The 71,916-nt window shown below is 46.5% G+C and overlaps 1 protein-coding gene and 1 long non-coding RNA gene across 8 annotated transcripts; one reads left to right on the forward strand and one right to left on the reverse strand.

Annotated features, from left to right (window-relative positions):
- Positions 1–19,626: 19,626 nt before the first annotated feature.
- Positions 19,627–29,935, forward strand: Amer2 (APC membrane recruitment protein 2). Its single transcript, NM_001399520.1, has one exon. The coding sequence runs from the start codon at positions 19,974–19,976 to the stop codon at positions 21,987–21,989; it is 2,016 nt and encodes a 671-aa protein (NP_001386449.1). The 5' UTR covers positions 19,627–19,973; the 3' UTR covers positions 21,990–29,935.
- A 2,157-nt stretch (positions 29,936–32,092) lies between these two features.
- On the reverse strand, positions 32,093–50,926 carry LOC102553536 (uncharacterized). 7 transcript variants are annotated; one of them, XR_005493994.2, is made up of 6 exons: positions 39,933–44,945; positions 38,943–39,093; positions 37,596–37,674; positions 36,000–36,071; positions 35,678–35,890; positions 32,093–32,607 (listed from the first exon to the last, which is right to left on the reverse strand). It is a non-coding gene; the product is annotated as an uncharacterized LOC102553536 (long non-coding RNA). The 7 variants fall into 7 exon arrangements; XR_005493995.2 differs by having other exon boundaries at positions 35,678–36,071; positions 39,926–44,947; XR_005493992.2 differs by having other exon boundaries at positions 35,678–36,071; positions 39,933–44,944.
- Between the last annotated feature and the right edge of the window lie 20,990 nt (positions 50,927–71,916).

Below are 71,916 nucleotides of genomic sequence, written 5' to 3' on the forward strand. Positions count from 1 at the left end.
AGAAAATGCTCTCCCTTCAGCCTGTCTGTCCTGGTAACCCTTGAGCACTCACTGGAGTTATGGGACAGAACGATGTATACAGAGAGATAGTTTGAGACTTTCCGGATGTTGCTACTATGTTGCTACTATGTCACCAACAAGAGGATTAGGAGTGACTGAGATGGGGGAGCAAAGCCCAGCTGAGCTGTGGTCCATGGCATTTGTTGAATCAGGAGTCATTGGGAAGAAGCAGAGAAAAGTTTGGGAGAAAGGGAAGGGGGAAGTGAGCTCCCAGAAGCCTCTCCCAGCACATAGCTCAGGAATAGGGTCTCCTTCCCCAACCACAGAACATTTCAGAGTCTTCCTGGAAGACAAGCTTGCCTGACCTGGTCTCTATGTGTTTCCTTACAGCCAGCACTTTGATGTCATTAGGGATGCCTAAACCTCAGATTTTAGTCTTGAACACACTATTTAAATAGGTGACACATCCTGCCTTCATGTTTATTAGTGTGCGTACACACACACACACATACATACACATACACACATACACGCATACACATGCACACACACATACACACACACACACACACTCAGCAAAGGATTCTGTACAGAGAAGTATCTCTTCTTGCTATGAGGTTACACCCTGGTAAGCCTAGTATTAGGCTGAAAATCTTTCATGCGATAAACCTGCCTTTAGTCAACTTGACCTCCAAACATTCTAGCTCAGGACTTCAGTGCATTGCAAATACTGTAGCTCCCCTTGTTGTCAGAGATGGGCAGAAATATGGTCACTACTGCTGCCTGATATCCCAAGAGTGGGCTTGATCATAAGGTGCTGGCCCCTGATAGGATCCAGGTCCAAATTCCTTGGGGCTGTTGGTATAGTTCAGAGGTAGATACCTTGTCTAGCATGCTAGAGAACCTGGGTTCTATTCCCCCAATACTGCTAAATGGGAACTAAACCCCAAGTTACGTTTTCTACCCTGTATATTGTTTTATACGTTCCTAATTCAAAGACCTTAGGTAAGCATGCCTAAGTCAAACACTGTCTACGTTGCTTTTCCCCAAGCACGCAAGAGTGCCATTTACTTTTCGTTTAGTTGAGTAACCAGCCCACCTTGGTTTGCCAGGGATTCTCCCTGATCTTTAAACACCAAGTCCTGTGCCTTGAGAAACCCCTTATTCTTAGCAAACAAGATCAATGTGCTACTTTACCCATCACAAAAATTGCATAAAATATCCACGTTTTTATTGGGCTCTCTGTGCTGCTGATTGGTGAATCCCTGGATGGAGCAGCCATCCTCATGCACACAGTAATCAGGTGGAATCGGAGAGCTTCCCCCTCCGGTTGGAGATGGACTCCTTGGTGGAACTCTGGGACAGAAACACCACTGCTAGGACGTGGCTGAGCTGAGGGTGGCCCAAGGCTGTGGACCTCTTTCGGTTCCCAGTGCCACTGAGCTCCGCCAACAGTTACAAAGATCGCGTGCCCAAGCTCAGGGCCTCCCCTCCATTTCCCAGCATTTCTGGTAAGAGCAGAGCCAGTGTGCTTCAACTTCCTTACATGGAACAATGGAACTCCCTCCCTCTTACCTGGGAGTTCTGAGAGGATTAAATTATGAAAGATGCTGTGCTCCCGCATGACGCCTGATATACATAGTAAGCAATCTATCAACATTATCTACTATATGTATCAAAATGTCACACTCTTCCCCATTACTAGGTATAACTACTATTAATTAAATTTTTAAATAAAAAAAATAGCCACTGTTGTTACTGTTATTCCCAACTGGGATATTGGGAAATGCTTCTCGGATTCTATAACATTGTTAGACATTGAATTATTAGAAGGTAGACTCAGATCCGTGTGAAGAGGACGGCAGATCATACTAAAAGAAGAAGCCGGGCTGGGGATTTAGCTCAGTGGTAGAGCGCTTACCTAGGAAGCACAAGGCCCCGGGTTCGGTCCCCAGATCCAAAAAAAAGAACCAAAAAAAAAAAAAAAAAAAAAAAGAAGAAGAAGAAGCCTAACATTTGGATTGACATTCTTAAGGTCCGGTAACAGAAGAAATAAATTCTGAAGGCGGAAGTGATTTGGGTTTAGTTGTTTGAAAAGAAAGTGGAAATATTTCCTGAAGAGCAGTAGGCACAGAGGGAAGGGCAGAGTCATCCCTGTGGTGTCTAGATTTGACAGGCATTTGACACATGAAGATGGATGGCTCTCCAGGCAATGATTTGCTGTAGCTTGAAGGTTAACCAGCAAGTTTCCTGCATCCCAGAGTGCGAGGCTAGAGGAGGAGGCTGACTCGTGTGAACCCCGCTGATTGGAGCCTGTTTCAGGGGACGTCTCTGCGTGGCAGTGTTTCTAATGCACAAGTGCCCATTAAAACAAGGACCCAACGGGACCTCACAGAATAAAGAATGATTCAGCGTGCATTGCTTTTGGTAGCTAGCCTGAGACTGTAAAAGGGGGAGTTTGGGGGGTTCCGTTTTAAGGTGGTACAGTTTTTGTATTTAGCTCAAACTCCGAGTTAAGGAAAGACACTCATTTTCCTTTTGGTCACCCAAACTTGTAGCCTGACTTGAACACCCTAATGAAAAGCGTTATGTGAGCCACGAAGTTACAATTACCTATTCATTCTCGGATTAGACAGAGCTGGAGCAAGAGCAGATTAGAGCAAGCAGACTCCATTAGCTTCATTAGCGTGCTCCAAATTAGATTTTTCTCAGCTAAATTTTTCAGCTGAGCAGGGCCAGCAGCTGTTGCCCAGACACAGGCCTCAAAGGAGATGCTCCCTGAGCCACTGTGGCTGAGTCCTTGCCCCTCCCAGGTTGACCTCCAGGAGGACTTTAGAAAGCCCCTGGGGCTGTGTCCTGTGGTCCCAGCTTCTATGAACCCATGCAGCCACTTCAAACATTATTTCCATGTGAGACTCCCCACTGGCCTTCTCTGTTATTACTTGGACACGCGCTAAGCTCTGTGTGGGACCCGCTGTATAATTTGCTAGGCCTATTGCAAAACACAAACGCAAGGCCCCTTGTTCAAAAGGTATTAAGCATTTCAAACCAGAGCAGCGGGACATCAGTCCAGCTCTGACCCTGGGCAGCCTGACGTCCACGGTGAAGCCAGCCCGACTTTCAGTCAGAACCATAATTACCATTTACACTGTGGTCATTGTGGCAATGTCCACCTGTGCATAGATGACAGGTGAGGACCTTTCTACTTACCTGGCTGTGCATAGACTGTATGACTTAGCTCACAAACGTCACTGAGAGAGGTGTCCCATTGCCAACCAGACTTCCAAAAGGCGCACAGATCTAGGATGGCAACATCACTGAATGTCTTTGGGATATGCAGTCATGAAAACATAAATATTAAGCATAGAGTCCTGGAAGCCTCAAAGTAGAGAAGTGTGCTACACTGGCAGATGGAGATGCACGTGAACCCTGGGCAGTAACAGAAATACGGGCGGGAGATGTTCTCAGCGACAGCAGATCCTGTTACTGGGCATCACCGTATCCAATGAAATAACAGAATACCTAGACAGGCAGGATATGAACCATCAACAACGCCCTTAAAGCAGCTGTGCTGTCAGGTCCCCAGCACATCTGAGGTCTACAGAACTGTGACATCATCTGGATATCATTGCTTCTCCTCCTTCCTCCAGCCCACTGCTATATAAGCTTTCTCCAAGCTGGGCACCCTCTCCTTCTGGCCCTGTTGACTGGTTCTCTGGCAGTCTCTTGGGGAGTCCAGGCTTCTCAGTTGCTTTGATGGCTATCTCTAAGGAGAAGATTCAGGAAGACGTCCCTCATCAACATCCTGAGTTAGGAGTGTGTGTGTCTCCAGGGCACATCTGCTCTTGTGGATGACATGCAGATGAAAGTCAACCAGAAGCAAACAGACTCCTAACTGTCCTAGTCACTGACTATCAGCGTCCTTTATCCCCTTTTCCTTTGTCCCTAGAGAGTGATGTCATCTATAGCTCCCTTCACATCTTGGTGTATGCGCAAGCTTCCCATATAGATTCTGCTTCTTTTTGCGAACCTTCAGTCATGCCCCAAAGCCTCACTCATAACTTCAGAACGCATGTCCCACCTTCATCCTCCTGTCCTATCCCACATGCCAGTGCTGGGTCTTGAAAGACCTAGCTCAGCAAGTCCCTGCCATCCTCCATGGGTCAACATCGTGAAGCTACTCTTGGGAAGCACCTGATGGTCCTCCCACCTACAGGGCCTCAAGTCCCTTCACTTGTACCTCTGAATTGGTGCTCGCCATATCTGGTCACAGAAAAGCTTTCCGTTCTTGGTTTTGTAAGCTTTATGTCAGGCGGCTGAGGATACATGATCACCTTCTCTCCCTCTCCCGGGTGTCCAGAGTTAGAGTACACCCCGTGGCTCCTGACTTAGGGCATTGTACTTTATTTGTGCTAGTAGGCTCAGTAAACAAACTCTTAGTGAAGTCGTGTCAAAGACGCAGCCACCAGAGGTCACTAATGATGAGGCTGAGAACATGGTCTATAGGCATGGCACCTGTACAAACTGTCCCCAGGTCACTGAAACAGACCTAATGGCTCCCTCTATATCTACCTACTTTGTGGCCTCAGTCCAACCTCCACATAACTGTCAAGTATTATTCTTACAAGCTAAGTCAGTTGCCATTGCCTCTGTTTTAGAACCTTCTAGAGGTTCTGTAGAGGAAGGGCTCTAAGTCATAATGTGGTTGGAAAGAGAGACAAATGTTTTGACATTATCTTCATCTTCATTACAATGAATAAGAAGTTGGGATTGCTGCTGAAGAAGCCACAACCCTCTGGTGTCTCGTTCCCACTTGTAATCTGTTTACCTATGAACCCTAGTTAGCGCTGGAGTCTTCCCAAACTGGAACTTCCTTCTAGATCCTTTCCTCTTTCTTTGTACAACCCCCATCCTTTTTTGTCCTATGAGATGCATGTCTAGGGGGGAGTCTCTGGTCTCCCTCTGTCTTAGTTAGGATCGCCATGCTCTAATGAAACACCATGACCAAAGAAACTTGGGAGGAAAGAGCTCATTCGGTTTACGCTTCCATAGCACTGTTCGCCATTGAAGGCAGGCAGGACAGGACCTCAAACAAGGCAGGAACCTGGAGGCACGAACTGATGCAGAGACCATGGAGAAGTGCTGCTTACTGGCTTGTTCCCCATGGCTTGCTCAGTCTGTTTTCTTATAGAATCCAAGACCACTGGCACAGGGATTGCGCCACCCACAATGGCTGGGTCCTTCCCCATCCATCGCTAATTAAGAAAATGCCCTACAGCTGGTTCTTATGGAGATCTTCTCAGTTGAAGTTCCCTTCTCCCAGATGACTCTAGCTTGTATGAAGTTGACATTAAACTAGCCAGGACACTCTCAGTCATGGGGACATTCATCCAAATGTCCTATAATGATGGGGAATTCTTGTTGGCATTCTTAGTGTTGGATGAGGAAGAGTGAGCAGGATCCGATGGGTTATCCCCATGTAAATGCAACTCCTCACTTACAAACAAGAGCATTTCCACTCATGCAGAATGACAAAACTATCATTTTCACAAACACAGAAGGAAAATCGCCCAGCATGTTGGGATAATGGGTCTCTCATAATGGCTCAAAGAAGTTATGAGACAATGTCTGCACACACCATTTATGAGAAGGTTTTGGCACATGGTTATCAGGAAAGACGGGGAAATCACTTCAGACAGAAAAAAAAAAAAACCGAGCCACTCCTGTGTTCTTTTGAATTATTATCTGTTAGCCACACCATGGTGTGTTGTTTGCATCCAATGCAGTGGGCTTAGATTATTCAGAAGCTAAATGTTTAGCAGAGGTAAGAAACAGTTTTCCTGGCTGACTACCCAGGTTCCCCTAAGCTGGGGAAAGAAGAGGATTCATCTATATTTAAATTTTCTTATTGCTCTAGAAGTAACATGCTAGAGGTGACATTGCTCAGTCTCCTCCAATTGCAACAGGGCCCTCACCTCCTCCCTGCAGGCTAGTGACTCACCCTTCTTCCCATCAAGACATCTTGATGGTGGGTCACAGAGGCCACATAGGAGGGGGATGAGGAGAAATCAGAAAGCTAGACAGATCTACCTTTCACAACCACTTGAACCAGCTTCCACAGTGATGTGAGTAGTTATCAGTGCAAAGCGGGAAGGAAGACTATGGGTTGGAACAGTGCTGTCTGCTCCTGGAGATGAAGGAAATCACACCCACCTCTCCCACACTGTCTGTATCCCACTTCTTGATTTTTAACATTTTTTTTCCTAAATGGCAACGTAATTCTCCCAGGTACCTTGGCTTGAATCTCTACAGGACTACTGAAAGCCTGGGAAGTAGCAGTGTGTACCGACTACAACCAAACCCACCCAGCTACATTTGATCTGAACTCCCTCTGAAGCACATTATTTTCCACAGTTAAGACTATGTGTGGTATAGCTTTTAATATGGCTTCCCTTGTTTCCTGCTTCGCTCATGTTATCATAAGCATTTTCCCATGTCACAGAAACATTCTTCATATGATAATGTGAGGGGGGATGTATATTATTAGCAGCTGAGATAAGAATTCCTTTTAGGGCAAAACAGCTTTTTTTTTTTCCAAAAAAGAAAAGAAGAAGAAGAAGAGGAGGAGGGGGATGAGGGGGAGGAGGAGGAAAAGGAGGAGGAGGAGGAGGAGGAGAAGGAGGAGGAGGAGGAGGAGGAGGAGAAGGAGAAGGAGAAGGAGGAGGAGGAGGAGGAGAAGAAGAGAAGAGGAGGAGGAAGAGGAGAAAAAAGAAAGAAAGAAAAAAGAAAGAAAAGCAAAGCTCTGGGGAGCAGCATGGGGAATAATTTGTCAGTTGCTACAGGGAATTGTGAGCCAGAGGAGGGTACGAGATAGAGCCGAGAAACATGGTCCCTTTGTGGACCCTCATTATCGCCGAACATTATCACATCATGAGAAACAGGAAGACAACGGAGAACCGGGGTGGTTCTAGGCAGGGCAGGGCAGGGCAGGGCAGGGCAGGGCAGGGCAGGGCAGGGCAGGGCAGGGCAGGGCAGGGCAGCACCAGAAAGAGCCTGTGGAGGAAGCCCTCAGTGATCTACAAAGTTAATGGAGAGAGCATGCATTTTTCATAAACTGTAGTTTGGAGAAATAGGGCGTGTTAATCAGAGCATAGGGAAGGCCTCTCGGGTGCCTCAGCTGGTGCCAGGCTGACAGTTCCAGGATTCTGATCGTTGCTCTGGGCTCCACTGAACTTGTTTAATCATTTAAACAACACTTGGAACAACTTCACATTTGGATTATTGGACTTTAGAACCCTGAAGTCAGACAGCACGAGCTTTTGCCTGAACTGCACCAGGTGAGCTCCTGAGTATCCTCAGGAACACGTGGGCCTACAATCTTGCAGATAGCTGTCCTGCCGGGGAGGGTCCTTTCATCTTTAGGGCATTACAAAGCCCTGTGTGACCCGTACAAAGGAAATGGTGCATTTTCTCCCATCTGTAATGTTTCGCCTTCACCAGCAAGTGGCCCCTAGAGACAGAGATTCAAATTCTGACAGGTAGCTTGGACTCCTCCTCCGCTGGAACTCCAGGCTTGCCATGCCATGTTAGACAAGGGAGCAGAAAAGTGGGGGCAGCTCCTGTCAGCATGATGTCATGTCTGACCCAGATTCATAAGAGGATAAAGTTCAAAGAGGCTGACTGATTCGGAGCTGTCCCCACTGAGCCAGTCTCTGGAGAATCGGGAAGGGCCGTGATCAATGGACAGTGATATGGTGAGACTCTAGCCTAGAGTGGGAAAGCCATGGTTTGCCATCCCCAGAAATCCAGAGCTCTGGGGGTCATTCAGACAGACCCTATTCTTACTGTTACTGCCAGGATCATGGGAAATGATGGCAGCATTATTTGGCAACTGAGGCTGAGACCGGCTGTGTTTATCACAGTGCTCCCGAGGCAGGTTTCTTTGTGAGGGTTATTGCTGTGACGAAACACCATGACACCACGACCAGAAGTAAGTTGGGGAGGAGAGGGTTTGTTTGGCTTACACTTGTACATCACAGTCTACCTCTGAGGGAAACCAGGGCATGAACTCGAGGCAGGAAACTGGAGGCAGGAGTTGACACAGAGATTATGGAGGGGTGCTGCTTAATGGCTTGCTCCTCATGGCTTGCTCAGCCTGCTTTCTTATGCATCCCAGAACCACCCACTCAGAGATGGCACTGCCCATTGTGGACTGTGCCCTTCACATCAATCACCAATCAAGAAAATGCCCCACAGACTTGCCTGCAGGCAATCTGAGGGAAGCATCATTTTCTCAACTGAGGTTTCTAATCCCTGATGACTCCAGCTTGTGTCAGATTGACACATAGGGTAAGGTATAAAGAGTTATGTGCGGCTAGGCTGGTGAGTCCAGATCTGCATGCACATCCTTATTAGTTTTTGAAACTTGCAGATCCATGGATGAATTTCAACGTGAAGAGAGGTTTTGGGTAATGTAGTATATTGTGGAGCTGTTGTTGGATGTGGTCCTTCCAGAGAAACAGCTGCCGTGGGTAGCAGATCAGCTGTGCCTGCTTGTAAGTGGCTATCAGAAGCAGGACTGTTGACTGTTGATGTTCCCTCATAGGAGAGCATGGTGAAGATCTAAACTCTCATTTGAGATTTTAGCCACTCCTCCCAGCCATATGTATGTGATTCTGTTCTTGTTGCATGGGGCCTCTGAGGCCTCCAGAGGTGCTAGAGTATGTAAGCCAGGAAAGGTTAGCTGAAGGAGCTATGTAAATATGGGGAAGCCATCATCCATGCTGGGTGAAGACTTTGTAGTATGGTTGCTTTGGGGCCACCCAGGCTTCTGTTAGTAACTTCATTTATGTTCTGTGAGTAACCCCCAAGATGATCTCTGGTGGAATCATAGTTTGGGTTGAAGTTGAGACCTTATGAGGAGGAGGTAAACATTGCTTATGTCTCTTCCAGGGAGGATTCTCACAACATGAGTCTCTGGGAAATTAATTAGATCTGTGGCACACACACCCCAACCCCCAGCATGGCATCAGTGATCTCATAAGAGGAAAGAGAGACCTAGACTCCTTTGTCATGGGCTGTCTCTACCGTGTTGTGATGTAGGACTAAGGACCTCTTTAATGCCGGGAGGATGCCAGTGCCATGTTACTGAATTTCAGACTGGACTGTGCATAAATCGGTGATAGTCAGACCAGTGAGTTTCAGAAGTCCATGGCCAGTGATTCTGAGGGGAGGCTGTGGAGACCCGCTCATCTGCTGCTTACCAGCCATTCATTTTAGGACAAATTGTATAGTTTCTGACTTCTGGTCTTGTCATCTGTAAAATGAGAGACCCCAGTATCCTGCGACTGCTGTGAAATTGAACGAATACATGAGAATTATCCAGAATAGTCCTGGCCTACAGATGCCACTCAATCTACTTAGAACCAGGACTGCCACAATCACCAGTCTATTGCTGTGAAGAGATACCGTGACCAACGCAACTATTATGAAAGAAAGCATTTAATTGGGGACTTTCTTCCAGTTTCAAAAGTTTAGTCTATTATCATCGTGGCAGGGAGCATGGTGGTAGATAGGTGTGGTGCTGGAGAAGTAGTTGAGAACTTCATCCTGATCCACAAGCAGAAAGAGAGAGAGAGAGAGAGAGAGAGAGAGAGAGAGAGAGAGAGAGAGAGAGAAGTACTGAACTTAGCATGAGATTTTGAAACCTCAAATCCCACACTCAGTGACACACCTCCTCCAGCAAGGCTACACTTCCCCCAACAAGATCACACCTCCCAATCCTTCTAATCTTTTCAAATAATTCTAGTCCCTGGTGACTAAGTGTTCTAACACATGAGCCTGTTATTCTTTCTTATTCAAACCACCACAAGGACTACAGGAGGAAACTGACGATTTTCCAAAACTTATCTCTACTACCAAACATTTAGGCGGGATCAGTGAGTATGGAGTAAGCCATCTCTGGATGTGGTAAAGTCAGCTTTCCTGGACACACTTGATCATGAATGGGTGGTGAAAGCAGAGCTTGGATGTACTTGAGGGACTTGTGGATCCTCCATCACGGGCCCTGTTTTGATGGTGCTGAGGCCCCTGGAACAGTTCTGATGGAGCAGAACTGCTCAATGTGCTCAATACATTTTTTATTGGCTGAGTTAGATACGAAAGAAAGAAGCACTGGTCTGGCTATACCATTCCTAACGGAGGCTGCCCACTGTGTTTGCCTTGGTATGTTTCCTCATCAGCCACTAATGCTTCTGGATGTACCCTTATGAAGTCAGCGCCCTTACTCTAGACGATAGAGACTTGGCACTGGAGGAGAAACCTGTGTGTTTTCAGCTACTGAACACACCATTCTGTACCATTCTGCCCATAAAGTCAAGGTGGATGCAGGCCCAGGCTGTTGAACCTCCCTACCCAACTCCCAGTGTGTAGGAGTGAAAAGGCACAAGATCTCAGGCAGCAGTTTCCCCTTCCCTGCTTCTGAAATCACGACTCCATAGCTCTGATGGAGCCTGCACTACTGACACTCAAAGAGGGACACCAACTGTTTAATAGTTAATGAAAGAGAAGCATGTCTGGGGTTGAAAACACCCTGTCTGCTACAGTCTCATAACATGCCCAGATCCGTTCCCCAGGGCCCTGGGAGATAGCCTCAAAGTCCCTTGTAAATCAGCAGACATTCTACCACATCAATCTAGGGCATGGTGAGCTACTGGGAGAGAGGCCAGGAGGGCAGAGCTGCTAGGCCAGACAGGGCTGGTCCTGCTCTATTCAGTTTCTCCAGACACCAGCACCAAAGCCAGTGATCATAGGGCTCTAAATGAGGACAGACTGACCTAGGAAATAGGGACAGGTGGTTCCTACTCTGGCCCCTGAAGCCCCACATGGGATATTTTAATAGTGCTCTCCATCTGTCCAGCCTCCGGGGGTTAATCCTTCCTAATCTAGGCCATGATAATTGGGTAATCAGACAGGATACCCCAAGAAGTCCGGGCATAGCTTTGCTGTTCTTTTTGGCTGGACTTGCTTTTTATTAATGTGAAGTATGGCTGACCCACACATTGCCTACAGGAGCTTTGGTCATCTGCTAAATAAAAGCAGACAGTCGTAAGAAGGAAGCATGCTTTGGAAGCATAGCCCTTCTGCTCAGGAACAATTTGAGTCACATAGGAGCGAGAGCTCCTGGGCAGCTGATAGAGGCAGATTGCATGATTCGGGTCTTTACCGCCAACTAAAAAGAAAGACAGTGGGGGAAAATTAGTTAGCTTGGCTAATAAGCTCGCTGCTGCGAGCCCAGGACAAAACCCAGAGAGACTACATCTGCTGAGATTTCTGTCTTTTGAAAATAAAGTAAGCTTGCTGTGGCGGATGCGAAAGAAGCACAAATGGCAGGCCAGTGAAGCCAGATCAGGGTCTTCGCAGAATACCCAGTAGGTGGTGAGGATGTAACACCGAAGGAAGCCTGGCTATTTGGGGATTAACCCATCATGGAGGAAAACAGATTTCCACCCCCACACCCAAAGAGACAAAGTAACACCCAAGCTGTGAGCCTGGCTATCCTGGTCTAGCATCTAAGGAAGGAACAAAGGTGCCACCAGCCTAATGAGCTGAAGGGTTGCACTGGGCTTTACCTAGGCCAGGATACTGGGGCTGCCCGCAGCAGGCTCAGAGCTGCTTAGAGCAGCAGCCGGCAAGCAGTCCCGAGTGAATGGACTAGACAGAGGCCCTCCTCAGTATACCCTGGGCATGGGGGCGGGGGTAACAACTACAGCCAGTTTAGTTTACTCTGTTTCATGTAGGTACTAAGTGTGTTTACTTCAACCCAAAATATTTATTCTCCTTTAAGGAAAAGGCAAACTGACCTGAAAGCCAAGCTGGGAGTAGAATTCCTGAGCCAGGCCTGTGACAGGCTAACCTTGGAGACAATGACTTTGGCAAAAGAGAACAGCTTCCTTCATTGTAGAGCCAAGAGTGTGGCTCTGTGAGAGCAAGTACAAGGTCTCCTCAGGATATGGTTGGGGGGACGTTTTAAGCTGAGTATTGATCACACTTTATCAATAGGCCGTCAACACAACTCACAGGTCAGAAGTGCTGTCTGTAATCAGGCTTGGTTGGTAGATTATTTGCCTAGCATGCATGAGACCTATAATCTCAGCCCTTGGAAGAGGCAGGCGTATCAGATATGTACACACACACACACACACACACACACACACACACACAGAGAGAGAGAGAGAGAGAGAGAGAGAGAGAGAGAGATTGAGGCTAGCCTGAGCTACATAAGACTCTCTTGTTTAAAAGTGGCTAAAGTCAGAGTTAGAGAATTTGCCTAGTGTATGAAAGGGTCTGGGGTTGGGGGCTGGAGAGATGGCTCAGTGGTTAAGAGCACTGACTGTTCTTCCAGAGGTCCTGAGTTCAATTCCCAGCAAGCACATGGTGGCTCACAACCATCTGTAATGGAATCTGATGCCCTCTTCTGGTGTGTCTGAAGACAGTGACAGTGTACGCATATACATTAAAACAAACAAACAAACAAACAAGTGAAAGGGTCTGGGGTTGATCCCCAATTCTGATAGATGATAGACAGACAGGCAGACAGACAGATGATAGATAGATAAAGCATGTACTGTGTATGCTAGCTGTAGTTACTTAAAAGCCAGTGACTACGGGGAGGGGGCGAAGCAAAAGGTTTTCTTAGAAGCGGAAAGCAGGTGGTTTGTTTGGGTTTCCCTTATTTTCTGCAGGTGGTAGAGACACATGTTTTGAGGAATATGGGGAATAAAGGAGAATAAACCTACAGAGGAGATGATCTCTCAGGGTCTCCTCTCATTCGCTTGCTCCTTCCCTGGACTCTGGTATATGGCTGGGTCAGAACATAGCTCCCTCCCTCTTGTAGTCCTGTCTAGAACAGATGGTGGTCTGAACTCCCCAAACTCACGTGCCTAAAGCCTAACCTCCAAAGTTATTGGGATGATTAGGTCATGAGGGTGGAGCCTTCGTGGCTAAGATTAGTGCCTTTATAACAGAGGGTAGAGGGAAGGGGGCCATGGGAAGATACAAGTAGATAATGCCATATAGGAACCACAAGGACAAACCCTCATCATACAGAACATCCGCTAGTGCCTTGACCTTGCACTTCTCTGTCTCCAGGAGAATACAGCACATCAGTGTCCTGGGGCCAGCGAGAGGGCTCAGCTGATAAAAGCACTTGCTGCTCAAGCTTGAGAGCTGACTGAGGTTCCTACAACCCACAGTGGGAAGAAAGAACTGACTTGAAAGCTGTTTTCCGACTTCTACATGTACCCTACATGTGCACAGTTTCTCATGAACGCCCACTGATGATGATAGGATATAGAAGCAAATTAATAAGATAGTAATCATTATAGTTGTAAATAACTCAGTCTGTGGTATTTTGCTATGATGACAGAAGTGAACCAAGAAAAGTAAGAAATGGTCCTCTGCTGGTTTGACTCCTGCGATTTGGGACTATATCAGATACATAAGCTAACGAAACCCTACATCACATATCAAACTAGTATGGGAAGTAATACACCTCCCACGTGACAAGGCGGGTGGAGCTCACTTCCCCAGAAGACTACCCATGAGCCCCTGCTTGAATGGATAGAGGAGCCTGACAGAGGTCCCATCAGCTGCCAGCTGAGTCCAGCCACAATCAGTTTGTAGGAAGTGACCAAGTTAAATGGCGCTATGTAGAAAATGGTCTCAACGTCTGTGACATATCACTGAAATCTGCAGGGCATCTGAGGAACACAGGCATCTGTGGTACCAACCACTGTATGGGGTTCATAGAAAAGCATCAGCTCAAGAGCTGAGCGACTGTGTCCCAGGACTCAGACGCAGTGCACCTAGAGGCAAATCAGAAACATTTCAAGGAATGTGTTATAGTAGTTTGGGCACATGTTATTGTTGTATGTTGGGGTTTAGTGATGGGCCAGGGCGGGGAAATTTGCTGGAATGAGTAGACAGAGGTACAGAAAAATATACACGCCTCCGTACCTGGAGGCGTGCGTGCGTGCGTGTGTGTGTGTGTGTGTGTGTGTGTGTCTCTCTCTTATCTAGGTGTGAGGTGTTGTGTGTGTGTGTCTCTCTTATCTAGGTGTGAGGTGTTGTGTGTGTGTGTCTCTCTTATCTAGGTGTGAGGTGTTGTGTGTGTGTGTCTCTCTTATCTAGGTGTGAGGTGTTGTGTGTGTGTCTCTCTCTTATCTAGGTGTGAGGTGTTGTGTGTGTGTGTGTCTCTCTTATCTAGGTGTGAGGTGTCTGGACAGATGTGTACACGTGTGTGCAAACACGTGCACATGTGGTTGCTTCACCTAATTGGTGGTGTTAAGTTTACTTCTCAGAGTACGCACAAGTGGAAGGGAACTGGTGTGTGGTGGTGAGTGTTCAGAGTCTCTCCCTGAACTTTATTCCTGTACACAGTGAATCTGTTTCACGAAGAGAATAAGAGTCAAGCTGAGGGTCTTTAGGAAGGATTCTGTCCCCTGCACCCTCCACCCTGGAAAGCTCTGAAAGAGTAGGGAGGAGACACTGTCTCTGAACTCAGGCACTTGAGAGCAGAGGGGTTCTGCAGCTAACTGGGGGAGTGGGGGGGGATTTCATAGGATTGTGGTTAGGATGTCAGCGCTGCTTGTTGTAATGCCTGGAGCCTGAGGTGGAAGGGAGAGAACCTGAAGACAGGACCTGCTCTAGCCCCTTAGAGTGACTCATACTCATCTGTCTGCTCAGTGGGTTGGATCAAGCCTCTGTGTGATGCTGACTCTGTGGATAGAGAAAAAGGTATAGAGGAGAGCTTCCCTAAGATGAACCAAAGTGCTCCAAAGAGCAGGGGCATAGGCTCTGTAGCCCTCGCATCATCACGGCACTGTGATACAGCCTAGTTCTGCAACCCCTTTCCAGCCTCAGTTCCCAGCTCCCAGCTCCTGGCTCTCCTGGCAGGCTGCTCTCTCCTTGCCTCCATTGGGACCAGCTGACTTCCTGACTCCCTGCAGTCAGTGTGGCTGCTCTCTACCCCTGTTGCTTGGAGCCCAGAGCCCTGGCATCCTGTCTGCACACCCTCTGCTATTTGACCTCATTTGTTCTGATTTTGGCTTCGCCTTGGAGCTGACAGCTGAAGAGACCCCATCCCACCCTGCATTCTAAAATGGAATCTTTTTTGAGATTGTCTCTGACTAAGCAAAGCAGGAAGAAAAAAAAACCGCTTGGAGGAATAGATTGCTGGAGTCTCTGAGGTGTTTTTCAGGCCATTCTGATTTAGGAGCACGAACAAGAGAACTGTCAGGAACCCAGCGAACACATCCCTTGTTCTCTTCTCCCTACTATGTGGGGACTCTGACACCCACGTGTGTCTCTCCTGGATCATCCTGGGTATCTTATGGGACTCAAGTCATGCAGTAGAACCTGTTCTTCTTGCCTATAATCATTTCTGTTTACTGGGGCAGGTCATAGTGTAATTTCGCATTGCTGACACCCCCAGAAAGTCTATCCATGGCCCAGATACTTCTAGGGGACCTTTATATTGGAGTAGCCCATGTGCACTATGAATCTACCTGTGCCTGAGTCCGAGAACAACGACGTCTGGGTCAAAGGAGTTGGTAATTTTGTTGAAGGACTGAAGGAATGGTCCACGTTGTCACCACTATAGGCAATAACGTTTGCTGTGGGTTGAGCTGTATACTTGAAAAGATACGGGGACGTTTTAACCACTGGCACCTGTGAATGGAACCTTACTGCAAAATGGAGCCTTTGCAAATGTAACTAAGATATAAGATGAGACTGTCCCAGGGTAGGATGGACCATGTATATGGGATGTGTATATGACTGTGGAGGCCAGAGAAGGAGGATGGGCATCTTGCTTTGTCCCTTTCTGCCTTATTCCACTGATATAGCATCTCTTGCTGAACCTGCAGCTAGGCTGAGTGGCAACAGGCTACCCCTAGGAGTCCGTTTGGTCTCTGTCCTCACAGAACTGGGATTACCATCATGCCTGGCCTTCTACTTAGACACTGGAGATTCAGACTCAGGTCCTCACCACCTCACAGGATCGGCATCATTCTGAAAAAAAGAAGCACCACAGAGAGACGTACAGAGAATGTCCGTGGTGATGGAGGCAAACATTGGAATGAAAGGTTTCAAGTCCATGAGGACTTGAGCAATAAGCAGGGCCAGAAGAGAGCATGGGGCAGAGCCTCTCTACAGATCTCACAGTCACAACCAGCCCTACTGCCACCAGGATTTGTACTTCTGACATCTAGAACTACAGGATGAGAAACTCCTGATGTTTTTAAGCACCCAGGCTCCTGGCAGTTTGTTACAATGGCTCCAGGAAACTGGAATGCTATTGCTGGGAATGCCAGGCCTGTCAGCCACTGCCTGGCTGGTGTCCCCAGGGCACCCACCTGCATTGCAAGGAGGCACTCACTGCCTGTATTGGTCACTTATACCTTTGATCTAGGTACAAAACTGTAAAGACTGGATGGACCCAGGTGACAACTTGGCCTTGGGAATATGGACATAGTAATGCTGTCCCTCACAAAGACCTTGGACTGGACCTTCGACCCTTGTTGACACGACCACTTCAAGAGCACACCTTGGAAAAATATCATAGGCAAGAGTGGACAAGAGCAGAGGCTGGGGTGGGATCCAGACTGGCCGATTAGTCTGTAGGTGGCAAGTGCTAGTCCTAACTCAGGAATCATTTTACCAAATCTCCTCAGTTAAATACTTTAAAGGCTCAAGACCAGTGAACTCTTCCACCCTAAATGGTGTAAAGCTGGAGCATCCTCCGGGAACAGCCACACAGGGAACCCCTCCACCCAGTCCTTTGAAGGTGGTGCTCTGAGTGGGGTTCACCTGACAGAAGATTCCTCTTGACAAGCTTAAGTCAGAGGCAGGGGTAGGTGGTGTAGAAGACACTAAGATTTTGGGAATACTGGCGCTAGATCTTGAAGGTGTTTTTCTCAATCTTTTTCTTGTTCTGAGTATCCTCTAGTTCCAACTCAATGATGAATCCTCCCTTCTCCCACAAGCACAAAGCTCACACCGGAGTTTCCAGCAAAGTCCACTGCTCATCCTTTCCTAGAGACCCTCATCAGTTTTGGAGCAGCTGGGTGTTTTCCCCCAGCCCCCTATTTATTCTCTCCCACTTTCTCTGTCTAAATCAAGAATACAAGATGAAACAATAACAAACTGGGGTGCCTCTGGCAAAATCACCATGAATGTCTTGCTTGCCTTTAGAAAAATGCTTCTGTTCACACAAATATAGTCTCTACTTACCCAACTATGTTGGGTGTTGGGAAGGGGGTTTGATATTAGGGCCTTGGGCAAACTAGAAAACTAATTCTTTGTTATATTCTGAGTCCCTTTTTACTTTTCACATTGAGACAGGGTCTTATTACATCACCCAGGTCACTCTGGACCCCTCTCTAGAGCCTAGTCAGGCCTTTGACTTTGAATTCTCCTGCCTCCGACTCCCATGCAGCTGAGCTTCCAGGCTTGCACCACCAGGCCTAGCTAGCTATGAAGAACAACTTGCGTAGATTCAAAACACTGGGCTTTCACTTCAGCCTGCCACTCATCCACATGCCTTTAGCTCTACTCTTCAGCCATCACGCTGCTCCGGCCAGACCTGTGTGGCCCTTTGGATGAAGTCCTTGGAAACTGCTCTCTCACCTGGGGGAGGAAGTTGGGAGTCCTCAAGCAGTCTACAGCTCACCTTGCCTGTTGTCTGCAGAGGTTAGCAGAGGGCTCTAAGTGTCCTGCTTCCCTCCTCTGAGGAGGAGGGTGGGGGGACTTGGCACCAAGGAGCCTGCCCTACACTGAAAGCTGCTTTGTCCCTTTCTCTGAGTATCTATGTCCCAAAGGAACTGTGGTAATCCCAGTGTCCTTGGTCAATTTTCTCTCTGGGGATTCAAACATTCTTATGTAGATGAGTTACTTTTGGCCTGTCTTGGTAGATGACAGTGCTCTTACTGGATAAGGAGGCCACCTACCCAGCTCTTAGGCTTGGAGACCTATGGTTTTTCTAGACTGCTTGTTCTTCCCAACTGTGGTCTGAAGCAATTTCAGACTGACATATATATTAACACACTTATCTAGCCAGCATGGTGTGTGTGTGTGTGTGTGTGTGTGTGTGTGTGTGCGTGTGTGTTTAAAAAAACAGACAGACTTCCAATTGTCCTCCAAAAGCTTTCAAAGAAATAACAAATGACTTTCTCTTTATAGTTCTTCATGCTTCATCTTTTGCGGGGCAAACAGAGCTCTGTTCCATCAAGTCACATGACCAATTAGAGCTTCAGGAAATGGGCCAGTGAGAGGGTTCAGTAAGTAAGGATTCTTGCCACCACGCTTGACAAACCAACCCTTAGGACCCACAAGATAGAAGATGAAAACTGCACGGGTTGTCCTCTGCTGTGGCACATGCATGCCCAAACACAACACACAATATATATGTACAAAAGAAGTAAATACTTTGAAAAGAAAACTCATTTTTTTAAAATCCGTCGTATGTTCTGTTCATAAAGAGTCCTGTTAATAGGTGGAGAGGGCTGGTGAAGTTTGAACTCTAAAAGCAGTTTAGAGTGGTTTGTTTTGTTTTGTTTTGTTTTTTTCCATCGAGATGAGAAAGAGCAACGTAACCACTCAGCTCCACGGCCTAACTGTGAGCCCCAGAGGCTGCCTTGGCCAACAACAGAATATAAGCTACTCATAGAAACTAGAAAATAAATACAAGAGAAGCAGGAAAGACTGGTGTTGTTATGTAAATAATATATACAATCAAATAATCACTATTAAATAATATTTTAAAATAAGGTTATCAAAGATTATAAAACATGAGGCCCTTCCAAATCCTTTTTCCATTTTGCTGGCAAGCCCTTGATTAGGAAAAGCCACTATGTTAGCAGTTGTCTTTAAAGTCAGAACACAGAAAAGTTACCCACACTGGTTGTTCTCTGGAACAGTTTTCTTTGTCTCTAGACCAGTGGGGGTCAGAAGAAACCACAGAGACCTCTGTCCCTATCTGGTTCTTCCCCTGTCCCCTTGGGTGAGGTCCAAGTGGGGTCCTGGGGTACTCATAGCCAGGGGTAGGTTGAGCAGCACCAAAGAGAGGCACACTTGATCATATTCCTGAATGGAAGAGGAAGACTGAATCCAGGTCTCTAAGGCCCACCTGTAGAGAACCAGAATTCTCCAAGCTAAGTTCTCAGAGCGTTCAGTCAATTGTGACCAATTGTAAGCTGGATGGTGGCTTCTGTGACTTAAGTCCCATGTCACTAGGGTGTGGGCTAAAAGCTTCATGGTCTCCCAAAGGACCCGTGAACCCTAGGGAACTGTTGCACTTTCGTGGCTGAGAGCTGCTAATTGGTATTTGACTGACGGCTGTTGCTTCTGTAACAAGAAATCAGATCCACATGATCAGAATACAGCATCAACCTGAAGACCACACTCGGCACTGGACCGGACGCAGGCGTGAACAGTTTGGCATGGTGCCTCTTGGGCTTAGTGCCAGTACGCTAAGACCTATGTGAAGGAGCCGAGAAAGACAGGAGGCTGCATGAAGTCCGAAATAAAGGAAAAGGCATTGTTCTTTGTAGACATGGGGGAGCATGTGGTAATGTCTGAAACTAGGATCCCGGGAAAAGCTGGGCTAGCGGAAGAACCTGAAGTGATGAGAATCAACGCACTGGGAACCTAAGCCCACAATTACAAATTTCATTTTTTCTTTCGCCTGGAGGCTGTGATGAAAGCTCTTGCTACACAAAAATCTATGTGGCACCCAGGGTATTATATAAGCCCTTGACAGGAGGGGAGATAGTCCGGTCTGTGCGCTTCAGCCGCCGCAGTCGCAGTAGCCACGGCGCAGCAGCGAGAGCCGCTCAGGTTGATTTAGAACGCGGGTGACAGTGGCCTGGCGCGAGCCTACGGCTGACGACAGCGGCTGATCCCACTCGGTTTCCATGGAGACGGGCAGGAGCCGAGGCGGCGGCGCGGCTGTCAGCGAGCGCGGCGGCGCGCGCGCGGGGGTCTGCAGGAGGCAGGAGCAGGCCGGGGCCCTCGCTGCAGACATGGACTCGCATTGTGAGTGCGCCGCGGAGACGCCCGCCGCAGAGCCGCCGTCGGGGAAGATCAATAAGGCTGCGTTCAAGTTATTCAAGAAGAGGAAATCGGGGGGCACCATGCCCAGCATTTTTGGGGTCAAAAACAAAGGGGATGGGAAGAGCTCGGGGCCGGCGGGGATGGTGAGAAGCAGGACCCACGACGGACTAGCCGAGGTGCTGGTGCTGGAGGGCAGCAAGAAGGAGGAGCCGCCTGGCGGGAGCGATCACAGCGGGGCCCGACCGATCCCCGGACCCCCCAAAGCCTCCGGGCCTGGCCTGGGCTCCCTGGCCAGCAGCTCGGTGGCCAAGTCCCACAGCTTCTTCTCCCTGCTGAAAAAGAACGGGCGATCGGAGACCGGCAAGGGAGACCATGCCGAGGCGAGCAAGGCTGGCGGCAAACAAAAGAGGGGGCTGAAAGGGATCTTCAGCAGCATGCGCTGGCACCGGAGGGACAAGCGCGGCAAGGAGGAGGAGGAGAAGGCGGCGCGCGCGGCGGGCCCGGGCAGCCTGGTCCTGCCCGGCTCGCTCACCGCCAGCCTGGAGTGCGTCAAGGAGGAGCCGCCCCGAACCGCGCGTCGCCCGGACAGCCCGGGCCAGGACGCCCCGCGACACGCAGCAGGTGAGCCCGCAGGGGGAGAGCAGGCGCCCGCGTCCGCCGAGCGCGCCCCGGAGCGGACCTGCCTCGAGGCCTCGAGCCCCACCGGCCCTGGCGATCAAAGCTCCCGGGGAGAGGACGCCGAGGGGCATCGGCGCGCGGAGAAGCCCGGGGCAGCCCTCGAGTCGGGAGCCGGTGAGGTCCAGGCGGCCGAGGATGCGTCCAGGACAGGTGACGTTCCGATAAAGACCGTCCCCCTTGTCGACTCCGAAGGTGGCAGCGGCCGGGCGTCTGCTGTCCCTGACCCTTCCTCTGTTGATCCACCCTCAGACCCGTCGGCAGATCGTATTTGTTTGATGTTTTCTGACGTGACTTCACTGAAAAGCTTTGACTCTCTTACAGGCTGTGGAGATATTATTGCAGACCCAGAAGAAGAGGCAGGCCCCAGCTGTGACAAGCATGCCCCCGGGCCAGGCAAGCCAGTTCTCTCTAAAAAGAACCCCAGCGTGGTGGCCTACCAAGGAGGAGGGGAGGAGATGGCCAGCCCAGATGAGGTGGACGACACCTATCTCCCGGAATTCTGGGACATGTTGTCCCAGACTGAGGACCAAGGGCAAGGAACCCAGGAGGGCGCCGCGAAGGCAGCCACTGCTTCGGACACCAAGTTGGCCCCTGAGACTTCCAATGATGCCCGGTGTGGGGAAGCAGCCAAGGACGTGTCCTTGGTCAAGCGCAGGAGGCTCCACAGGATTCCCATTGAGTCCCAGCAGAAGGAGGAGCCCAAACACCCGGAGAAGGAGCATCAAGAAGGTGTCCCTAACAGCGATGAGGGCTACTGGGACTCCACCACTCCTGGCCCAGAAGAAGTGAGCGTCAGCAACAGCAGCAGCAGCAAGAAGGTGGTCATCCCCAGGGATAGCAACAGTGGTGATGTTCTCTGTGATCTCTACGTTGAACCTGAAGCAAGCCCAGCCGCCCTTCCTGCCACAGAGGACCCACCCTGCTTGTCCCGGTTAAAGCCGGTGTCTCCAGGCACCATCACCTGTCCTTTGAGAACACCCGGCAGCTTGCTGAAGGACTCTAAAATCCCTATTAGCATCAAGCATCTCTCCAACCTTCCGTCCAGCCATCCGGTGGTGCACCAGCAACCAGCCAGGAGTGAGGTGCCCAGAACAAAAATCCCTGTTTCCAAAGTGCTGGTCCGCAGGGTCAGCAACCGGGGCTTGGCTGGAACCACCATCAGGGCAGCAGCATGCCATGACAGTGCCAAAAAGTTGTGAGGTCCCCAAGGCCAAGGAGGATGGATGGGCCATATGTTAAGGAATACAACTTTCCCCTGGAAACCACTGAAGGAAATTCGCTTTCTCCAAAGCAAATCATTTAGGACCCACCCTTCTCCATATGGCCTAGAAGTCTTTGTTGGAGACAGGGGGCAGGACACCCTGGAAGGGGGATGTTACACCTGGAGTTCAGATAAGTTTCTGAGAATTCTTTTCTAGCACTTTCCTTTTTCTTTTAACCTTTTCAAAAGATCTGGGCTTTTTGTCTCCTTCTCCTCCCCCTCTTCTTCCACTTCCTGCTCCTCCTCCTCCTCCTATTTCCTTATTTCATGGATCACTCAGAAGTCACCTTTCCTTGCCTTTGCAGAAAATAAGATTTAACCAAATCTAACAACAACAACAACAACAAAAGTCACACCAGGATATCAGGCTGTTCTAGAGTCAAAAGGGCCTTGAGGAATCAGTAAACAGCAGAATTCTTGCCTTTCTTTCCAGGAAAGAAAAAAAAAAAAAAGACCTTCACTTTATCACTGTGTGGAAATCACCTCAAAGCTAAAGATGCATGTAGCTGTGTGACTAGACAAGGGGGCTGCTGACTGGCAGGAAGTGCCCCAGCTGCCAGTTATGCAAATAGCGAGAGCTCTGTGTCTAGGAAGAAAACAGAGAGGTTTAGTATGGCTGACTCAGATCATTTGTCTGAGGAGAAATAAAAGGCTCACGAGTAGTTTATGTGGTTTTTTTGTTTGTGTATTTTTTTTTAATCCACTCCTCCCTCTTGGTGCAAAGTTCAGGATCAGGGAAAGATCTCAGTAAATGCTGATTACACTGTATTTTGTCGTTTGTAAACATCAACCTTCTTATGTATAACTAATGCATATTTTACGGTTTATCTCGCACCTAACATTCTTCAACCCCTTCATTGTATAGGATTTAAAGTCTGGTCTTACAGCTGAATTTAATGACAAGACAAGCCATTGAGGTTCTTTATGTACTATAGCCTGAGGCAGTGCTGCTTTTGATTTATTAGGGTCCTTTGCACACACACACCCACACCCACACACCCACACACACAGACACACACATACACAGACACACAGACACACACAGACACACACACACACACCACACACACATATATATGTGTGTGTGATATATGTGTGTGTGTATGTATGTATAATTGATGCCCTTGAACAGTAGTTTTCCTGGCCTTGGTTAAGAGTCTGCATGTCAACACAAACCAGAAATTTTACCTGGTTTATAAAATGTTGGATCCAACCATTTCCCCAAAGATATGTCCAAAATGTTCAATATAGAAAGTACAAGTTTAAAACTATTCTTTTGACATTTGCTATATAAACCTCTGCCTGAGACAGGTGTGTTGGCCATAAGACACTGCAAACCTAAGTACGTAAACATGCTACTAAATTACTCTTTGAGAAGGGGTTTGATTGGATACATGCTTTCTAGTGTTTCAGCTGACACTCTGAAGCCTTGGCAGCCTGAACCACACAGCGAACAGGTTCCTAGGATGCTCTTAGGATCTGCTGATTAAACTGATATCCTTCTGTGGATGCACTTCAGGGCATTTAACTCCAAGGGCCAGAGCTTCTACCAGAGGTACTGTGGCTCGCCAGGAGATGGCACAGATCCCAGTGACCCGGCATGTGTGTGAATGATAGAAGCATAGTGTGATTCGGGTTCTAGAGAGATGACTAAGAAATGGTCTGCTATTTTGTGTTTTAAGATTTTAGTTATATTTTGTAAAAGAAAAAAAAGAAGCTAAATATATGAAAACTTATTTTAATAGTATGAGGGAAGCGAAGATAAGTGGCCATCAAGGAAAACTTGACAAGGCATAGAAGAGCCTATTCCTACTTCTGATTTGTAGTGATTCGGGGAGCTTAGAAGAGAGGGGGGCAGAAGTCTGCTGCATACCTTAGTCAGACTGTTGGCTTTCATCGTATTGTCTCAGGTCCGTGCTGTTATCTCAAAGCAATGCTTTATTTTTTAATTTCCCTGTGTCTACAGATGAGACCCCCCCTGCCCCATGTACTCACCACCCTAAGCTCTAGACTCCTGATCAGAAACCATACAAGCATCTCAACCATGCTCAGGAATCCATCCGCACAAAAACTAACAGACAAAAAACATCTCAAAATAGCTGAGATCTGACAATACTTTGACATTTATTTCTGCCCTTGAGGAAAGACTTTAAATTTGATTAATATTGATAGAAATATTTAGACCCAAATTGCATTTGTTTCTCCTAGAACTGGAGAGAATATAAATTTTACTCCTAGCAGGAAAACAAAGGGGCTTTTTTTTGTCTTATGCTTTTCCCTGTAAAGATTCTATTTACCTTTGCACAGCTCCATGGCGGGGTGCTGTTTGCTCTCCTTCAGTGTAGGAAAGGTAATGTATGAAGAACGGGACCAGACACTGTCAGAGTAATGATAGCAGCTGCTTACTAAAGCACCAGGAGCTACTCTTCCAAGCGCTCCCAGCTTGGGGGTTTATCTATGCATTCACCCTTCCTCCATCCTCTCTTTGTAAGTGAAGGAAAATTTAGCAAGATTTGCCTTCACTTCCGCTGGCAGTTGATCACTTGCAAAAGACCTAAAATGTTTGATTTATACTTCTCACCACACTCTTTTCCCCTCTGACTTTTTTTTTTCTCCTTTACCCAGTACGTTTAAGAACAGCAGCCATGCCAGCCGAGTAGAGGACTTGGCAAAGAATTAAATGTCCCTAGCCATTATCAGGCGGGATGGTGGTCAGCCTTCCCCGAACACAGAAAGGGGATCAGAGTTGCTCTCACGTGCCAAGGATTACTTTACCTTATCTGTGTTTCTAGACTTACACTCAACTGTTTATGAATGTGTTATTGGATACTGGATAGCCTTCTGAGGATTGGATGGGCTCCTTCACTTTTTTTTTGAGAAAGATCAGACATGAGCAAATGATGCATTCTTGGTTTGTACAGTCCTAAGGTCCACTGAGTTGGCACTCTTTGGGCAAAGAACTGCCTAAAATGAGAGCACAGAAAGTCAAATCAATTGTTGGGCAGAAATTTGTCAGTTTAATGGCTCTGCATAAGACAACCTGTCTTTAAAATCTAACACACACACACACACACACACACACACACACACACACACACACACACAACGTAAAGCCAATTTAGTCCTGCTTTACCTCTACTGGCAATGAAGACCCTTACTCTTCTCTGTCGGGGACTGGAAGACATTTCTGTTTACCATAGCATCTCAAATCATCACAAGAGAAAATAAATACTTATCACTTCATGTAATAACAATAGAATAAAGTAACAATAGAATAAAGATCAACAGGGCTTCCTTGAGATGTATTTTGCACAAAAGTTAGTCTGCTGAGAGACATGCAAATTATGTTCAGTGTTTAACCTGTGCAGATGAGTCTAGCCCAGCTAGAAGGGCTCCCTCACTCAACTCAGTCATTCTGATTCCTTGAGATCAATATGCAGAGAGCCCTTTGCTGATCCAATTGTCAAGGTCAAAAGGCCCTATCAGGCGTTAAGATTTCTCTGACCAAACTTTCTGGAGTTTTCCTTGTTTCCGTCTCTCTATTTGGGGAAGCTATTCACTGAGCATTCCTTGAAGGTTGACTTGTGTGGCTTTATCTCTCCCATTTTGTTCATCCTCGTTGCTTGCTGCCCTAGGACAGTGAGAGTACGACCCTCCTCACGTGGTTGGCCTTCTGGACCGTGTTAGCAGGTTTTGCTCCTTCCTTGCTTTCTATCATTATGTCTGCCTTGCTTTGGGAATGTGAGGACTTGACTCACTGTGCTTGGCCTCTACTGAGACATCTTAAACAGTCTCCCATGTTTTGCTTCCCTCATGAGTGCTTAAAAATTAACCCAAGAATTTCTAGCTGCCCTTCACCAGCAGGACCAGTTAGAAGGCTCTGCATAAGAAACCTCAAATACCACGCTAACCTTGGTCCCTCCCTTCCCAGCCGCTAAGAAAGGACCCAGTTATTTGTGTAAACTCAGCCTTAGAAATTTCCCATTTATTACACAAAAATTTTTATGGACCAGAATGGGACGAGCAAGGTCTCAGCAGGGTGTCTCTTAGATGCTGCTGTGTGGCAGAAGAAAGATGCTCAGGAACACCTCAGGGCGCTAGTGTGACCGCAGAGTGGTCATTGACTGTGTCATCTGGCCCTGCTCTCGAGACTTTTAGTGGCTGTCAGTTCTAGAGTGAGTATCTGGGGCCTTCTACTCAGGTGATGTTCAAAGGACATAGTGTGTTGCCACAATAACCACTTAGAAGGGAAGTAATTGCTCCACCCGCAGACAGAGGAAGCCTTCAAAAGGTGGTTTTTGGAATTGAACTAGGAGGAGGAGTTCTTTTTTGAACTAAAACAGGGAAGATTAGAGTGTCACAAAGCCTCCAGCTGACGGGCATCAGCTTTTATGATATTGATTTGAATCCAATGCAGCCCGTATCTCCAGGACATGTACTGTATCCAATACTTAATAAAAAAATAAGGGCAATTGGGGGCTTACATGTTGCCGTGTTGTTATTGGATTTTCTCAATAATCATTAAAAGCCATCTCACCTTCGTATGTTTTGCATTTGTATGTATTGCTTAAAGTTTGTATGATGGAGCAGAATGGAGGTCAATCAAGCCGCATAAATGCTTCTAAAATTCCTGTGTGGCTATGCTTCCGGGAGCTCGACTGAGAGTCACTCCACCCTGCGAAGCGGAATAATCTCCCTGGTAGGACTTTAATTCAGACTTTGTGTTTCTCCTTCAGTGCAGACTCCCTCTCTGTATCTCCTTCTTTCCCTAGTCTCTGGGGCGGGGGTATGAACTGTCTAACGCCCTGTGGTAGCGGAAGAGCTAAGAGCTGCTGAAGACATTGACCTCCCTTCGCTTCTAACAGACAAAGCCAACTCACATCCAAACCGGTGACCTTACCTTTTGTGTCACACACAGAGACACCTGCAGCTCCCTGGTCCTCGGTGGTCCATAGGCAAACAGTTGGTTTCCTTCTCTTTGGAGCACCCTCTCCTTCTAGGGATTACATGGAAAGTACAGACAGAAGTCTCTTTTGTTGCCATGGCAACACTCCTTCCCCGATAGGATTTTGGCCATTCCAGGCACGCTTCTCTTAAGGTGTTTTCCTACCTTAAGCCTAGACTTGCCTTGTTCTGAGTATTCTGGGTTTATCTTCATTGTAGTAGGAAATTCAGCATGAAGTGTGTCCTCTTTGATTTTCACGTGTACAACACAGTACATGTGACTCCACATACACTGCTTATAGCTTATGCTTAGAGTCCATGCATCCTGGAGTAATGGACACTTTATTGCTCACGGATCAGCAACTCCTCATGTCCCCTTTCCAGCCCCTGACAACTAGCATTCTGCTCTCTGATTCTAGGAGTTGGACTGGTTTACATACCTCAAAACAATGGGGTCTGGTAGGTTTTGTGCTTTTGTGACTTGCTCATTTCACTGAGCACAACATCTCCAGGGCCAACATCCACCCTGTCATATATTTAAGAGTTCTCCCTTTCTAGAAGCTGGATCCAATGGGCAGCAGGTATACTCATTGTTTGTCTAGTCACCTTTCAACAGATACAGTACTGTGTCTTGGCTACTGTGAATAATTCCCCAGTGTAGACGAGGATGGGAAATATCTTTTCAAGACTCAACCCTCAAGCTTTTAGATAATATCCAGAAGTGAACTTGCTGGGCCATACAGTAATTTCATTTTTAAACCTGTGCTGACCATTTATACTGTTTCCCACAGCCATTCTACACTCCTAACTTCCGTTCACAAGGGCCCAGTTTCCCCACCATCACCTTTTGTCTGTTGTCCACTTAAATGGGGAGCAGATGAGTCATCCTTTGCCCCGGTCCAACTCTGAATTCCAGATGCAAGTACCTTCCATTGTAAGGCATTCATCCTGCTTCCTCAGTGGCCCTGGAATCTTGATCTACATCTTCCAATTTATTAATTCACTCAACTGATATTTATTGAGCACATACTATGATTTTTATGGTTACTTCTACCACCTTCCAGAGGCCGTTTCCTGGAGCGTTAGACACGATGCTCCTTACCTGGTTTTACCATGTCATCTGGTTTGTTTTGGCTACATTTTCCAGAGAAAGAAACTGGTCTTTGAGAAGGTTGAAGGTCTTGGGGCCTGAACCTTGCTTTGAGTAACAGGGGCAGCCTTGAACCTGACTCCACAGCGTAGGCTTTAATTGGAGGCCCTTTTCCAGCCCATACTCCCCTTTTGGATTGCTTGTTTTAGTTAAGAACCCCATTGAAATTCTCAACTATGAGAATCTGACTCCATTTCTATGACGGTGGATGTCATTTAAATGATAATCTCAATTAAAACTGAACTTGGTTTTTAAATAGCCACCAATAGCCTTCATTTAAAAAAAATAATAAAGCCTACATTACAACTCTAAAGGGTTGATCCAGGGGCAAGCAAGCTTTTTCCTATCTAGGCCAGTTAAGATCTGGGGTCATAGCCTCCAGTTATTTAGATTGGACTTATGGACTATACACTCTTATCTCTGTTTTGCCAATAATATAGCCAGAAAAGCCATTTCAGTGGGGAATCCATTAGGCTTCGACCTCGTTTCCTTTCTCTCTGATCCCAGTGAGATGCCTTTCTCAGTATTTAGGGAAAATGAGTTTGAAATTACATCAATATCACAACTAACAAGATTATTTTACCTACACATGTTACCTACCGCTAGTCAACCTTTCCTCACCTCAGTGTAACGAGAAACAGTGGGGGGATCAACACCTGTGCTTACTCTGTTGAATCATGAGCTGGGAGGAGTTAGGAGGGGTATTTAATAATTAACACTCTCCTCTAAAATACAGAACACACATTTCTAATGCAGCCTCAGCTCCTGGTTCTTTGAGATGCACTCAACAGTCTTGGACATCTTCAAATCTGAATCATTTAATAAACTAAAGTAGAAATGTTAGAATGTATGTGACCCAAGAGCACAGGGCGTGGCGGGTAAACACAGCATCTAGCACGGGGGGCATGAAGGGGACACAGCATTATCACGTGTGGACAATTCTGGCACCTGTGGCATTGCCCTGGTAGCTGGCTAGTTTTAATGAATGTTCTTAGCAGCCTAATAAATAACCACTGGAGATTTTTTCTTGCTTCCAGAATAAATTTAGCAGAACTGATTCGATTGATAGCAGTAGAGTAAGGAAGAATATCAGTGAAAAGTGTCTCTGACCGTAAAGCCCTGTGGGTTTCATTTGTCATCAGCAACCCACCAGCCCCCGGTGAACTTCAGATTGCCTGTCTTGCAGCATCTCAGTGTAATATATATAAAAAAAGAGCAGGTTGTTCAGCAGCAATGACTTGGGTTTCCTTAAACCCAAGCAGAAACTCCACTTCTCTACTAGTCTTCCAGCCAGGAGAGCCTCTGAGAACAGGGCTTGGCTGCCTCACTTTTGTGCACAAGAGGAAACTCCTCAGTAACTGGTAGGTTTATAGATATTATTTTTATAATAGAATGTTAAGCCCCTGAAAAATATCAAAAAACTAGTGTCCTAAAATGAGCTCTATGCTTTCCAAACCTACTTGGAAGAAGGGTTCTAAACACCAGTAGGGTCCTTTTTCCTTCGCTACTCCAATGCTCTAATGGGATAGATGAATCAATGTTTATATTTTTAAACCTGTAAATATTTTTATTTTGAAGATTTTGTATATTTGTTGATACAATTCCATTTTGTGCATATGTACTACTGTGCATGTTGCTGGTTTTGATAGTCACTGTTTTAGCAAATGTAAACAGGTTGGACTAATGGGCGCTTTTCTGTCTCTCCATCTTACAATGAAAATACAATGTTGCCATTTGAACTATTGTGTTTAAATTTGGTCAATAAATTCCGTTGCTCCTTTGCAATTAAAGCAAATTCTGTTGGCTGTTATTTTTCTAGGATCTGGTTTTCTTCTAGAGTTTTCCATTTTATTTTAGCAAGTATACTAACAACTGTGAGGAATGGGTATGTGTCCATATGTGCATGAACATGCACTCATATTAGTACATAAATAGGTGTGTGATAAGTGCATGTGTGTGATGTCTGTGATGTGCCTCTTTGTGTTTGATAGACCTGTGATATGTGTGGCTTGCATATATGCAATGTATGGTGTGTGTGTGTGTGTGTATGTATGTGTGTATGTGTGTATATGTGTAGTATGTATATGTATGTATGTGTATGTGTGTGTGCATGTATGTCTGTGTGTATGTGTGTGTATGTATGTGTGTGTATATGTGTAGTATGTGTATGTATGTGTATGTGTGTGTGCATGTATGTATGTGTGTGTATGTATGTGTGTGTATATGTGTGTATGTGTGTGTGTGTGTGTATGTAATGTGTGTAAGTGAGATGGAAACCAATGGGAAGCCCATGTTTCTTCCCACACTGTAAACAACTGAAAATTGTTTGCCTTAGGCAGCTGCCTTTTGAAAAATGTGCCTGTTATCCTCTGTCCTGGTTCCAGAGTCTTTGCTGGGGAACCCTCCCTGCCTATAATCCCCTGTGAGATCAGCTAATCTGTACGACTCTTAGGTAACTGTCAAAATAAGGTCACAGATATCTCTCCAGCTTGTTTTCTGTTTACTTAGTGTTTGGCGGTAGCTTTTCAGTTCCCGTATATTACAGAGTCAAATTCACAGAAAGCTGTGTGAAGAATAGTGAAGCTGATGCATTTTGTGTTGAAAAGTAAGAATGGCAGGTCATGTGCTGCTTTGAAGCACATCTCCCTTAAACAGGTTTGGTTATGCTGTGGGTGTTTATGACTTTCTTAAACGACAAGAAACGTTAATGTTTATCTGCAGAACATGATGCGGGAATCATTTCAAAGGAGGACACGATTACTCACTGTAAATATACCACCGGAAAGCAATGGCAGTGGACAGAGTTCATAAACATCATCTCCCTTGCTTATGCCCCTCCCTTTCCTCTCAGCCCACTGTCTTCCATTCCCATCGCTTCGTGGAAATAATTTGATAGACATGCTCCTTCAACAAGGCAGTGAGGAAGCTAAAGTTCAGAGATGCCAAGATTAGACTTTCCCTGAAGTGCTGAAAAGAGCAGGGAGGTAAACAGTGCAAATCCATCTATCTGATTTCTGTTATTGCAACAAAATATCCGATCTCTCTCTCTCTCTCTCTCTCTCTCTCTCTCTCTCTCTCTCTCTCTCTCTCCCTTTCTCTCTCTCTGAGTCTGTGAGCTCACATGTCAATCAGCCCTGAAAGAAAATATTTTTAAAGAAAAAATATAAAATTCAGAGAGAGAGAGAGAGAGAGAGAGAGAGAGAGAGAGAGAGTGTTTCATGGTGAGCAGCCTCCTAGGACAGAAGTGTATGCTCAAGCACTCAGGCTGGGTCCAGTAACCCACATTTGTCAACCCAGCTCTCAGGAATCTGAGGCAGGAGGATCACCAGAATTCCATGCCAGCCTGGTAGAGCACCTAGAAGAATAACAGAGTGAACCTATAGGCATGTAAGTAAGGAATACTGTGAAGGGGCTGGAGAGGTGGCCCAGTGGTCAGAAGCTCTTCCTTCCCTGTTGTAGAGGACCTGGGTGCATTCCTAGCCTCCATACCAGGCAATCCACAACTGCATATAACTGAAGCTCTGACAGACTCAAGACACGCTTCAGGCCTCTGGAGGTACCAACGTGTGCTGGTGTACATACATCTAGGCATACAAACATACACATAAATAAAATTTCTTCAAGTGTAACGGAGTACTTTTTATAACATCTGATAATAATAAAAGAAAACAGATACTTTAGTTTAAAAAGGCAAACATTAGTTCTTTTGTAAAACATCTAACAACAAGACAAAGGCAAGGCTGGAAAGACAGCTCAGTGGTTATGAGTACTGCTTTCCAGAGGCCTTTAGTTTCATTCTTAGCAGCCACAGGACAGCTCATTATCATCCGTGACTCCAACCCCAGAGAATCTGATTCCTTCTTCCAGCTCTGAAGACACAGGCGTGCACAAGGTACATGGATAAACATGCAGGCAAAACACCCATAAAATAAAAATAAGCCAGTATCTGAAATTTTACCAAAAATTATTTTTAATTGTGAAAATGTCTTCTTCATACAATGCATTCTGATCACTCTTTGCCCTTTCCCAACTCCTCCCAGATCCTCCCCACCCTTTCTCTCTCCCTCTTTAGAAGATAAACAGGCAAACAAACAAAAAATATAAGAGAGACATAATATAAGAAACACACAACAGCAAACAAAATCCATAAAGTCCACAAAATCAGAAACCATAGACAAGCAAAAGAGACCAGTAAGACAAAAAAATGGCAGAACAAAACACTCCAAGAGGGAAAGTCTTCTACCATTGATTCAACTGGTGTTGCCCATTTATTGCTGGGCATGGCTCAATATACGCATCGAGGCCATTGGAGAAAGGTAATTGTTCACTTGTGAATGGCTATCAGTTGGAGATAGCTTCTGGTTAGAGATGCTCACTTCTGCTGCTTACTATCTGGTACAGACCCTTGCAGGCAGGCCCTGGGTATGCTGCCACAATCCGTGAGCTCACATGTCAACCAGCCCTGAAAGAAAAAAATTTTAAAGAAAAAAAGATATAAAATTCAGAATGAGATTGTTCTAGGGAGAGGAAGTATAATGGAATTTGGCCATAGCTAGGCACATGGATTTTAAAATAAGCTTAGATTAAAAATTCTAAATGCACACACTGGCACACAAGCACATATAAAGCTGGACAAGACGGTACATGTCTATAATCCCAGTGCTCCCAAGGGGCAATAGGAGGTGGAGACAGGAATGCCTGGAGGCTAGAGAGCCACTTACTCTGGTATATGACCTGGTAAACAAGAATCTCCAAGTGGAAGGTTAGGGCTGACACCCAAAGTTATTCTCTGACCTCCATACATGCTCTGTGGCAGGCCTGGGGACCCCCACTCACTCACAAGAACAGGAGTGATTATTCCTGCTTGCACAGGCAAATACACACACACACACACACACACACACACACACACACACACACACACACACATTTAAAAAGGAAAGGAAAAATGGGACTGACCCATCTGTAAGCTAACACTCCATCGTGATCAGATCAGGCTAATCCAGAAATGTAAAGATGACCTTTTTTTAAAAAACATTTTTTAAAGCCCTATTAGAACTTGCCTTAGAGCAACAGTAGGGAAACTGTGTGGTACAGCAGCTGGTTCACTGCCTGAAGTCTGATCTTAGCAACTCCACAAGTCTGATATTTTGTTCTTCCTGTGCTCTGACATCCACAAGTTCTCAGGACAATAAGTTGCTCTAAACTTTAAGTGCTTTGTCGCCTACCATTCTTTTCAAACAGCAGTTGCTTGTGTTTCGTCTAGACCTGAAAGGCTGCCCCATTATGTCAAATATCACAAAGAAAGGAAAAATGCTGTTCATTAGAATTGTAGGATGCACCTAATTTTGGAGGCAGAGAACTGTGAAGTGTGCGATCTAGAAGACTGCATGCCTTCAACACAGCGGGTGTGTGTGCATGTTTGCACGCGTGGGTGCACATGTATGCGAGAGTGGACATGTATAGAGCCTGGAGGACGACCTTGGGTGTTGCTCCTCAGGCACTTTCTACCTTTGTGTTGTTTGTTCTGAGATGGTTGTCTCCCAGGTCTAGGGTTCACCGAGCAGGACAGAACAGCGAGCCGGTGAGCCCCAGGGATCTGCCAAGTGCAGACCACCATGCCTAGCTTTGCTTTTCTCTCCTTTTTCTTTGTTTCTTTTTAAGATGTGGGTTCTGAGGATTGAGCTAAGGTCCTCATGTTCATAAGGCCAGCACATTACTATCTTCCTAGCTCCATTAGTTACAAGTTTAATGATAATACTTTCCCACATGTGGAGAACAAAGGCTTGGGTGGGAAAAGGTAGTTATTTACATATACTATGTGGTTAGACAGAACAACTTAAATTTAGTTCAAGCCCCTGCTTCGGGAAACCATGCTCTACTTTTTCCTATAGGGTTGAACACTTCCCAGGGCATGAACATAAAGAAACAGGAACGGATGCATGGCTATTTTACATACGTCTCACTTACAAGCAAGTGGTCAGCATGCTGGGCACCCTGCCTTCCCAAGTTGTCAGGCAGGCGTATAACGACCGTCTTGTCATCTTTCTCTGCCAGCTGCTGGCACCTCAGTATTTCCCAGAAGACCCCAATTTCTCACAGCCCCAAGTCTTGTACACTTTTTCCAGATGGTGATGTGTTTTTAACAAGGTTCCAGCTCCTGATCTGGCCCATGGGACTGCATTTTAGAAGCCTGGTATTACATCCTGCTTTCCCAGCCTCTCAGATATGCCAGAGGCCCAGTGTGTTGACTAAGCCCACCTTTATGTGCCTTTTTATGCATTCCAAGGGGGTTTCTGCTTTTTAAATAGTGGATGTACAGCCCTATTTACCAGCGAGTATAAGCCCAGTGTTTGGCTCAAGCACAAACTGAACTTCTGATAGTAGCATTTGCCAGCCTATAGATCTCTTTTTTAAAATTATCTTTTTAAAAACTATTGGGCTGAAGAGATGACTCAGAGGTTAAGAGCATTGACTGTTCTCCCAGAGGTCCTGTGTTCAATTCTCAGCAACCACATGGTGGCTCTCAACCATCTGTAATGGGATCTGATACCCTCTTCTGGTGTGTCTGAGGACAGTTCCAGTGAACTCATATAAATTAAATATATATATATATGTATAAAAGATTTGTTTATTTATTTTATGTATATGAGTACACTGTAGTTGTCTTCAGACACACCAGAAGAGGGCACTGGATCCCATTACAGATGGTTGTGAGCCACCATGTGATTGCTGGGAATTGAACTCAGGACCTCTGGAAGAGCAGTCAGTGCTCTTAACCACTGAACCATCTCTCCAGACCTCAGCCTGCAGAAGTTTAAATGATGACAAAAGGTTTGTAGTGACTCCAGCTCAAGAACTGGCATATTTTAATTGATTGCTTTGTTTCACATTAGCATTATTACTTTATTCACCTTTCTGTCTTATGTTCATAAATTTATGCTCTTAGGGATTTTTGAAGAATAATGTATTTGTCTGGTCTTTGTTCCTGCTTTCTGAGAGGGAGCCTGTAAGGCTTTGGAACCTCTCAGGAGAATCTGTGCTGGTTATGCCAGAAAGGCTGACTGTCTGATTACAAGGTTGGGCTTTGAACCAAGTGTCCTCAGCTTGACGTTTTGACCTCCAGAGTCCAGGGAAGGGAAGTTCAGTGTCAGCCAAAGGCCCCTGTATTGGGCATGGGCTCAGCCATGACGCTACAGCAGTGGAGCCTTTGCTCAACAGGGCATAGTGGAAAGATATGAGGTCACTAGGAGGCATGCCTTTGGGGGTGCTGGGACTAGACTCCTCCTCTGTCTCTTGGAACCTCATGGAGGTTCCTCAGCCATGCTCTGTCACCAAGATGAGACACCTCCCCACAGGCCCAAAGGCAATGGGGCCATCCAATCATGGACTAAAACCTCTTCTCATCATAAATTGATCTGTTATTGTAATGACAAGTGAACTACCACAAAGTACATGGTGGTAGGGGTCTTAATTCCCTGTGCCCGTCTACCAAAATCCCTGTAAAATCTCTGAATGCTAAGGCTCCTCACCTGAGCTTCGGAGTTGGAGAGCACTCCAGTGTCCTGGGGTTATGTGGCCTTCCTTCCTGAGAGGGGCTGCCCTGGCATGTGTCCATTTTTAGAACTGCAGTAGCATATGTAGTTCCCTCGGAGCTCCTCTTAGTCATTCTGGCGAATTTTCAAACCTGAGTGGAGGGTCTGAGAGGCCCCGAACTTGCAGCCAAGCTGATCAGAGTCCTAATACTGATGCCAGGGTTCAATCACAGCATTTAAAAACACAGAAAAGCTTAACTTTATCAGACCCATAGACAGTAATGAAATAGGCACATAAAAATAGATATCATTTTCTCACAGCTTGCGTGTCCAACTGCTGTATAGCTGTACTCGTTTCCTGATTGCATTGTGGGGCTGGATTTCTCTGTACCTTTGGAAAAAAATTTCAATTTCTATTTATATATTTTTTTAAAAAAAGATTTATGCATTCTTTTTTATATGTATGCATGTGTGTGCCTGATTGTATGCATGTGCATCACGTGTGTGCGGCGGATGCCTGGGATCACAGGCAGTGATGAACCGCGTGCGATGTGTCCTGGGGTCCAATGATGGGCCCATAGGAAACACAAGAGGACCTATGGGTCTTCCTCCCGGTTGGTCAACAACTGCTGAGCTATCTCTCCACCCCTTATTTACAGCTTTAACTGGAGATTCCTCAAAGGTGTGCTTTCAGGAACTGACTACAGAAGTGGCAGCCCAGCATCTGGGCTAGAGGTCTACCTAAGCCAAATCCATCCAGGGTACCCAGAGGTACAAAGGGTACCAAGAGGGGACAAACCCATTAGGTCTGCCTAATGGGTTGGAAAGGGACCACCTGGGTCTTCCTGCAGGGCTGGGGTTGGGGGACTTAAGTCTGCCTGCAGGACTGGGGGGAACCTAAGTCTGGCTTCAGGGCTGGGGGGAGCCTAAGTCTGCCTATAGGGCTGGGGGGGCCTAAGTCTGCCTGCAGGGCTAGGGGGCCGCCTAGGTCTGCCTGCAGGGCTTGCGGGGGGTGCCTGGTCTGCTTATAGGGCTGGGGGGGCGCCTAGGGGGTGGCGCCTAAGTCTGCCTGCAGGGCTGGGGGTGGGGCGCCTAGGTCTGCCTGTAGGGCTGGGGAGTGGTGTCTAGGTCTGCCTGTAGGGCTGGGGAGTGGTGTCTAGGTCTGCCTGTAGGGCTGAGGGGGCGCCTAGGTCTGCTTGTAGGGCTGGGGGTGGCACCTAAGTCTGCCTGCAGGGCTAGGAGGGCAAGCAGGGTGCCACAGCACTTGAAAACCTTCTTCTGCCTCTAGCCCCCTGCCTTTTGAACAGGGAGGTGGGCTGCTGGTGGAATCTGAGTTGGAAACATCTAAATAGGGGATCTTTGCAGCCAGCACTGAAGTGGAGGAAGGCTGCTTGGCTGTGCTGTCCGAGGTAAGGGGGCCTCACTCCAAGCTCTGCTTCTGCAATGTGGGCCAGTGCTCTGAAACATCTGAGAAGTGAAGAGTAGAACATCTCCACTGCAAAAAGTTCAGCACTAAAGAGCCCAACTGAATTAATAACCGTTTACCCTCACCATCAGCACATCCATGAAGAAGGAGAGGGAAGAACCAATTGATTCTTTAAACCTCACTTCGACTGTTATTAATGTTTGAAAGGTTTGCAAAGTGGTTTTCAATATTTCATCACCCATTTGTGTGAACATGTTTTCTCTTTGATGGGCCTCACCCTGAGCAGAGCTAGAGAAAGGAACTATAGAAATGGTAGCTCCAGAGGGGCCAACCTCTCAGGGCAGCCAGAAACATGCTCACAGATCTACCCCAAAGCTTATAGGTGGTCTGCATTAAATTCTTCCCAGGAACTTTCTAGTTTGATCTTCATTTTGGGGTTTTGCTTTGTTTTGAGACAGAGTCACCCTATAGTCCAGACCTCTAACTCACCACAATCCTCCTGCCTCAGTCTTCCAAGTGCTGGGATTATAGGTGTTAGCCACAACGTCTCTCTGGCATCTTATTGTGCCTAAATTACATGACACAATGTAAAGATCATGTAACACTGCTTGCTAAACCACATGTCCGTCACAGGCCACAACACAGTTACTTTTTAAAAAATAAAAAATGACCAGCCATGTGACAGAGGACTCATTATAAGATTATAGTGTAATGAGAAAGGCCCCATTGTTGTAGCCCTTAGAACACGATGGCAAAGTGCATGTAGCGAGGACGGTGCACACACTCACCAAGCTGCCCACCACAAGCAGTGCCCAGAACTGTGCGTAGTACCTGCTGTTTGACACAGCTGTTGATGACTGTAAGTGGTTTGTGTGTTTGCTGTACAAACCTTTTACTGTGTTTCAGAGTGCTCACCTTCTGCCTCTGAAAAATAAAGCTTACTGTAGACAGGAGATGGCAACAGTGCCAGACATCTTTTGCCAGCATCTGGATTGCATTGAGAATCTCCATTGAGTAACCCAACCAATCCACTTGAGACACTGGTCCAGGCAGACTTCCCTCTGCGACTTTTGCAAGGAGTATTTAGAAGAAGGGCCTATGTTTGCTGGGGTTGCTATACTGTCAGTCATAGAACTAGGAATTGCTATCTGTCATCTCTTGTAGCAGCAGGAGTCTGACATGGAGGTCAAATAGGTAAGCGGGACAGGGGTGTGTGTCTTAGTTAGGGTTTTACTGCTATGAGCAGGCACCATGTCCAAGGAAAGTCTTATAAGGTCAACATGTGATTGGGGCTGGTTTATAGGTTCATTGTCATCAAGGCAGGAGCATGGCAGCATCCAGGCAGACCTGGTGCAGAAGGAGCTGAGAGTTCTACATCTCCATCCAAAGGCTGATAGGGGAAGACTGGCTTCCAGAGAGCTAGGGTCAGGGTCAATGCCCACAATGACACAGAGGTCGGAGGCCAGTGGTCACTCACACTCTTGCTCTGGGTCACAGCCACCTAAGCTGGCACTATTGGATTTTCCTGCCTGTTTGAACCAATGAATAATTTCTTGTTGAAAGTGGTCTCAGGGCTGAAGAGATGCTCAGAGGTTAAAAGCACTGGCTGCTCTTCCAGAGGGCTTGGGTTTCTTTCCAAGCGCATACAGGGTGGCTCACAATCATTTATAACTCCAGTCGCATGGGGTCCCATGCACATTTTTGGCTTCCAAGGGACACACCTGGTGCACAGACATACATGCAGACACAAATATCCATACGATACCCATAAAATGGAATCTTTTTTTAAAAAGAGAGAAAGAAAAAATGATCTAAAGTGTGCTTTCCGGTACTCACATAAGACTTTCTGAAGCTCTTGAGATATTAGCACATGAAACTTGGTTCTTGAGCTTTGGTTTCTGAATTTTGTCTGTAAACGTGATGGTTTCTGTTGATTGCCAACCTGACAGGATCTGAAATCACCCAGGAAACACACCTCCAGGCATACCTGTGAGGGAGGGATTATCTAGATTAGGTGAGCCTCTGGTTTTGTGGGAAATTGTGCTGACTGGGTTAAATGAGATGGGAAGACACAACCTAGCAGTGGGCAGCACCATTCCCTAGGTCACCCCAAAAGGAGAAGACTGACTGAGCGGCAGAGGTGTTCTCTGCAGTATAACTGTGGGCACACTGTGACCCGCTCTCTCATACTCCTGTGGCCAGGATTTCCCAGTCATGATGAACTGTACCCAAGAACTGGAACCCAAAAATAAACCCTTCCTCCCTTAGGTTGTGTTTGTCAGAATAAGGCAACCAAGACACCACACATGTAGCTACATAGTCGATTGGTGTTTAAAACTCTTTAAAGGGCAAAAAGTGTGAGGGCTTAAATTGGAAATGTGTATCCCATCCCAGGCTTCTGCTCAGCAGTCTGATCACTGATTGGTGACATTACTTTGGAAGTTCTGAAAACTTAGTGAGGAGAGCACTTTGGGGTGGGACCCTGGGGTACATTATTTCTGACTACCTCCCGCCTTGCTTTCTTGTCTACTGTAACGTGAACAGCGTCCACTGCGAACTCCTGCAGTCACAAACTGAAAAAGAGAAACCCCTGAAACCGTGAGCCCCAACTAATCTTTCTTCCTGTAAATTGTGCATGACTGGAAATTTGACCACATCGAGGCAAGAGCTAACAGAAGTTAGAAAGGTGGGGTGGGGGGTAGGAGGGGGAGTTCAGGGATAGGGGTGGGGTGGGGTGGGGTGGGGTGGTGTTGAAGCTATGCCTTAAGGTGAGATTAAGGACGGTTTAGGTAGATGGCTACTTAATAAAATCAGGAAACCTCTCACTGGTAGAGGTGATGTGGGAGATTGGTCCACAGGTCGCTAGCACAAACTCCAGGAGGGACAGCTTTTCTCTGTCAACAACTGGATGGTAGGTTCTGATCTGGAAGCTTTCTCCTTACGCAGATTCAGGCCAGTTCAGCTGTTGAATTTCTGACAATCCCACCCTGCTTAGTACTTCTGCAAACTGCCTGTCTTCTCGGGTTGCTGCCGTCTGTTGCTGAGGATCTGGACCGGCACCATACGAAGTGGCTGTTTCTAGGGAAACCAACGGTGGATTTTGCCAGCATGTCAACAGGCTTTGTGAACTGACAAAGGCTCGAGGGACAGAGAGCCAAGGAAGAGCCACTGGGCTGGAGTAGTGAGATCCGGGAGGGGCTGCCTGCCAGGCCATGCTGAGGAGGAGAAATCAGCAAGGCTGACTGTGAAAGAAGAGCGAAGCTGAAAGTAGGCTACTGCAACTTGGCAGATCCGGAAAAAACAACGGGGCAGAATCCTAATTGCAGAAGCCTGGGAAGTTGGGTGGATGATGAGAACGGACAAGCTCAGAGGGTGCTGTAAACCGTGGGAAGGAAAAGGATGGAGGGCCGGTCTTCTGGAAGAAGGAACGTCTTCCCTTCCATCTCTCCTCCTTTCCCTTCCTCCCCTCCTAAGTCGATACTTTGAAGATAAAGAGACCACTGAGCTGAGAAACCTGAAGTTAAAAGGAAGAGAGTGGGTGATTGACAAGGCCAAGTTCAAGGGGAGGGCCCGGATGCAGGATCCGGAGCAGAGGCGGGGAGATCTCTGCCAAGAGGAGGGACATCTTTTGTGACAACTCAGTTGTTGTGGCAGGTGTGGGTAGGTGGGACGGGGGAAGCTGGGGACCTGGTTCCTGGGGAGCGGGAGGCAGGCCACCTGATGAAGGTGAGCACAGAGGGCGGGTGAGATGGCACAGAGAAGGACCCTAGGAAGACCCAGGCTGATTGGAGAGTGGTCCGGGCCCTTTGCAAACGGAGAAAGCTAGTCAAAGGAGCTGGGACGGGAAGTCACTGCTGTCTGCAGTTTAAGTCAGAGGCCAGGGCAGTTTGGCACAGTGCCAAACGGGTGCACAGTAGAAATGAGGCTCCGAGAGCTTGCTTGATCTTCCTACTGCATTAACATAAGCCTCAGCACAGTGCCCTGGGTTGCAATGATGCTTCAGGAGCTGGCCCCGCCCCCATTTCCTGTTGGATTGGCTTTGGCTCTCAGATCTTTGGCTTGGCCATAGCTAACTCGGCCTCTAAAGATCAAGTAAAAGCAATCGCTCTTCGCCCTTAGCGTTGCTTTTCAAAGCTTCAGTTCACGGTCAACCATGGTCTGACAATATCAAATGGGACATTTCAGACATAATTCATACGCTGTCATTAAACTTCGTTACAACATATTGTTATGATTCTCTTATATTATAATTATGCAATCAAGAGTTGGGATTTCCTGAAGCTAAATCTCAAGGCCTTGTCACAGGTTCCATCTCTAAGCTCTGTGCTGGGGCCAAATTCAAACCATTTCCCTAGAACGGGAAAGAAGATGCAGGGTCGGTCAGCAAGGGGATAATGTGAGCTACCAGCATTGGAACAAGGGGTGTCTAGGTTCTTGGTGTGCGTGGGAGGACTTAGGGTGCTACACAGAGTTTGAAAAGGCCCTATAAAGACCTAGAAGAAGGAATGCTTAAATATTCCTACAGGACTCTGATAAGGACCTTGTGAGTAGATGGCACGAACACATGGTTGAGTTAATCGGTAATCGGCACATTTTTTTGAGACCTCTGAATTTTTATTTCTGAAAGCAATTAGTAACCTGCCGGGTGTGTGAGTGGAGGAAGTAGGAACTATAGTAGAAATAAACCCACTGCCCTTAGAAGGCCTAGCTGGAAGGGGAGTTCCAACAGGGGTTCCCAAACCTGTATAGAGCAGAGCAGACACTGTCTGCATCTTCCCACACAGGTAAAAGGACCCCAAAGGCGGGTAGTGTGGCTTGGAAAGATCACTTAAGGTGGCCCAGGCCCGAGCAGGGGCCTTGTACGGAGACTGAGTCCAGAGCATTCTTGGATCCAGTGTGTTCGTATTAATCACATACAGCAGAGTGGTTTTTGAAAGGAACTCTGTGGGAGCTGGCACGTGATCTGCCCCAAATCCACTGAGTTTTAATTTTATGTTGCTCCCTTCTGATGTCCTTAATAATCAGTCCCTTGGTTCCCGATTTGTCTCTGCCACCAGCCTCAGCTTTTGTTGTGGAAAACCCCAGTTATCTCTGCAAACCTGCATTTGAGTCGGAGGGAGCCCCAAGCCTGGAGCGACAGGCCAGCAGAGTCTCCAGGAGGCAGGTGGACCAGCATCTGAGGACACACCCTCTGAGTGCAGAGATGGAGTCAATTATGAGTCGAAGTAACAAAACGCAACCTGTTGACTTACATTCCTTAAGCCAGCGTTTGCATGCATTCTGAAAGGCAGCCTTTTCTTATGTCTGCCTTCTGTTTACAATCGCCTTCAAACCAACAAGTCCAAAGCAGCTTCCCAGCCCTGTTTGTGTTCTGAGGGCTGCCCAGTTCTAGAATCACAAACCAAAGCCATTGAGATCCACACAGCTAGAATGGTTGTAATTTTGTCCTTTAAAAGTTTGTATCTGGGGTTGGGGATTTAGCTCAGCGGTAGAGCGCTTGCCTAGAAAGCGCAAGGCCCTGGGTTCGGTCCCCAGCTCCGAAAAAAAGAAAAAAAAAGTTTGTATCTGTCAGCAACCTGTGGGTGTAAGCAAACGTTCCCCAGTTGAGTACTCCATATATACAACCACATTCCAATTCCCTCTTCGTACATGATTTTGAGACTCACCCAGGTGAGCAAGACAAATCCAGTCTACGCTTTGACCTCAGTCACAGTCCAATGCAGGATATATTATGTATCAACCCCCTTGAATTGTGAGGATGCTTTAACCCTTCCTTAGCTGCTGTGCACCTTTGGATTGGGAAGCTCAATCTGTGATTGAGAGTTGGTATTAGCAATTGGGGTGTGAGAACTTGTGTTTGTACCAAGGCTATAAGTTCTAAGGGAGTAATGAACACTTGGTGAGTGAAAGCTGGGGGAAAAGAATCAATGTACTGTGATTTATTGTTATTCTGTGAATTCCAACATGGTCGAAAGATACAGATGTATCGATGTTGCTAGCAGCTCACTCGTTACAGTTTTTCTGGGGGTCTTATTTGAAACAAATACAACTCTGCAGGCACATTACCAGTCATCTAAAGGGGCAGCGTCTCTCTTTTCCATTCCCTACAAGCACAAGAGATTGCCTCTAAAAGTACTTGCCTCTAAGCTAATATATTGGATGTGCACGAGTGCCTTCCAAAATCATTTGCAGGAGTCAGAATAAATGAATCAGCGAGTACATAAGTAGATGATCATAGCAAGAATATATGGAGTAAGATAAGCTCATCAAATAGATTATGTCCATTAGCGAGCTCTACACTGACACTAATTCATACAGGGCATGTTTCCCTTTCATACATAATGTGCTTTACAGTTTCTTAACATCGACTTTTTCCAGGGGAGAACCAGACTCAGCCCTCTACTCGCTGACCAATGCAAAGAGCAGTGATCAAAATCAAATATTGTCATGCCTCCTTTTCCTGATCAGAATATTAATATACAGTTCAAAAGGACAATCTATTAGCTTGCTAATATTCAGTGGTTAGAGGCAGGGGCAAGAGCTGATGTAAGTCTGACATAATGCAAACAATCCACTTGTCAGTGGATCCCCTTTTAGAAAAAAGATTAGACTTGTGAATGCCTTAATCTGCCTGCTAAAAGATTGTATGTAAATCATATGTAAATGATCCCCTCTGCTGACAGTGACTAACAGCGTTTATTGTATCCCACATGCTCAGCTAAGAATTGTGGGGAGTGATTGGCCCTTTAGTGGTATTTTGGGATCTAAGTCTCTCAATGGCTTTGAATGAATAGGACTTTTAAGAACCTTTTGTGTTCTGTGTTGGAGTCTTTTCCCACTTCATTTTAATCACAACTTCACTTCATTATAAATGTAATTTCTCTTTGTTGTTAAGAAAGCTACATGCCCTAAAATGTAGGAGGTATTTTAGTGCCTTTCTCCCGTGATCTACTTAGCCTCTGTTTATACACAAATTGATTTAACTATATTTAATGACCTGACAGATTAAAATAGATTCTTATAAAACATGTTTAAAGAAAATAATGAGTAAAATTAACGTTTTTTCCCTTGGCTGCTCTAATTTTACTCATGGCTATCACTGCCATTTTCTGGCTTATTGAACAACGAAGAAGAACTAAATGAACTTAAAAACTCTACTTAAATCAGTTTCAGATGGATGGATTTTCCTACCTTCCAAAGGCCAATCTCTTTTGGTACGGTTTCATGTCATGCATTTTCAAAGCATACTGGGAGTGGGCAGATGGCCTAGCTGGAGAGCAGAAACAGGAGGTCAGTGGGCCTGCAGGTACTGGCCTCTTGTTTTAAACTATCAGCTCCATGTGCTCATTTGTCTAACTGCCCAAATCGTGTTATAAGATTTAAGATACAAGAGGGCCTTCCAGCTGAGTGGGGCACACCTATAACCCCAGTGGATGTAGAAGCTACACAGAGATATCCTCCCCGCCTCCCAAAAGAAAGAAAAAGAATGAAAGAAAAGAAAAGAGAAAGCAGAAAAAAAAAAATCCAGGACTAGTGTCTTAGTTAGGGTTTTACTACTGTGAACAGACACCATGACCAAGGCAAGTCTTATAAAGGACAACATTTAATTAGGGCTGGCTTACAGGTTCAGAGTTTCAGCCCATTATCATCAAGGCAGGAACATGGCAGCATTCAGGCAGGCACAGTGCAGGAGGAGCTAGGAGTTCTACTTCTTGATCTGGAGGCTGCTATTAGAATACTGACTTTCAGGCAGCTAGGGTGAGGGTCTTAAAGCCCACGCCCACAGTGACACACCCACTCCAACAAGGCCACACCCATTCCAACAAGGCCACACCCACTCCAACAAGGCCACACCCACTCCAACAAGGCCACACCCACTCCAACAAGGCCACACCCACTCCAACAAGGCCACACCCACTCCAACAAGGCCACACCCACTCCAACAAGGCCACACCCACTCCAACAAGGCCACACCCACTCCAACAAGGCCACACCTCCTAGTGCCACTCCCTGGGTGGAGTATATTCAAACCATCACTACTAGGAATATAGCTCAGTGGTAAACTGCTTTTCTAGTGTACCCATGCCCCTGAGTTCCCTCCCAGAACTGCAAACAGACAGACACAAAGACAGTCAACCACTAAGCAAATGGAAAATGATCTCAGAACTCACTCACTTGATAAAAACTAGCATCCCTGCCCCCATCCCACACATTTTGTCCTTCAGGAGACTTTTCACAGGGTGGCCTCCCAGAATCTCTTTCCCCATTAATAAAATTATACTGTTTATCCATGAGCATATACATTTGAGATGCAGATGAAACTCAAAGACACACTAGATTTAGTTGGAGGCTTTCTACCTCAGCTCTATCACCATCTTGAGGTGAGGATCCCTTGCCCTGAGGGTCTGTCCTGGCCACTCTGGGATGTTCAGCAGCTTCCTTGGCCTCTGTCAATTAGTACCGCTGTAAGACATCCCCAAGTCTCCCTTGAGGGGTTGGAGGCAAAATCACTGAAGTTGATGACCACTGTCTTGGTTTCTCTTATCTGAGAAAAACAGTGGTGATTTTGTGATCCGAGGAGGGAAGAGGAGTATGCATTCAAGTAGCAGGGGAGCCAGCTTCTGAGAAAGACGTGTGGCCTTCTTCCCGAATGAAGCCGATCAGGCGGAGACTGGAAGCCCACACTCAGCTGGTCAAGACTGAGCAGGAGGAGAGCACCCCTCTGTGATGTCAGGTTCTGGGTCTCCACCATCGCACACTGAGGAAATATGCGTGTGTACCAGCCACTGTTCTACTACTGTGAGGAGATACCACGGTCAAGGCAACTTTTAAAAGAAAGCATTTACTTGTGGGATTGCTTACAGTTTCAGGAGGTGAGTCCACGGCCATCATGGAGGGAAGGATGGTGGCAGTCATGGCATTGGCTGGAGCAGAAGCTGAGAGTTTATATCTGATCCATGAGCAGGAGGCACAGAAAGATTGAGACTGGGTCTGGCATAGGCTTTTGAAACCTCAAACTTCATTCCTAGTGACACACCTCCTCTAAAAGGCCACACCTCCTAATCTTCCTAAATTGTTCCACTAACTAGAGACTAAGCATTTGACTGTATGAGCTGTATTCAGCCCACTATGGGAACTATTCTTATTCAAATCACTAGAGCCTGCTTTATAGAAGGTAAAACTGAAGCCCAGATAGAGTAGGTAACCTGCCCGTTGTCCAACACACAGACTCAGGGCATTGGTGGATAAAGCCTTTTACTATCACATCTAGAGGAGTTGCATGTGCCCTAGTATCCAGATGGGACCAGAGCCACATACACACCCACTTAGGTGGGGAAGGAGTCTGGTAGAGCGTTTTATTCTGCCAGGAAGCTAGGCTTCTTGTTTAATTGCTCCCAGGATGCCAAGGCTGCATGCTTTGGTTCACTTCCGATAGCAGATGGAAGCTGTTGACCCTACACTTCCAAAATCCCTGTTAAACTCTTCCCAAGGCATGATGGGGTAGAAATACCAGCCATCTGTTACAGACCAGAAGTATTATATATAGGGGACTGAACAGATCAGGCCCTAGAGGTCTAGAAATGAGAGGGACTGGGTACTTCTTACATGGGGGTCTTATCTTTTGATACTTTGAGGAAAGTACCAGAGATGTGGTCAGAACAAACTGAAAGGCTTTAGGTCCAAGTTGACTATACATCCTCAGCTGAAGTTTGTGCAGGACACAAAGCTGAGGGTAGGGACTGGATATTTCTCAGGGCATCCAGTGAGATCTTTACATTTTCTATTGCAAGGAAAGCAGAAGACAAGATGTTGATTATGGTGAGGAAACCCTGGAAGAACTAAGGCGTCTAATGATAGAGTCCACTGCTTCTTCTCCATGTTGGGTGCTGTGAGTCTTTCCCAATGACTCCTCTTGAAACCCTGAGTAAAATATTCATGAACCCTCATCACCTGACCCATCTCATCTCTGCTACTGGATTCCCCAACAAGAGGTAACTTGAGAGGAAGGATGCTGTGACTCACAGACCTAGAGGGTGCTGTCTGTAATCAATGATGGGGAAGATGTGGTATTGGGAGTACATGGCAGGACTCCCCACCTCTAGCTAGCTGGCCAGGAAGCAGGGTGTTCCTGGAAGGCAGACTGTAACTTTCAGCGTCTATCCAAGTGAACCGCTTCCTCTCTTAATGCTGGGTAGGTGATTCCCTCTGCCAGCACCAAAGCTCAGGGAATTGAAGCATTTTTCCATATCTCAGAAAGACATTAGCCGCAGGGGTGGGCTCAGAGTCTACCTGGAGTGGACTGACAAGCAAGTGCTTCTACTCTATCTCAGTCCCCATGAAGGAAGAAGAGCCAGTCTGGACAGGCTGTCTGTCTGTCCTCAGGCTGTCTGTCTGTCCTCGGGGTTCTTCAATGGACATGGGCTGTCACGTGGAGGGGCACAATGAGGATCTGTAAAGTCTTCCTACCCTTCCACAGCCAGGCCCTAGGAGAAATGAGCTCTCTGGATCTTGTAAGGCTCCCCGGGATTCCTCTGGTGTCTGAGCAGGCACGTTATAGCCTAAGGTCTGTTCTCAGGAGGGTATGGGATTCTTCAGAAGAGACAAAGCCATGGCACATGACTGCTGTATCTATCACTTCAGATAAAATCTCCTTGGGAGCTCCTGAGCGAAGCTTCATGATACACTCTGTCCATGGCTTTCCTGCTATGCTTGTGCTGAACAGGGTCTGAGAGACTCTCCTTAACTTACAGAGGGGCTCTGTCCCTCAAACCCGCTGCAGGTTGAACATATCACAAGTCAAAATTGCACTGAGTTTTCAAACCCTACACAACCTCCTAGCTCAGTAGCATAGCAGCTCCGTTCTTGTGGATGTGGGGCTGGCTGGGAGCCGTGGCCGCTGCCTGGCATCAAGACAGGATCAGACCACTCAGGAAAAGAACCACATTCAAAATTCCAAACACATGGGCCAAGTGGGTAAAGGTGCTTGCTGCCAACCAGATGGTCTGAGTTCAGTCCCTGGAACTCGCATGGTGGAAGAGAGAGCTGAACCCCAAATGCTGTCCTCTGACCTTCACGAGTGTATCATGAAATGCATGTGCCCACACACAGAGTAAATACGTAGAAACAGGGTTTTTAAGAATCGGTGTGATTGTGACTGAGCAAGTATTTCTTCCCACCAGCGTACAAAGAACCGTAGGTTGGACCTCAGTGAATTAGGGACCATTTGTATTTCTGTGTCAACCACTGGCACCAAGGAAAAGTCCATGGTAAAATATCATGATCTGAAGGGCCTGGAGGGGTGTCATCATTCTCAGCTACTAAAGTTCAAAAAAGTGGGTGTAAAGGGCTGTCTCCAATCTGGACTGGAGACTCAAGATCTGGGTTGGGAACAGAAAGTGACACCCATCCCTCACACCAGGCAGACCATGAGGCAGGAGAGGCAAGTTGAAGAGCCAAGAGCAAGCATCTGTGTGCCATCGAGGAGTATAACACACTGTAAGCACCTTCCCAGAGACTGGTGACTGCACTCTGAGAAGGGAGAATCAAAGTTTAATCAGCAACTCTTTGTACTGCAAGGAAAGAGAGAAGAGAGTCTTTCTGTTGGTGTGTGTGTGTGTGTGTGTGTGTGTGTGTGTAAACTGTAGATATTAGAAAACTCTATTACGAGCATTCTCCTCCTTGCGAGTGGAGATTATACCTTTATGGGTTTGTTTATGGGGACGTGCAGAGGTACATATTTATCAAGTTGGCTCTGCTTGCCCTCATCCTGAGAGTGAATAAAGTGTGGGTAAGCTACTATTCTCAAAAGAATATGTGCTTAATCACATTAGTCAGATAGGGTACCTCACATCTGTAATCTCAGGAGTCAGGAGTCTGAAGAGCGAAGATTGCTGCAAGTGTGAGGCCACAGTGGGTGATATGATGGCTCCAGGCCAGTCTAGGCTACTGAATGAGGCCTTGTCTCAAGATGATGATGATGGTGGTAGTAATGGTGGTGATGGTGATGATGATGATGAAAGAAAAACAAACAAGCAAAAAGCACCCCCGTGATGAGTGTGAGATCTAGAGAATTCGCTTTGGCCTTATGAGCTCTCTGCAAGACACAAACCACCATGCTGTAATCAGAGGTGCTAACCCCTGCTGTGCTCTTGTTTGGAGCCCCTGGCTGACTTAGGGTTCCTATTACTGCAGTGAAACACCAGGACCAGAAAGTGTTTGGGAAGGACAGTTATTTGGCTTGCACTTCCCTATCCCTGTTCTTCACAGAAGGGAATTAGGACAGGAACTCACACAGGGCAGGAACCTGGAGGTAGAGCTGATGCAGAGGCCATGGAATGGTGCTGCCTACTGGCTTGCTCAGCCTGCTTTCTTATAGAACCCAGGACCACAGCCCAGGGTTGGCCCCAACCACAGTGGTCAGGGCCCGCCCCCACCAATCATTAATTAAGAAAATGCTCTACCCATGGATATTTTGGAGGCATTTTCTTAATTGAGGGTTCCTCCTATCAGATGAGTTTAGCTTGTGTCAAGTTGACATCCAGCACAGCGATGATGTTCGTGGAGAACTGTGCTGCAGAGGGGAGGCTTCCCTCCAGAGTGTGTTCACACGAGGGTGGCTTACACAGGAGAGGTTGTGAACGAAGGGGCCTGTTGAGTTTGTAATATAGCAGGGAGCGCCGGAAGGTGCTAATATTCTTGCTGTAGAGCTGAAAATAAACAGGAGTGATTCCCTCACCCTCGAAGATTTCCCAGAGATCTGTTTTCCTGTTCCCAACGCTGGGAAATAATCCAGAACAGTGGAAATCAAAACCTGCATGCTCGGAACAAGTTTCCCTTCCTTAAAACTAGTTTCTTAAGCAGTGTCTTTAGTCCCAGCCCTGGGAGGCAGAGGCAGGTGGATCCTGAGTTTCCGGACAGTCAGGGCTACACGGAGAAACCCTAAACCCCATCTCAGAAAGCCACCAAACAAGCAAACCAAACCGACAACAAATCTATTCCTTTTCCCTTCCTCCCTTTCTTCCTCCCCGTGCTGTCTTCCCAACATCCCCACTTCTCCCAGGCCCCTACCCCTTCCTCTTCACTTCCTTTCCTCTCACTTCTTTTCTAATGTTTACTTTTTCCCTGGAATGGGGATCCATCTTCTTGTTTCCCTCCTCTGTGTGGTTGGGATCAAGTCTGTGGCCAGGCAAGCACTCCAACCCTGAGGCACCTTTGGATTATTTCCTAAAGTTCTTTATCCTACCTTGTTTCCAAGGAACCGCACTGGACTTTAGCAACATTTCAGCATGATGGGCAGTCATTTACCAAGACCGCTTGCAAAGCTGTCTGTGCACTGACTGTGCCCTTGGCAAAGCAGAAGGTGCTCAGAAAATCACTAATCAGGCAGGCAGGTGTTGGTCTACCAAATTCCTTATCACAAGCTTGGGGGTGGGCGGGTGGGGCAGGGAGCAGAGCCTGTGCTCTAGTCTTACCTCTGGAAAATGCACCGGTTCAGTCTCCTCCCTCTGCTTTTATGCCCTGAGGGTAGCATTGTGTAAGCTCAGCCCAGAGCAGCTGACGATTTTCACTAATTGTTTACAGTGCTCTGATTTTTACACTCTCTTAAAGGATCAGTGCGCATGCTGATTGCGGAAGGTAATATTTCCAGCACCAGTAACCATGGTAATGAATCATCCTCCTCAGAATGAGTGCCAGCTGCACGAGTGTCTCGCTAGTAGCACCCCGGTGTTCTGCTAATGAGTGGTTTCATTAGCTATGGAAGGAAGGACATTTCCACTTCCTCACATCTTCGTATGTCCTGCTAAAGGCTCCTCCTCAGGAGCAACATTTAAAAAAAAAATTAATCTCATTCGGCAAAAACTTGATCCCTAAAGGAAAGCATTCCTTGGTCCAGAAAGTGGAGCATGGGGGAGCACCCTCGATGCTTGCGTTGGCCCACGAGTCCTTATGGCTGCTTTCTCCGGAGAAGACACTCCATCAGCATTCTCCTTTGACGGTATTGGAGTTTAAATATTTTAAAGACTTATGCTGTGAATAATTTAAGATAAATAAAGCAAGCTTCTAAACTCCCTTTGAATTATGTAACGGGAGCTTTGAAGTGCGTTAGCATTCTGTCTTACCAGATTTGATTTTTTTTTTTTTTTTTTTTTTTTTTTTTTTTTTTTTTTTTTTTGTGGGAAGGCTGAAGTGGGAATGTAAGTCACTGTTGTCCTTTCTCTGAGGAGGAGTCAAGTTTCAGAGCATCCGAGCGCCACAGAAATAGGAACCTGTAGTAATGGAAGCTGCTCCATTTGTGCAGGAGAAGACCCCACGCCACTGCCGTCAGGACCACAGGGAAGAAGGAAACTCGATGTCTAGAATCACGAAGGACATCGTCACATAGATATGCCCACAGGCAGGCTCAAGGAAGGTGCTTCTAGGCCAGCATGCCCTGTGCCTTCGGTCCCTTTAACCTTCCGAGGACTGTGATAGAGGCACTGTTTCCATCTCGCAGGTGAGACGCCTGAGCCCCATAGGTTATGGAACTGATCCGAGGTTACTGGGTGGTAAATGGGCAGAAGCAGATCTCCCACCTGGAGAATCTGAGCAGAGCCTTCCCTATAACCCCACATGCCGTCATGGAAGAAAACTCAAAGGAGGACAAAGGGGTTTTGTTTTGTTTTGTTTTGTTGGAAAAAGTTATTACACTTTCTTCTATTTAAATTTGCTTTTAAATGTTTTATTAGTTGGGCTGGGGTGGTTGTAGGTGTGTGGCTATGTGTGTACCATGCCGGTACAATTAGAATTGAGAGAACAATGTGTAGAAATCTGTCCTCTCTTTCCAACATGTGGGTCCCTGTGACACCACCCGGGTCATCAGGCTTGACTTGGCAGCGAGTGCTTTAACCAGCTGAGCCATCTGCTAGCCTCAGGGCACAGTTTCCAATCTCAGCCAGGCTTCTGCTATTTGTCTCATATACATTTCTTTCTCTTCCTGCATTTCAAATAACACCTGCTTCACAGAGAACATGGGAGGAGCACAGTAGAAGATGCACATGTGAGACTATATTACCTGCTTACAGAGAGCCTGGGGGGACCACATTAGAAGATGCACATGTGAGCCTATAGCACCGCTTCACAGTAGCAGGGGGACTGCATTAGAAGATGCACATGTGAGCCACTTATAGTACCTGCTTCACAGAGAGCCTGGGAGGACCACATTAGAAGATGCACATAAGAGCTTCCTATGCACTCCTTTGAAGTGCTAAGCCGGTGAGTGCGTGGGGAGATGGCAGCCACAACTGTTGCTGGAAAGACAGGGCAGCAGTAGTAACAAAACAGCAGATCCTCTGGAAGCGCAGATTTGTGCTTACAAAGTTATTCACGTTTCTCAGAATTATATGATCAGGAACTCACGCTTTTCAAATTATTCATATTTAAAATGCTAGATTATGCAGTTAAAACACTTGCTTGCAAGCAACCATGAGACACCATTTTATTTTGAGGAGTTTCTCATTGACATTTTTGTTCTTGCTTTTAAACAGCATCCCATGTAGCCTAGACTGCCCTTGATTCTGTTGCTTCTGCTTCCCAAGGGCTTGGATACAGGTACAATCGACTCTAACATTGTATTAAAAAATAAGCACCCTTTTCAAAGAACTGAACATATGTTGCCAAAGGGAGCCAAACATTAAAACCTTTATATTGCTTTCTAAACAACTCAGAGAGAGACTAAAACACACAACAAAACCTGATCGGCAAAGTGAATTCTTTTGTGGAAGTAAGTGAAGGCGAAGACCATGGCCATCAAGCCCTTGGCGTTTACGATGGTAAGGGAAAGAATTACCTTAGCCTCTAAAATATTAAATAGAAAATCCCAGAAACAAACAACACATACATCTTAAAGTGCACGGTGGCCCGAATAGGGTTTGGAAACCTCACGTTGTGTGTCTTCTCCTGCCTGGGAGGCCTTTCTGGCCTCTCCACACGGTGTGTGACACCTGGCCATTTCAGTCACTAGACCCACTGCTGGAATATTGAGACAGTGAGGGCAGGCTGATAGCAGGTCATGAGCTACTTATGTGGCACTCATGACTCCTTCCTGGAATAGGCAAATAACTCTCCAGTCGGCAAGGGATGTGGACTTCTGACAGGGTTGGCTCATAATGCACTAAAGAAATGACCAGTGACACTGAAGATCACTCCAGTCGCCAACCACTTCCTACCATGAGACCCACACAGGACACAAGGCTGGGAATCCCTTGAAGCCCCTTATACTCAGGACCGTTTCCCACTTTTCCTTCATAAATCCACACTTGCTTTGCTTACTCCTCTCCTGTGTTTCCTTAATCTGGGGTATGACATTATGAGTTTGGAAGCCACGGGCTTGAGTAGCTTTGGTAGCTGTTGAATTTCCAGAATCCAAGTCCTTAGAGAGGACACCACAAGCCTGAAAAAGCTCTGCTGAATTCAACACAAATGGCTAACACAGTTCTTATGTTCAAGTATTATCCTGACAGTGAGGGGCCAGCAAGGTTGCATGTGTGCCCACATAACACACACACACACACACACACACACACACACACACACACCCTCCCAAAATGCACACACATACATGCTCCTCCCACCTCCCACTACACTTCCTCCAATAAGACCACACCTCCTAATAGTGCCACTCCTCTCTGGGCCTAGCATATTCAAACCACTACAATGTCCTTTCCTGAGAGGGAGATTTCTCGACTGTGTTTTGTTCTATACAAGTACACCTGTGATAAAATTTAACTTACAATTTGTACATGAAAAGAATAAGGCTAGAATTCCTAGCACCCACTCTGGGCAGTTCACATTCACTATCACTGGGTGGTAGCTCCAGTTCCAGGGGATCCAATGCCTTCCACTACCCTCATCCAGCACTTGTGCTCACAGCTCACTGCACATTCTCTGTCTGTCCTGCAGCCTCCACCTCCAAAGAGGTAAAAATAAAACAAATGTTTAAAAGAGAACACATCAAAATAAAACAGAATATTTATAAAGATTTTTTTGTAGTAAGTGGTGTGATTCTTTTTTTCCTTCAAAATACCTCATTATACTCTCCCCAGCCTTCTAGGGTGATGATATGTAGTAGAACAGTACAGTTTGAGACAGTGGGGTGAACTGAGTGATGGGGTAGCATTAATATATTCCACAGGAGTTCTTGAACATCAGCTATTGACTGTGGAAGACTGAGCATGACGACAGCACACCACAGTAGGCAGGTAATGTATGTACTGTGGTTAGACTGGATAAATTGATGACTTCCCTCCCGAGTGGATGGACGGATTGATTGAATCATGCAACCCAAAGTGGTGTCACTTAAAACTGGTGGATTATTTAGCCCTGGAATTTTCCAGAATTATTATTATTATTATTATTATTATTATTATTATTATTATTATTATTATTATTGTGGTTAACAGCAGATAACCAGAGCAACAGAAAACAAACTACAGGCAAGAGGAGGCTACTTCTCAGCCCTGCCACTGTGGGGGAATTTGAAAAGGCTAAAACTCAAGGCTAAAACTAGTAGCATTCCTAGATGAGCTACTTTTCTTGTTGTTAAGGCCAAGTAGCTGACAAGAAGCAACCCTGGGGAGGAAGGGTTAATTTGGGCTCACGGAGAGGCTAAAGTCCATCATTTTGGGGAGATTCTGTGGTAGAAATTGTGTCTGCAGACAGAAGCAGAGAGAGAGAGAGAGAGAGAGAGAGAGAGAGAGAGAGAGAGAGAGAGAGAGAGAGAGAGAGAGAGATCCTGGTGCTCAGTTCACCTGCTCGATTTTATTCAGTTCTGGACCCCGCCCCATTATGGGTGCCGTCTACAGTTGGAGTGGGTCTCCTCAGTCGGACCTCTCAGGAAACTCTCACGGACATACCCAGAGGTGTGTTTCCATGAGGATTCTAAATCTCATCAAATCAGACATGAAGATTAACCATCATGTCTACCAAATGCAAGAGCACAGCTAAAGCCATCGAGAGAGAAAGGGAGTGAAAATATAAAGGGTCTCACAGTTCTATCTCATGCTCAGTAAAGATCTCAGAACTCATCTGTGCCTCCCAGAAATGATTCCCGGCTTTGATTTCCTCTTGGCTATTTTCCCAGCAGATAAAAAAAAATGTTACTTACTGCAAGTGGACAAAAATAGTCTCTTGCTTTAAATGGAGATTTGGGTCTGAAGCAAGCTCCTATAGCCAAAATGTTTTTCCTTCATGGTTGTAACTATATTCCAGAACTTGAACCTCCAAGTAGAAACATGGAGCCCTAGGTCTTTCCAACAGAAAGTCACAAAGCCACCAGCTTCATGCACATCGTCCTTTAAGACGGCATGGCACCGTTCCCTTCAAAAGTCTATTTCTGTGTCTCTGCAAGTCACAAATGCTTACACTTGGAGAAAAGAGGACAGGCGAGGCGTCTTGATTGGCTCTGGGCCATGGAGCTGTACCACTGGCAATGAAGCCTCATACACATGCTTCCCACTGAGAACCTGTGAACGTCTTGGCTGGGTTCCATGACTACGTGCTCAGGAGGACAGATGGTGAATGGAAGGAAGAGAGCGCTACAGTGAGGAAAGAGATGAATTAGCTTATTAAGAAATCAGCTATTTGATATAACGTGGCACATTTCCACAGTACTTGGGGCTAGGGTTCAATTCGAAGAGGAGAGGGATTTCCCAACAGCTTGTGTCTGGTTTGCGGAGAACCACAGTGATTTTTCAGAAGCCTCTCTCCTCCATGTTTCTTATGCCTGCCCCCTGCTATACTTGGGTGATCCATTCTTCTGGACACTGCCTTCCTCCCTACTCTGGTCATTTTACTCCTAGTCTACATTTTAATGAAGGTGATAAGTATGGATCAGCAATGTTGTTGGGTTGGAGTGACATCCGTGGCTAGTGGAAGACATGTGCTTTCCTGCAGCTTAGAGAACAGAGGAGACAAATGGGAGAGAATGCCATTTTGTAACAAGACAAATTAATCCGTATAACAGCCAGAAATAAGCCCCCCAGGAAGTGGTGGGTACTGTGGGAATCCAGAAAGAACAAATGTGAATACTTAGACCCTTGCATAACGTTTTTAAGTTAACTTTTAGATAGTACACAAAGGAATGGGTCTCACCGTGATGTTTTCATACATATGGGTCATTATACTGTGTTTCAATTCGTCCCAATTCCCTCTCCTCTCCCTACTGCTTACTGTTCTCTGCTATCCACCCTCTTCCTGTTTACATGTCTGTCATGTGATTTTTTTTTCCGGGATGGATGTGAACAAATGTGTGTTCATCTTAGATACTGTGGTGGTTTGAATATGCTTGGTCCAGGGAAGGGCACTATTAGGAGGTGTGTGTGGTCCTGTGGAGTAGGAGGTGTGGCCTTGGTGGAGGAAGTGTCATTGTGTGCACGGGCTTTAAGACCCTCCTCCTAGTTGGCAAGAAGTCAGTCCCTGTTTGCTTTTGGAACAAGATGCAGAACTCTCAGTTCCTCCTGCGCCGTGCCTGCCTGATGCTGCCACCCTTCACACCATGAGGATAATGGACTGAACCTCTGAACCTGTAAGCCAGCCCCAGTGAAATGTTGTCCTTTATAACAGTTGTCTTGGTCACAGTGTCTGTTCACAGCAATGGAAACCCTAAGATAGACACGCAGCAGACAATAGACCAGAGACACAATGTTACCCAATTCTTGTTTGGTGAGCCACCGAGTCTATCGGGGCAGCTTCTAGGAACTGGCTGGGTGAGGAGCTGCTTGCCAGGTGACCCAAAGGTAGATTCATCCCTAAAAAGCCCATCTCAGGTTGGGTGACGGCTCACCAAACCTACACGCCTGCTGCAGGAAGCTTGCTGTGACACCGGCACCTTGGCCATCAGAGTCTTTCCCCCCAACAGTTGCTTATGCTTTTATAACCATGGGGGGAGGCTTCCATACTCAAAACTGTCTAAACTTGAGTCTTACAGCCGGCTACACTTTCCTCAGTCCAAACAGGAATGTTTCTGTTTGGAGAAAATTGCTATACAATGCCACATATATTCCTTCTCTCCCTTTTCCCCAAATGCCCCTCCTTTTCTACCTCTTCTCCTTCCCACAGTTCACTTTCTACTTCCACATCTTAGTGTGTATGTACGTGTGTCCTGTGTTTGTGTATGTACATGTGTCGTGTGTGTGTGTGTGATAACTTCATTCTTCTTTGAAGCTGTGTAAAATTCCATTGTGTATATGGACCACATTTTCTTTCTCCACTCATCTGTTCATGTACAGCTAGACTGAGTCCATATCACGGCTATGATAACAAATGCAGCAACAAATATGGACATGCAGGTGCCTCTGTGGTGTGTGAATTATACAGCTGGGTCATGTGATAGCTCTGGTTTTTGGCTTTGCATAAATGTTTTTAATTTCTAAAGCACTAATAAAGAAGCAAGGCACATCATGGGCTGAAAGTGGACCCTAGGCTTCCAGTTTGTATGTTCTGATGAAAGGTGAGAAGGCAGGAACTGGGGGAGCCCAGGACACATCAGGTTCCTGTTCCTTTTTGAGACAGCAGAGTCAGAAGGATATCAAAGAAGCAGAGCAAGGCAAACACTGAGCCAAACCAGAACAAAAACCAAGGGCAAACATCTCAAGACCTGGGAAATCCTAGAAGCAGAGTGGAAAGACCCCAGAGTTGGGGCAATTGTTCCTAAGCTGAGTCCTGGTCCTGATGCTTGCCATCTCTGTGAGCTTTGGGGTGGTCACTTCGACCTAGAACCTTGGGTACAGAGAAAATTTTAGGAGTCACTTTATGCCTCGCTGACTGGATAATGGTGGGATACCAGCAAGGCTCTTGGGAGAGGGCAGAGTGCTATGCAGGTGTTGGCTGGTTACTGGATTTAGTAAGTCAGGTGGTCTCTGACTCTGCCATGATTATTTCATGCTGCTATAAGAGAATACTGCAGGCCAGCAGACGTTAAGCAGTAGGGTTTGCTTGGTTCACTCTTCTGGAGGCGTAAGAGTTTAATATGCAGCAGCCAACAGCTGGAGAAGAGCTTTAGCAGCATTAGAATACAGCAGAGGGCATCCTGTGAAGAGACAGGGCAAGTACCAGCCAGATCAGGTCACCCCCACTTATAAAGTAATTAATGCCACATGGGGGCATTATGACCTCTTCTAATGTCAATCACCCCTCGAATTCCCCCCAAATATGTAAGCCTAGTTTGGGGAACACATCCAAATGATAGCAGGTAAAGCATTGAGCAGCCTTCCTCAGTACTTTACTTTTGATGCTATGATAAGACACCATGACCAAGGCAACTTATAGAAGAAAGTTTATTTGGGGCTTACAACTTCTGAGCATGAGTCCGTGACCATCATGATGAGGAGAATGGCAGCAGGTAGGCATGGCATGGCCCTGGAGCATTAGCTGATGGCTTACATCTTGATTCACAAGCAGGAGGTTAGGGTGGGGGGAAGGAAAGGAGGGAGGTATGAACAGAGCGATGGAGGGAGGGAAGGAGAAAGTCAGAGTGCTAACTGGATCTGGCATGTGCTTTTGGAATCTCAAAGCCTTCCCCTCAGTGACACACCTCCTCCAACAAGGCCACACCTCCTCCATCAAGGCCACACCTCCTCCAACAAGGCCACGCCTCCTAATCCTTCCCAAACAGTTCCAGCAACTGGGGACCAAGTATTCAAACACATGAGCCCGTGGGGACCATTCTCATTCGAATCCCCACACACGGAATAGATGTTCTCATTCTCTGTGAAGTCCTCAAAGCACATCTGTGTGGGCTAAAGATCTCCATATCCCACTGCCTTGCCTCCATCCCAGGCTGTGTCTTCTGTTTAGCTCTAGCCCAGCGCTGTTGAGACTTCTATGCTTATGAACCTGGAGTTCACTCTGGAACACTCATTCTAATTCTATAAGTCTTGGTGGTATACCAAATTTGTCCCTTCTAAAAGCTCCTTTCCAAGGTTTGCCAAATGTGAGGAATTAGGAACTAAAGAATATGCTCCCTAACGCCTTCTTACAAGCCAAGTGGTATCCACCAGATCTTGCTTTTTAGGGGCTCATGTCTGTTATCATCATGTCAGGCCCACCAGAAGCCCTCCTCTTCATCCCACTCATCTGGCAGTGATGGAAGATGGGCCCTGCATTCATGCAATGCTCTGCTCGTTCTCAGCCCCTCCCTCCTTCTCACATCTTCTATGACTCAAGAACACACTTCCCCCAGAGGGTGTGTTCTAGTAGGTGCTAATGTGAATAGATGTTTTGAAGCTCTTTTCTAATCTAATGACACCACAGATGCACTGAAAGAAGAGTTATTTTTCCTAGAAAAAAAAATCTAACAGAACCTCTGGTGGCAGGATATTGTATCTGTGTATCAGCTTGTCTGCTTTTCTTCTGAGACAATAATGTTGCAAAGGCAATGATGACAGTTCATTGCTCCACTCCCTGCATCCGTGCTCTGTGAAACCCCCACATGCCTCAGATCTTCAAAAGATGAAGACAAGGAAGTGAGCGAACACCCACAACTCACATGCCATCATCCACATTTCATATACATTTTGTTCCAAGGTGTCTAGCCACACAAGTGTAGGTGGAGGCTGCCATTGTCTACCCAGTGAGACCATTGCCCACAACCCCAAGGCTTTTTCACTGGTGCTGAACTAAAAGCAACTTTATACCTTGTGATTATTTTCTACTCTGTACAGTATAACAGATATAATGCACTTGCTCTGTATTGCATATTATAGCTCATTTAGAGAGGGCTTTAGCCACATAGGAGGCCATGTGTAGGTTATAAATAGGTAAACACCACGCCATTTCACATAAATGACCTAAGCATCTATAGATTTTTGATACCAACAAGGGTCCTGGAACCAATCCCTTGTAGATACCAAGGAATACCTGTATGTTTTTATAATAGCCATTTTCTTTTTTTTTCCTATGGTGGAAATGGAACCCAATACAATGGGTACATGCTGAGAAAGTTCTATCTCTGAGCTACATTCCTAGCCCAAGGCATTTTAATTTTTAATAGATACATAGTAATCTTCTGTATTGTGGAGAAGAGTGTGATATTCTAACACATGCACACTATGTGCAATGTCAGACCAGAATAGTTGGTCTATCATGAGGCATGACTTTTCTTTAACTCTATTACTAAACCAAGAATAACTTATGGATACATTTGTAATGGGAAATGACAGTGACTTTAAGTGTGGATGTGTTGCACAGTTTTTCAGAACTCCCACATATGTGGTTTCTGGTGCCATTTTTACTAGGATCCATGATGTGTTGGGGATGCCTAGGAGACTCCAGCCTCAGCCTGCCTCCCACATTTAGGGCTTAGCTCTCTCTCCAATGGCTCTCCCTTCCCACCTCTGTCACTTGTTTATTTATTCAGTGTTCCCTGTTCCTTTCACTCTGTTCACTGGGTGCCAAGTGGATGGAATCGCACAGTCATTTGCTTTAAAGAAAATGGAAGGGTGATGTGTGTGCTGTGTCAGGAACTTGAGGAGGAAATGATGAGGCCTGTGTAACTCCTCCTCACCAGACACCCTGTGGGGACACTGACCCTGAGAAGGCAGTCTGTGGGTATAACCTCTCATCCCAAGGGAAGTCTGGAAGAAAAGCAATGATGACCAAAGCTGGAGCAAGTTTTAGTGCCTGAATAAGGTCCCAGAGGCCACTGCAGATGGCTTGATGTCTCTAGATCTGCCACAAACATGTGGTAGTGACAGCTCTCTGTGGGTAACGTTTTCATGACAAGATCAATAGCACGGGGACTTGAAAAGACTCTCTTTCAAGCAAAATGCAGCTGTATTCACACTGATTGACAAAGAGCACACAAAGCTAGAAATGCAAGAAAGCTGTGGGCTTTGGAGAGACCTGGAGAGGGAAAAATACATACACAGGAAGGTGGGAACTACACTACAAAGCAGATAAAATCTTGTGCTGGTCATGTAGCTCGGAGGTAGAGTGTGCTCGTAAGGCTCTATCCCTAGTTCAACAAAATCAAACAAAGAAAATCATAAAGAAAGATTGCTACCTCAGTGTGCTATACGCCTCATAAGAAATCTGGATCATTTTAGTAGAAGATCCAAAAGTTTTATATTTTTAAAGATTGTCCATACCCACCCCTGAGAAATTTCACAGAAGAAATTAGCCTGATTTAACTTGCAAGGAGCCAGTCAGAGCTTCACTAACATCATGGTACATGGGTCATCTGTATCTAGGTCTTGTGTTGCACATTAAGATGACTCTTACCCAGAGTGTGAGTATCTGATGTGGACCGCCGTCATTAAGCTTGACAGCTGTCATCGTCATCAGAACAGCCACGGCTACTTTCAAATACCTCCCAGCCCAGCATGCTGACTGTCGACATTCTCTTCTATAGATAAGTCATGGGAAAGGTCACTGGACCCTTGACTGAGTTCCCATGGCTCTCTCCTGCACCTTCCTGCCTTTTCTATGTCATTCTGTCCTAATTGTCTGTCCTAAATCTCAGGAGGTGTTGAGGTACACAGACCGAGGTTAACTGGAGGGAGGACTCCATCTATGTGGCTAGAGGAAGACATCATTTAGGCTGAAGTGAGACTTTCTGGGGGTGTGGTTGTTTGGGAGGTGGCCATAGTTCTGTAAGTAGCCCCTCACCAGGCTCTGTAACTAAGCAAAATGCAGTCACTGGTTTGCCACATTTGTGGAACTGCACTTGAGTTTGTCATTGGAGCCTGATAAGAAACAGGGAGATAAGGGGATTCTCAAATGTCAACAGTCAGCACCAGAAGTTTGCCTTAAAACAGTTAGAGTCTATCTGTTGATGAAACTGACAAATTTCTAATATGTGACCTTAGTGCACTTTCTGTGACTAGAATTGAACATCTGAGACTGGGTGTGGGGGATGTGGAAGTCAACTTTGTGAAGTGACTTTGTGAAAGTGGGATGGACAGTAAGGTGCCACAGGCTCCTGGAATTCCTCTAAGACCCTAAAGAGCATTAGATCTAAGATGGCTCCCAGCACACGGCTGTGTAGGGGAGTGAGTCTGATGCTTTGATTTAATTGGGAATCTGCATGTACCGATGCCTAAGGTCCTGAAGAAATAAGTTTCACAGTTTCATAAATATGAGAAACGAAGTTGTAAAAACAAGGCTTTGAGAAATATATCTGGTGGTCAGGATGCCTGTGACAAATTTGTGACCTTTCTGAGAGATACATCTGATGTCAGGATGCCCAGTGATATGATAAAGTTTTGGTGATCAAGATATTGAGGTAATTCTGACTAAGCTAATTAAGACAAAAAATGTTCTCGGAAAGACCCCCCCTCCCTGTGGTAAATTCCGAGAACAACAGCAAGATGTCATCCTGACCCTGCCTGACCACCCAGTTCACCAGTCCCCCCCCCATCAAGGGACGAGCCAACATAGCCCTTTCTCAGTGATTCATCAAGGCCAGGTGTGGGGCTGGATGAAGAAAGTTTAACTGAAGAACAGCCCCTTAAGCAGGCCAGCCAATACCTGACCAGATCCTTTGTCCTGTGTACCACCAATGAGAATAGGCCAGCTTACCCTGTTGCTGAAGTCTGCCCTCTGTAATGAATAAAAGTTGTGTGCTTTTTGGGTTCGGGGGTTGCCTCTCCCTGTGTGGATGAGCAACGCCACATACATGGATTAAAAATCTTATACCCTCATGCTATTGCAGTGGTCACTTTGTCAATCTGTGCTCTGTGGGTTGTGCTCCTGAGGTAAGGCCACCATGGGTCTTATAACAGTCCTTGTCCCCAATTGGCTTTTGATCCATCAATAAAGATGCCAGCAACCAATGGCTGGGAAAAGGGAAATGGGGTGGGACCCCTGGAGTTGTGCAGGTAAAGACACAGGAAGAGAGGAGAAATCACCAGGGAGAGAAGGAACAGAATTAGAGCTACAGAAGGAATACCAGCTGAAATGTAGGGTAAAGAGAAAGCACCCCCAGAAGGGCTGCCCAGAAGCATTTTGGGCAGCAGAGACCAATGAGCCCCACAGAAGGTAACAGGGCAGCAAAGCTAAGGGTATATTTAGAATGTGTTGAGCTAGGAGTAAAGGAAAAGCATGTTAGCCACAGGAGGCTTGGAAGTGCCCAGACATTAAGCTAAAAGGCATATTAAAAATCAGCTAATGTGTGTATATGTGTCTTTCATCCGAGAATCCAAAGAGAGCCTGGGCAGATGGCTAGAATATTGTGGCTCCCCAGAAACACAAAGTGGTGAAGTTAAAAGTCACCGCTCCTTCAGTGACACAGCAAAAGGAACTGAGGCCAAGGTGTGCTCACTTCTCCCCATCCCCATCCTCATAAAAGTCCCCACAGGTGACTATACTCCCCTTACTCCTTCTGAGTTGCCTCATTAGGCAGGGTGTAGGGGTGGTTCTGACGATAAGGTCCTGTTTTCCAATTGGTTCTTGATCTGTCAGTAAAGGAGTCGTGGGTCAATTGCTGGGCAGCAGGGATAGGCAGGACTTCTGGTCCCTGGAAGCAAGAATAGAAGAGACAGAGTTCACCATGCTTCTGAGGGAGAAAAGCTGACCAGTCATGTGAGATCTCGAATGGAGTGGCCACATGGGCTGTTCCTACAGGCAGGCAGTTGGGAGTGGTTAGCAGGGACTAGATATTACTGAGCAACTAAAGTTTAGGGCAGGTGGGAGGCGCAGAGCTAAGAATATTGATAAGAGCAGGCTTTTCCAAGCAGGAGATAAGTCGCTCCCAGCAACTATGTCCAAGGCAGGTTGAAATTGAACAACTGTGTGTGCCTGTGTTTTTATCCGTGGATTCAGGGGAAGTTGGGTGGGGGCTGGTAGCATGACCCATTCCCGGAGTTTAGGCCAGGTAGCAAAGCTACTCGCTACAGCAGGGCTTTACTGGAGCATGGTGGTGGTGTATTGAGATGTAATTGGCCAAGAGTTTAGGGGCTTGGGGACTGACTCAAACACTGTATCTAAGCTTATGGCTGGGCAATATCTCAGATCTGCTTCCTGATGCCAGTCTCCAGAGTCAGAGTTCCTAGGATTCGTCATGTGACTCTGTTGCCCACCCCCCACCCCCCAATCCTCAGCCCTATTCCCACAGCTGGGTAATTTACAAAGCATAGAAGTTTATTCTGAAGATCCCAGAAGCCCACGAGCATCTGCTGGCTCCCCGTGAGGGGCCTCTTGCTGTGCTCTAAAGCATCAGGGAAACAGAAGTATGAGTGGACAGGGGCTCAGTTTACTGCAAACCCTTCTCTTGATAAAATCTAGTCACAAAAGAACTTTGTTAATCTCTCTATTAGTCTCTCTCCCTCCCTCCCTCCCTCCCTCCCTCCCTCCCTCCCTCCCTCCCTCCCTCCCTCCCTCCAAGTCCAGGGCTCTGCACATGCTAGAAAAGCATCCTATCACTGACATACATTAATTTTTTTAAAGGCAGAAACTCATTGTGTAACTCAATATAGCTTTCAACTCCTATGTAGCCTAGGCTGAGTTTAAACTTGAACTCAAAATTCTTCTGTCTCGTGTTAAGATTCTAGATGGGTTTTTGTTTATTTCGTTTCGTTTTGTTTGTTTTTCCCCACATTCAGTTATATTAATCTTGAAGTAGCCTAGTCTAATGTGGCAAACCAATGAGTGCATCTGGCTTATTTACAGAGCACGGTGAAGAGCTATTTACAGGAATGGGGTCACCCCCCCCCAAATAACCGCACTCCCAGGAAGTCTCACCCCAGTCTAGAAAAGCTCACCACTTCTCAATACTTTACATTTGGAACCAACCACACCCCTACCACAGCAGGGATGCAGTCTACTGTGTGTGCAGGTGTGTGCTGAATGTTTTCCATAAAGGAATTTGAACAGTACACACGCATGTTGGGAACCGGGGGCCAAGGGGTGAAGGAACTACTCACTCAGGACTCTCCTCGGTCTCCACCCCAGCCCCCTTTGTTGAGTCAGGACTAGAACTCTTCACCCTCTAAACCCACTGACTGTCATTGAGCTTAGCCATCCCCTCTTCTGCCTCTTCATCAGGAGCACACATACCGTCATCGGTTTCTATAGAGAGCGGGATTTGGACAGTTTCTTAGCTGATGGGGAAAAGATCAATGTTTCCTGTGAGAGATCTCCCCTGTGTATTTCATCCAGACACCTCAGTATTCCTTCCTCTACCATGTTCTCCCAGAAGTAGAAGGGGTTGGCTGAATATAGACTTCCATTGTATGTCTGAGGTAGGGCTCTCTGTTGCCTATGAAGCCTTTGGGTTGAGCATCCTCCTCATTCATGGGGCCGAACTCTTTAGTAAAAACCCACCACTCACTCAGTTCTTCTCAGTCCAGTTTCTATTGCTATAATAGAATTGACAGGACTGGGTTATTTAGGGGAAAAAAATGGAGGTTTGTTTCTGGAATTGGATCTCATGCTACTTCAATGCATGGAAAAATTGGGTTGGCCCAGAAGTGTATGCAGAAGGCTGGGTGGGGGGTAGAGGGAAGAGGGGCAGTCTACTGCCTGCTGACCTGCTACCAGTAACCAACCCAGTCTTGTATGATGGAGAACTTCCCAGAGAAAGGATTACCACACCCCACAAGTGCCTCACTCCCCATGACTCAGTGTGTCCCACCACGTCCTCTTCCCCAGCACTGTTTCACTGAGGGACCATGGTTCCAGCTCATGAAGTCTTGGAGGTTCACTCTCACACTCTTATCAGGCGCCATGGGAAGTAGCAGGCAGCTCCCTCCAGCTGAACGCCTTGCTGCTTTGTAAAGGCACATGTTTCACAGTGCACAGGAGAGGGCCCCTGTAGGCATAAATTTTTTCCAACCTATTTTAATAAGGGTTTAACCTTTCCTCTAGCTCACCACCCACCAGAGGTAGTGGAAAAGGAAAGTTATTAGGACATGGGGGAAGTGGGCCTGTTTAAAAGTACTTCTTTGGGGGCAAGTTGATTCTTCATTGTCAGGATATCAACAGTTCAGTCCAGTAGCAAACACCAATTAACAATCATCAGCTGCAGTCCAGTCCACCTGGCAGTCACCACACGTGAACCAGCAAGGGCAGGTCAATCCTGAAGACACTGTAAGGCTTGCCCACTGGCCCTAGGCTGTGGCAAGAAGCTTCAGAAACCTCTCAAGAAGTTCTCTGGCTAGTTTCTCCCTACTGTCACCACAAGCAAAGCTCAGCAAACACAATGCAAGGCAAACCAATGCATGCAGGTCGTGAGCGAGGAATAGGGAGGCAGAGTAAACCAAACCAATGCTCCAGCTCCTGCTATCGGTGGGGTCAGATTTATACCTTCATCACGTGTCCTTTCATGTGTCTGCTACAGAAAACATCCTTTCACAGTGCTTCAGCAAAGCACTCTTTCACGTGGTCTGTTTTAGCAAAACATCTGTGTGCCCTAGCAAAACATCATTTGACATAACTGACTTTCCAAAGAAGCCAGACATTTCCAGTTCAGGTCCCTGAAGGCCAGCCTTGGGCAGGGTGAGCACGTCTCCTTCTGGAGTCAGATGTAAAGAAGTCTCCTACTTCCATGTGCCTCGTTCTCCCACAATGGTCTTGTCTGCAATAAGGTCACCATTTAAGGATTTCCTATGAGTTGGTGTTTTAATAGTTGGCTCCTAGTTATTGCAGGAGGTTGTGGGATCTTTGGGGAGGTGAAGTTCGTCACTGGGATCAGGTCCTTAAGTTTATAGCTACAGTCTGCTTTTGGATCCACCCAGATGTGAGCAAGCAGCCTCATCGTCCTGCTGCCATAGCCAAGCCTCCATGGTCTCAATAGACTGTGTTCTCCTCAAATGGCAAGCCAAAATGAGCCTTTTGTCCCTCAATTCCTGACAGGCATTTGGTCATAGCAATGAGAAAAGTAACTAACATGGGGTACCAGAGGCCAATCTCATTAGAACAGTGCTTGAATTAGATTACCTGTGTTTAATTGAATTTCTCTTTCTTGCCACTAAAAATTTTTCAGAGCTCAAGAGAAGCTAACTTGTCATGCTGAGCTGATGCAAGGTCCCGTGTGCATCTGTTTTAATGGAAGGAATCAGACGAGGAGTGGCTAAAGCTGGCCGAGGCGTCTTCGTCATCATTATTTGCTGACACTGAAGCAGCAGAACTGTGGCAGCTCCGAGTCTCCTCCTGTTTGCAAACGGGCAGCCTCAAGCAGCTCTCCTGAGAAATACATCCAAAACTTCAACTCAAGATGGCAACCGACAGACCGTTCTTGTGAAGTACTCTGTGGTCTCCACTGCCTGCTCTGTGATTTCCCCTCCGTCTCCTCTTTTCTTCCTTTGAGCGTCTCATTTGGTCTCAAGCAAATAAAGTTGTCACTGAAATAAAATAGTTTTTAGAAAGTGAGGAAGTGAGGTAGCTTCCTTATTTTGCTAACGAACTTAGCACATCAGAATATTAACTAGACTAGAAATGTAGGAAATACGTCTGTGTTCTTACTTCCCAAGCTCAATGCACTCTTACAAATATATATATATGTATATATGTATATATATACATATATATATATTTGCCATTCACCTATTTATCATGGGCTTAGCATGGGTGCTGCAGTGTGTGTGAGTGGGGGAGGGGGTGTCAAAGGACAAGTTACTTGAGTTAGGCATCTCCTTCCACTACTCGGGTCTCAAGGACTGGTGCTCTGTGGTTTGGGGTGGTGCTTAGTCTGAAGCTCCATTTCGAGAGGTGGCAGGTTCTGGGGCACACAGTGCTCCACACACATGCTACTGAGTTATCTGATCCATGAAGATGCCTGGCTCCGTCTTCCACAGCCAAACTCGCAGAGTTGCTTGGTTTTCATTTGGCCAAGAAACAGTCCAAGTTCATCTGAGCGTATGCATATCTGTTGTTTTTATCTGAAGTCAGTGTTGGGTCACAAAGAGACCACCATTCCATCTGATGTGTCTGGACACGGTAAACTTTACTCTCGATCAAGGGGTGCTGACTTCACTGCTGTGAAGAGACCATGATCAGGGCAACTCTTTTAAAGGAAAACATTTTGTTGGGGCTGGCTTACAGTTTCAGAGGTTCAGTCCATCATCATCATGGTAGGAAGCATGGCAGCGTGCAGGGAGACATGGTGCTGGAGAAGGAGCTGAGAGTTCTACACCTTGGTCTGCAGGCAGCCAGGAGGAGACCATGTTACAGGGGACAGCTTGAGCATATAGACCTCAAAGCTTGCTTCCACGGTGACACACTTCCTCCTACAAGGCCATAGCTACTTCAAGGCCACACCTCTTAATAATGTCACTCCCTATGGACCAACCATTCAAATACATGGATGTATGGGGACCAAACCTATACAAACCACCACAGATGCGCTTAGATCTGACCCACAGGGACAGGAAGTACTCTTGGCTTTATTTTAAAGCAGTTGTGACTGTGTCTTTCCCCATTGGTTGGGTTCTGAGTTCAGTCTTTGATGATTGGCTGCTTAAAAAAAATGGGGCAAAGGAAGTGAAGGGAAAGGAGTTATCCGTTTCAATCCAGGGGTGCAGCAGGACTAAAACAAAGACTTTACTAAGTGTATGGGAAATTAAAACACTTGCATAAAAGTCTGAAAGGTGGGAGAGATTAAAAAGGTTTGAAAATTCCTTGTCCTAAAATACAATTTTTATAGCATTTGATAGTAAAAAAAAAAAAAAACAAACACTCATATTTAATGCTTTTTTTACACTAGGATGTCATAAAAAGCACAGTTCTCACTTCTTTTTTTTTTTTTTTTCCGGAGCTGGGGACCGAACCCAGGGCCTTGTGCTTGCTAGGCAAGCGCTCTACCACTGAGCCAAATCCCCAACCCTGAGTTCTCACTTCTAAGGGGATAAGAAACAGTTTATTCTGGAGCCAAAGCTGAGCCATTAGAGCCCGAAAGCACAGATTTAGGTTACCCTGAATTTTGTGTTTCAATGTGGAAGCAATTTCACGACGTTTTTTACAGTAACAGAACAAAGACAGTCATAAATCAAGACACTTTTCAAATATATTGGTAGGGACATTGGAGGGGTGGGCTGCAGAAACATAGGGAGAACTCTGCCATAGGCCTGAAATGCTGCCTGACACCATTCCTAGCCTTCTGATTGGTGGAAACTCGGGTTTTGTTAATACTTTATGAAAGGTGCTTACCAGTCAGTCAAAGGAGGTTAGGTCTAAGCCAGAGGTGACCAGTCAGGAGCTGTCTGTGTAGAGGACTAAAGATGACCAACATAATCATTGTTCCGGAACTGCAACATACCAACCTCCTCAGAATCATGGGAATCGGGTGACCTTGCAGGAGATTTCCATTTGCGGGTTCATCATCTCTCTGGAAATTTCCCCTCAAGTGTGCTGTTCAGGACAGGTACACATTCAGTAGAACCAGAGCAGTCACCAAGAGTGAGCAGCAAGTGACAGGACACAGGTGACTAGGCAGTGAGGCAAGGGGAGGAGACTCCTGCCCCCTGAACACTCAGAGAATGAGCTTAAGTAATGTCTTTGAAGAGTGACTAACCTTCACAAGAGGGGTGTGACGGCTGAGAAAGGCCACCTTCAGCAGGGAAGAAAGACTCCATGTCCTGCCTCAGGTCGGCCCGAGAAGAGGCTCCGGATATCGCCATAGCATGGGACAGAAGCTCCACTCAATGTCTGATGGTTGCTGTATGCTTGGGGATGTGCCACAAGACCAGCACACTCTATAGCCGTGTCACACTGACCCAAGGAAGGAAGCCTGTCCTCTGCAAGTTGTGCAGCAAGAGACTCCTGGGCTCTAGACCCTGGGCAGACGTCAGCAACCGTCTGCTTCCTTCTCACAGAGCCAGCCTTTAGGTGGTTCCTCTCCGGTTAGGCTTTGTATAATTTTGTCTGTATTGTCAAGCACCTAAACCTTTGGCCTATCCCTTTCTCCCTGACCCCAGACTTTCTCCCTGAGCTTTGGGGAAGCCATGTTTCTTCCTCTCATAATTCCTGTATCACGCATGTGTTTCTTCATGAGCTCCTGTGAGTGACATGACCCACGCTATAAGATTACGGTGACCACCACACACTGGTAACCTCAAGTTGATTTCTTAAGCTCAGTCCCTCAATGGAGCACTACCTTGATAGATGTCTATCCTAGATGGCCCTCAGACATTTCAAATTCAGTAGATTGGGGGCTGGAGAGATGGTTCGGAGCTTTAAGAGCACTGGCTGCTCTTCCCAAGGACCAGGTTCAGTTCTCAGCAGGATGGCTCACCACCATCTATAACTCTAGTTCCAGGGGACCCAATGCCTTCTTTCGGACTTCATGGGTACCTGGCATGCATGCATGTGGTGCCCAGACATGCACACACAAACATACATGCAGACAAACCACTCGAACCCATAAAATAAAATTAAATAGAAGAGTCAAATCCAACAGAGTAGCATGGAGACCTTCATCTTCCCTCTAAAATCCCTAATTTCCTTCTTTCACCTTCTTACCTGTAAGTTCTGTTAGATCACCAGTCCCCAAATAACTCAGATTTGCTTCCTGGACACATCCCAATGGGAACTGGATGGATGGCAATGTGTATTAAGTAGCAGGCACATCTAGGTGCTCTCAGTTGCCATCTCCCATACTTGTTCTCTGAGAGCTCCTCAGACCACTTGAGGTGATAGGTGGGTCCCAAGCGCCAGGTTCTTGCTGTGCTAGGCAGGATAGGATCAAGACTTTTGGAAACCTAGAGATTCAGGTGCTATTAGAGAGATATAATGCCAAACAATACCCTGATCTTGGGGCAGACCCCATACTCTGGCATTGATCCCCCACCTCTGTTCTGCCCCTCTGAGAAGCTGGAACAGGGCTGCTCAAAGGAAGAAGAGTATGAGGCAGTCAGTGTTCTTGGGATGCCTGCTCTTGGAGCAGCTACTCATGGTGTCCTGATTGCCTAGGTCAGCGGGAACCCTGCCACCTCCGGGAGTACTGTGTGGTTCTGGGTAAAACCACATAAACTCTACCACATTGAGTACCTTCTCAGATGGGCTGAGGACTGAGTTGGAGGACAGCTTCCTATTGTTAACATTTCCTTTCAGAATCTTCACATTGTATCAGGAGGAAATAAGCTTCCTCAGAAAAGAAGATAAAGTCAATACCAACAGAATTCTGCATATGTGGCATGAAGAGGCCACAGGAGTTCACAGAGCATCTGACCCAGCAAAAGGAACTGGTACTGTCTACTCTGACATTTCCACAGACTCTACAAATGAGTTCTGGAGGGAATTGTCTTTCAATTATTAGCATTCAAATTCCAGTGGGAAACAAAAATTAGGAAGTTCTTAACTGTAAGTCACATTACAAGAGGAAGAGAAAAATGTATGAAGTAGCAGAAGCAAGAGCAGCACAATGAGCTCCGAGCTCAGGGGAATGAGATGGAAAGTCCACCGGCTGGCCCTGCCCCTCAGATAGGAAGCAGAGGCCCAGGGGTGGGGGCAGGGAGACCAGCCAGCCCCAGCTCATTAGTCACAGACTCAGCCTCTTCCCGCTGTGCACTTGCCTCTCCTGAAAGTGTCAGAAAGCAAAATATCTGTCTGATTATTCCTAAATATAGATCTAGACAGCCCCATAAGGCTGCGGCTTTAGAATATTTGTTTAATGAATTCTTCCAGGACAAGATTTCAGTCTGACTCAGGACTTCACGTTGGCTGCCTTTCTCCTTGATATGACAACATGCCGGACGCCAAGCAACTTAAGGAAGGAAACGTTTACTCTGGCTCTTGTATGAGAGGATACAGCTGCTCATGGTGGGAAGGTGTGGCAGGAGTACAGAATGGCAGTCACATGGCACCCGCACTCTAGGAAGCAGAGAGAGATGAACCATGGTGT

Source organism: Rattus norvegicus, chromosome 15, assembly GCF_036323735.1.
Source record: "Rattus norvegicus strain BN/NHsdMcwi chromosome 15, GRCr8, whole genome shotgun sequence".
NCBI lineage: Eukaryota > Metazoa > Chordata > Mammalia > Rodentia > Muridae > Rattus > Rattus norvegicus.

Coding starts and splice junctions, on each gene's coding strand:
- Amer2 (NM_001399520.1), top strand. CDS start 19,974: ATGGAGACGGGCAGGAGCCGAGGCGGCGGCGCGGCTGTCAGCGAGCGC.